Below are 72,089 nucleotides of genomic sequence, written 5' to 3' on the forward strand. Positions count from 1 at the left end.
AAGTTTTCTTAATCACTAGTCATATGATTTGAACATCTACTATCAATTATCCATCTAACACTTTTGTTCACATATGAAATCAATGTAGTTTTCTCATCTTTATCATAGTCTTCTTTCATAACAACATAGACTACTTCATCATCCTTACTTTCAAATATGTTATTGATTTCTTCTTCAACAATACAACCTGATTTCTTACCTTTTGCATCCTTGTTTCTCTTGAAGTCTCGGTCATCTGTTATTCTATTGTACTTTATTTCCTTCCTGCCATCCTTATCCTCTCTATCAAGACACCTAGCAGCAATATGACCTATGTAGTTTCATGAAAAATAGATGATAGGTAGTTTACCTTTGTATTTAACTTTTCCTCTTCCAAATTATTTTTCAATAAGCGATTCAAGTTCATCAATCTCATCAACAGAACTATCTATGTCACTCTTCACATGTTTCCCTTTGTTTTTGATAATGACCAATTGTGACTTAAAGGTAGATTCAATAGTAGCAGGTGTGTAGTTATCAAAGTTAAATATTTCAAAAGAAATAAGTCTACCAATTACACCTTTTAAGGTCAAAGTGTTACCTAGTGTGCATCTCAATTCTTGAACTGTAGACACTATCATGATATAAATAGGGAGTAGAGTCCTCAATACCTTTCTTATCACATTGTCATCTTTGATTTATCCATTTGCACCATGAATAGCATTAACAACTTCTTTAACTCTTTTGTAATATTGAACTATATTCTCACCTTCCATCATTGTCATCTCATAAAATTTATCTCTAAGGCTTTCTGATTTGGCTCTCAAGACATTGTCATAACCTCCATATATGGTATTCACTTTGTTCCACATTTTCTTTACACTTTCTCAATCTTTTAGGTCATCAAACTTGGCATAAATTAGGGCTGAGGAAATCTCCAACATTTCTTGGCTCTGTTCTTACTTCTGCTTTAGTTGATCAATTGTTAGAGGACTAGTGGTCACCTTTACATACTCATTATCCACAAAGTTGATAGCAACATCACTGATACTAGAGATGTGCAACCTCATCAAGTTTTCCTATGTAGGAAAGTTCTCTTCATTTAGCTTAGGCACATCTATCTTGTGAGTCATGATCTTTAGCTTTAAGTACCTTCAAATTTATCCTTATAAGCATTGAACACTAATACCAATTGTTAGAAAAAGTTAGAATAACTGAAGGGGGGGTTTAATCAGTTACTCAAGGTCCTTAAGTACCATTTTAAATTTTGAAAAATAAAACTCTTACTATTCTATTTATCCTTTTGTTGCTTGGTCTCCATTGTTACTCGATCTCTACTATAAACAAAATTTATTGTTCCAAATATAACATGCTTTGCTGAATATAAAATGTAAAACATATAAAGTATTGAACATAGTTTTTCCACTAGGATTTTTACGTGGAAAACTAATTTGGGAAAAAAAACCAGAAACATGTCACCAATTTTTCACTCTTTCGAAGTGAGCATTGTTAGGAGACAACATTGTTAAAGGTTACAATATACACTATTAAATGTGACCTAATTAGAGGATTTAATCACCTTGTTAGAAGTGGCCTTGTCAGAGGAATTTGATCATTCCATTTATAATGTCACCTTGTCAAAGGATTTACATAGACTGTTAAGTCCTTCAAATGACTATTAGATCAACCTCTATTAAAAAAATTTCAATAAAAACTATTTACAATGATTAGAAAGATATTAATAGGGTTTCAATTTGTGTGATTACAACTCACTTTGCAAGTTCAAATCTCTATTTGTTTTAGGTGTTGATTCACTGATAAGATCTCCATTGTTAACTCTATTCATGATTCACTCAGCAACCCTTCAAAAAACTAGTCTCCCCCCTTCAATAACACTTAAGCCTTCTTGATTAGATTTCACTTATCACTATCAATGATATCTCTATAAGCTTTCTCCTTTAGCTTTACATTCACTCACACACTTGTGTGTTTCTGAGCCACCTCTTCCTATATACTTCGCACCATACACTAGCATCCACACATACATTGGTTCAGCTTTTTACCTCTTTAAATAGGAAATTATTTATTTACCATTTTCCACAATCACCATAGGTAGTAGGGATTACAATCAGGTTCAACATGATTCACTATATATTTCCATGTTCTTGATCTTCTTCAAGAAACTTCTCTAGAATCTATCTATTAGCTCTTTACCTAATCCTTGCCTTGAATTTAATGATCCAACTCATCAATCTTATCTTCAACATGGTTTACATATCCCAAGAAATCAATTGAGTTAGTTAGGAATCACCATTCCTTGAATTCATCTTCAATAGTATTACTCAATAATCACTAAGTTCTGACACTCAATCACCACTAAACACTCAAGTGCTATAAAACTTCTTGGCTCAATATTGACTAACTTTCTCAGTTGATATTGATGTTCAGTAAACACTAGATTTTCCTATCACTAATTGTGGCTCGGTTGACACTAGCATCACTAGGCATTCCTTTCCCTTTTACTCTATTTCTCAAATTGGATTAACTTTCTTGACATAAAACATCACTTTTTCTTTATCAAAGTCTATCTAATCAAATGTACATTGTAGCTTCCTTTTCATAACTCAACCTTTCCTCTAGGTGCTATTGTTATGAGAAATTTCTCAAATCCTCTTCATCAATCAAATAGATATGGCATTTAGATTAGGTAGCATTTGAGAAATTGTCATCATGGGATGAAAACCGGCCAAGGAGAAGACAATTTGTCTTGCTTTTCCAATGTTTCCTTTCTTACTTGAACTTTAGACCATTATCCTTTTTGGGATTGAGAATGTCTAAGTGAGGTGTGAAGATTCTATAGGAGCCCACTTATTTCTTCTTTTCACTTTGAACTGCCTTTTCGGAAAGCCAACTTCATGGGTAGAAAACCCATTGAGGAGAAGTTTTTTTTGATTTTTCCACCAGGAATAGTTATGAGAGATATAAAGAATCTTAAACATTTTCTAAGGTAATACTCCCAAAGGGAGCATGGGTTCTCTATAGGATACCTTGTTATTTTTGTGTTATCAATCCATGTGTCTCATTTAGGGCCTATGTGGGAAATCATCTCCATGGGTTGGAAACCCACCAAGAAGACAATTTACATATTTCTATAAGCTTCTGTTTCTTTCAAAAAGTAGTAGGTCGAAGGCAAACATAACTTGTAATTAATCACTACATGAGTAAAATGAATCTCCATTAGACCAAGTACTAACCTACAGGTAAGATCAGTTCAACAAAATGAAAAAAATCACTTGGCTAAGAAATGGGGAGAAGGGGAAAAGGAGAAATCCAATGGAGACTCATTCCACCTAAGAGGGATTAAACACAACTAAGAACTCACTTACCTCACTATAACACAAATATCACCTTTTGCTAATTGGTTAGAGGATGAAAAGTGGGGAAACAAACAAGAACTCAAAAAATTTAATTAATTACAACACATATTATCATAATCTCAAGATTTACATCCAAAATGCTTGAATGTAAGGCCTTCTAGGTTATGGAAAAATACATCAACAATTACAATAATAGTTCTGCAAGGCCTCACAAAATCCAAACTCTAGATAACTATATCCACAATCTAGTAGAAAACCCCAAGAAGAATCTAAAATTGTGCTCACAAGCCACCAAACAACCTTCTTGTTTCCCAATCCCACACTTAGCTACTAGCTCTTTTGAACTTTTATCCTCTCATCTACTCATAATGAATGAATGACTCTAGAGATTACAAGACTCTCTACTTATACTAAACCAAGCAATAGGTTGGTCTAGAAAGTTACATTAAATAAACCCTTAAGCCACAATTTGGTCTAACAGATAAAATTAAATAACACTCAAGACAAGTTCCAAGTTTACAAAGCATAACTAACTCAAATGAAAATATAAAAGTACACACCCTTAGGAATAGGTCCATGTACCATCCAATGAATCAAATCCAAGAGTGCATAAGCCAACTCCCATGGATTGAGCCTCATGAATACAATCTCCAAAATCTATCCAAGAAATTAGGAACACACTACTAGTAGCCACCAAAACATCTCTAACTCCAACTCAATTTCTCCATACTTTTTGCTCAATTAGGACAAGGTTAACCAATATGCATAGAACACATCCCCAATTGTGTGAAATATAATTCCACAAATGCATGAGTTTTTACTAGCCTAGGATACTCCTACATCAAAAGTTTATCAGATGTATGTTAAATCATCTTTTTTGAATCAAGAAATGGAAGAAGGGGTATACATTGAACAAGTTGATGGATCCCTTTATCATAGGAAGATATGGTTTCTTTTTGTATTAAGTATAGTAGGATCAAAAAGTACAAAATGAATGAAATCAATTCATAGGAGGCCAAGCCTCATCAAAAGACGGAAGGATTTACATTTTAACCAAGCAAAAGAGAGAAGAGCAAGAGGGAAACTAATGGAGAACATCAACATAAGTATCCATCCAAGCTATCCAACCTAGATTTCCTTCCATCCAAACTAGGTTTTTCTGATCTTGGATTTGTTTTAGCATATAAATCATGTCACTGGTGAAGCTTTGAGGTGTTCTCTTGATCTCCTTGCTAATGGCTTGAATGGTCTGATTAAAGAACTTGACATTATCCAAATGTTGTCTCCAAATGTGTCCATATTTAACCTTGTTTGCAAAGAAGGTATCATATCCATCCTTAAGTAGCCTTTTGACCTTGGACTTACTAGTTCTCATCATGATTTAGACCAATGAATTTTTTTTTAAATAAGTGAGACTTCGAAAAGACTTAGTAAGCAGCCTAGGTTTATTTTAGAACCTTTCTTCATTTTTGCATTTCCAAAATTTACATAAAATGTTAGCTGAGAGAATATTCCAAAACATGTTAACATATTTTTTAACATTGTAGATAAAACTAGCAATAATCTCAAAAATAGTAAAGGAAGTAGGAACAGAAATACCAAACATAAGCCAAATTTCCTTACCAAAAGTGCATTCAAATAAAATATGCCTTCCCGTTTCTAAGACCCTACAAATGCTGCAATAATCAATAGCAGAGAAAGAGTTCCTAATAGGAAGCTTGTTAAGAATAAGCAGCCATTTAAAACATTTGATTTTTGGGTCAATAGAATTTTTCCAAAGATAATCAAACTTTTTCATCCAGACACGTCTGTCTAAATTAGTATACCAAACCTTATTAATATGACTTAAGATATCTTCATTGTGATTAATAACTTTGTATATATCTTTAGCTTTGAGATTAGGAACAAGAATACCACCAGGCCATTTAATTTTCTGATAACTGTCAAAATCAACATAACATATAGTAGGGATATTTTTACTAGCTTTAGCAATCATATTGTAAGTCCTCTTATGAACATCAGGAAGGTTAAATTTGGCTTTTAACTCTTCCCACTGAATAAGAGAGTCTTTCTCAAAAATATCAACAAACTGCTTGATCCCGTTATTAGCCCAAATTTAGGTAGAACAACATTGAATAAGAGCAAGGGGTTTATTTCCTAGCTTAAGGTTCCACCAAATGGACCTTTCACCATGAAGGGTATTTTTTATTAAAAAACTCCTTATTGGTGATAAGCTACCTAACACAATCCCAGGCTTTCCAAATAGACATAAAAATAGTAGAGCCTTGAACTATGGTAGTGAACTCACCACAAATAAGGTAAGCAAGGGGGAGGTTCTTCCAAAACTTATCCTTTTTTGGATAACCTCTTCCAATATTATTATGGATCAGAACCTTCCAGGGTTCCTCACCCTCCAAAGCATGAAATATCCATTTGGAGGCCAAAGCTATGCTGCTTAACTTAAGGTCTTTAAGACCTAGACCCCCAAGCACCTTGTCAGCATGGCAACAAGTCCACTTGACAAAGTGAGTTTTTTTATTATCTTTGCCATCAGACCACAAATAACTTCTAATGGCTTTCTAAATTTCTAGAACTTGATAATCATTGAACATCTAGGCAGAGGCATAGTAAATATTATAAGAAGAAAGGATTTTTTGACACACTTGAATTCTGCCCACAAGTGAAAGGGATCTGTTGTGCCATTTGTTAAGCTTGTTTTGGATTTTATCCTTGACCCATCTCCACATTTCTTTTAATGAAGGGTCAACCAAAAAAGGAATACCAAGATACTTAACAATTTTTGAAAGGCCACCCCACTGAAAACCAAATTTCTTGAACCAATTTGGGGGTTGGGTATTCCACCCAAGACAAATAGATTTAGATTAGGATAATCGAGCTCTAGATATTGTACAAAAGAAATTGAGTTTACTAATCATAGCATCAAAATTTGACTTAGAGGCTTCAAAGAAGAGGGCAATATCATCAGAAAATTGACAGTTAATAAGGTCATTATTATCTAGGAGAGTGATACCTTTAACAACAGGGAGAGGGTATTGTCCCTGAGAATATAAAAAAGAGCCTCAAAGGAGATAACAAATAGGGTCGGAGCAAGGGGACATCCTTGTCTAATCGATCTAACTAGGGGGAAAGGAGCTGAAAGGGATCCATTGACATCAACCTGTGCATAACCATCTTTGAGGAGCATTTTAACAACACTACAAAAAAAGGGGGGAAATTCGAAAGCATCCAACATCATGATAATGAAGTTCCACTTGATTCTATCATAGGCCTTTTCAAAATCTAAAAGGAACATAGCAGCATCTTGATTAGTATGATTAGCCTAGTTAAGAGCTTCTCAGCTAGTAATCAGATTTTCTAGTATAAACCTTCCTTTAACAAAGCTAGTTTGAGAGTGGCAAATAAACTTAGGATGAATATTCTCCAGCCTACGAGCCATAACCTTGGCAAGAATTTTATAGGAAAGATTTAATAGGGTCATGGGATGCCAATTTTTAAAAAGGGATTTATGACCCTCTTTGGGGATAAGTTTAATAATACCAGAATTGATGTTCCTACCCAGTGTACCAATATCAATAGCTTCATTTTACAAATCAACAAGAATATTGCATATCCATTTGCTATTAGCCTTATAGAATTCAGTAGGGAGCCCATTTGGACCAAGGTCTTTATCATTCTTAAAAGAATTAATGGATAGCTCAATTTCTTCAATAGTTAAAGGTTGCCCAAGGAGAGAGGCATCATAATCCGAGATCCTATTGGGGATAAGGCCTCTACACTGGTCATGAAGAATCTCAGCTTCCTGAGAGTCCTCAAAAGTGAAAAGATTAGCATAAAAGTGGGAAAATTCATTTTTAATGGAGTCCACATCAGTGATCATCACATTATTTATTAATAATTGATCAATATTCTCCTTTGCATGCTTTTTTTTAATCAAATTAAAGAAAAACTTACTACCTCTATCCCTAAACTAGAGCCAGTGGACTTTGGATCTAATCTTCGCCCCCATAGTCTTAAGTTGTTGATGCTTTCGAAAAGCATTTTTAGCATTAGCCAATTGAAGACAAAGATAAGGATCATCGACTTTATTTGGAATAGCCAATTCAACAGCATAGAGATTGTTATTTAGCTGAGACTCAGTAAATCTAAAATCTTTCACTTTTTTTTGACCCATAGTCATGAGTAATTTTTGCCAGGTAGCCACATTCATCTTCCATCTATCGATGTGAGAGAGGGAGGGGTGTTGTAAATTATTAATATGCCTTATTATTGAAACATTAGCAAGGGTATCTTCATCTTTCAGAAGATTGGTGATAAGCAAAAATTTACAGTAATCTTGTTTATTGTGGGCCAGGAAGGAGCCAAGGTTAATAGAGATAGAGATAGGATGATGGTCTGAAAGGGTAGAAGGGGGGATATTCACATTTCTATTATGCTCATTAGGAAGGATAGAGAAGAAGTTACTACTAAGATAAAAATGATTGAGCCTAGAATAGATCCTGACTTGACCTTTTTGAAAATTACACCATGTGAACCAGAGGCTTGAGTTAGAGTTTCTATTTCCACTTAAAGGATCAAAAAAGGATTTAGAGATCTTGAAATTATACCAAGCCTTTCTTTCTTGTTCTTTCCAGGAGAAATGAAGACCTCCCATTTTATCCTCCTGGTTTTCAATCATATTAAAATCATCTCCAAAGACCCATGGTATATCAGGCAGCAAACTAAGCCAAGACCAGAAAGAAGCTCTTTCATAATAGTCATTAGAAGCATAAAAAACACATATACAAAATTTCCTATTATTGATTTCCAAAATTAACCAGATAGCTCTATTATAGGGAGAGATGTCATGGAATTTAATCTGAGGGCCCCATTTTGGGCTAAGTAACATAGCCACACCTCCTCTTCCCTAAGGGTGGTTAGTGTGAATTTTCACCACATCCTTCCAGATAAAATTAAGGTTGGATTCCAAACAGAACCCAGTGGCTTTAACCTCTTGTAGCATCATTAAATCTAAATTGATTTTATCACTAATAAAGTTTCTAATAACATATTTACTATCGGGACATTATTCCATGAGATACAATTCATTGATAAAGATTTTTGGTAATGGACACTTCCATCTCCATGTTATCTTCCAAAGAAGGAGTGTTAAAGGAACCATCATTATTATAAACTTTATTGCTTATACCTTTGTTTTTGGAACTAGGTGGTCTCCCTTTCCTCTTTGAAGTGGGGATATCCTCACTTTTAGACATGAGAGGGGAGATATTATCCAGCACTAAAAGCTAGTTTTAGCACTAGTGGGAGTAGCTAGTATAACTTCCACATAATAATCATCAGAAATTTCCTGGAATCTTTTGATGGGGGTTTTCATAATAGAAACGGAATTTAGAGCTAGAGATTTAGAAGTAGCAGGCTTGACAGACTCCTGTAGATGAACAATTCTATTATCCATAGAAGGAGGACAAACTGGTTCCTTAGGAGCAACATTGTTTTTACTTGACCAATTTTTCCTTTTCTTAGTAATAGTTTGAAACCCATCTATATCCACAATGCTAGTAACAGAGGAAACTATCAAAGATGGGGATTGGCCTTGTGATAGAGGAGGAAGAATGTGAATCAACAATAGGAGGAGGAGAAGAAATGGGATTAACAGTAGTGGAGTCAATGATATTGGGGGTGAAAGGGGTATTCGAGGGAGCATTTGAAGTTTTAGGGTTTTTGGGAGGTTTATTCTTAATAATTGGGCAATCTCTTCTAAGATGCCCCTCTTTTCCGCAGAGAAAACATGCATTTAATCCTCCCAAAGTTTCAACAAGGCAAGAAATAACTTCATCCATAATGCAAATGGTGACCTCTTTAGGAATATCATTATTAGGTTTTAGAGCAAGAAGAATCCTGGCGTCGAGGTAAGGAACTAGCTATAGTCTTGTCAAATCATCCATGCACAAGAATCTGCCAAGGGGTTCCACAAGTTGTGGAATGAATTTCCAAAGAAAAGGAGGAATGTTTTTTATAATGACCTATCTGGGGGCTGAAAGAGCAATAATTTCTTCAAGATTAGCTTCAGCACTCCAAGCCAAAGCTCGAAAAGTGGTATTACCCACATTCCAAAACTCTTTCTTAAGAACTGCAAGTTGAGAATCAGGGTTATTGAAAAAAAAACAAATAGACCTCTTTGAATCTGACGACAAAAAGAAATCTAGTAACCAAGCTTAAGATTCCAATAATTATAAAACCAGTCATCTAAAAACTTCCTTGCAATAACTTTATCTATTTCAACTGTAGAGAAAAAGATGGTGGTATTCCTTAGTCATTCTTTTTCATTCTTAATCTCAGTCAACATTTCATGGTTAGGAAAAACATGAAACACAGAAGGGTCTCCAAGCTACTTACCATTCACAAGGACTTCAGCATGGGGAGATTTGGTGAAGCGAGCACCAGAGCCCACCACAAGAACCAAACCTGAAACCACCTCAAAGAAGGATTTAGGTTTACTACTAGTGGTTTCATTGCCTCTAGTAGTATTTCTACCATTATTATTAGTGGCATCCAAAATATTCATGGCATTAATGGAAACATTCAGAACAAAGGAAGTAAATGTGGAATTAAAACTAGAATGCTTGGGAGAGGAATGTTTGCACCTTGGGCCATCCTTACCTGACAACGAATGCTCAACCTTACCTTTTATTTCTGCCACCTTACCATCTTCTCAATCACTAAGAAAGGAGGTATTGCTAGCTTGCTTTTTTGTTTGATCTTGGTTAGACATATTGTACGGGAGATATGGTTTGCATTCTAAAGAAATTATTATATGGACTGAAACAAGAACCTAGAGCTTGGTATGTGAGGTTGGAAAAACATTTCATTAGTTTGTGATTTGTAAAAGGTAATGCAGTCAGAAATTTGTATTCAAGAAAGAATGAAGATGGTTTATAGATTATTGTAGTATTTGTTGATGACATCATTTTTTGAAGTAATGATGAAGCTAGCAAGACATTTTCAGAAGAGATGAAGAAAGAATTTGAGATGCATATGATTTTTTAGATGAAATACTTCTTGGGATTGCAATTGTTTAGAATAAAGATGACAATTTCATATCACAAGAAAAGTATCTTAAGGATTTATTGAAAATATTTGGATGGGAAAATTGTAAACCTATTGGAATGCCTATGGTGATTGGATGTAAGTTGTCAAGAAAAAATAAAATGCCTAGTACATTACAAACAAGATACAAATCTATGATTGGAGATTGCAATATTAATTAACACATATCATACCTTATATAGCTAATGTAGTTGGAATTAAGGTAAGATTAAAATCAAATACTAAAGAGACACACCTTGCAATCGTGAAAATAAATTTTAGATGTTTGAAAGCAACATTAGATTATGGCCTATGGTATGCTAGGTCATATCATTACACATTGTGTGCATATACTGATGTTGATTGGGTAGGAAGTGTAGATGACAAAAATAACACCAGTGGTTGAGCATTTTTCTTAGGAGGAAAGTTGGTTTCCTTGCTAAGAAAGAAATATGATTTCATTTCACAAATTATAGCACAGGAAGAATATGTAGTAGCATCAAACAAGTGTAATCAAATAATTTAGAATGAAGAAAATATTTAAGGATGTTGGAATTTAGTTTATTGTGCCTTTTATTATACATTGTGATAATACAAGTCAATTTATCATGTCAAAGATTCCAGTCTTACATTCAAAGAAAAAGGACATTTCAATTAAATACCATATTTTGAGAGAAAAGGTATTCAAGAACAGGATCATATTGGAGTATGTTAGCACAAAGGAATAGATAGAAGATATGTTTAGTAAAACTTTGTATAAGGATACATTTGAGTATTTGAGAGGTATGCTTGGGGTTATGTCCCAACCTGCTTTAGATTAATTGATCTAGAGAATGCATCAGTCTAGTATGAATCAAAGCACTATTCTTTTTTCAGGATCAAAGATTTTGTAAGTATCTTTAGACAAATGAGATTTTGTAGATTGTATCAAAGATAATTTAGCATAATGACACCTTTTTCATGGATGTTAATGTGGGGAGAGATGAGAATTAAAAACATTCTTTAGGAATGGGGGAGAGTAACACATGAAAAACATTGATTGTTGATCCATGGGGGAGATGTACTTTATGGTTGTGAATAGAACATGGAAAAAACTTTACAACCTATTTCTAAGAGAGGGATATGATTGTAAATTCATGAGAGATATGAATGGGGGAGTAAAGGCAGACAGAGAAGAAATATATTTGGTATTCATAGAACTTCAATGTTTTTCATCATATGTTGTCATCAATGCCAAAGGGAGAGATTGCTAAGCATAAATGATTGACATTGTTGTATGGGAGAGTTTACAGTATGTCAAAGAGATGATTGAGATCTTACATGTTACATTCATGATTGTGTTTGTCATTGATGTCAACATATCATTTTTTTGGATAATTCATCAAGAGTTGCAGAGGAAAATTCATTTGGCAAGGTTCATGATCAGAGGGTTATATTGTGTGAACTTCAAGGAGTATTTAGGAATGTATTATGATTCTATTCTATGATCATGGAAAGAGATATGAATATTTTCATGAGTCACAAAAGATTTTATGGAGACTTCTCTCAGAGAAAGTTTCTAGTAAATAGTTTTTGGTATTTGTGAAAGATATTCTTAGAGAGGTTGGGGATCACTATACGGGCTTGCATTATGGTAGAAGACAAGTTCAGGATGCTATTGCTATAAATTGCAATTTATATAGAATATTTTCATTATCAAAGATAAATATGGTACATTTATTGGATCAAGTACAAGGACAAGAGGTAATATTTTCAATTGAACCCTACTAATATGACATATTTTTTTATAGCTAAAGTGGTATTAGAGCTTGCTCACATTTTTAAATTCTAAGACCTTCAAGTAACATCAAGGGGGTGATTGTTAACAAAATGTTTAGTGCTCTTCTCAGTATTTGTGACAAGGGCTTAACCACCTCCTATGTACTATAAGTTGAGTGGTTGTACTAGGCACTAACACATATCAATATTTTTGTACAATGACAACCCCAATCTAATAGTATCTTCATCTATATTTAATAATATTGAACTACAGGTAGGAAATGGTTGAGAAAGTACTAAATTTTTAGTAGCTTCTAAGCCTCTACCATTACACAAATATTAAACATAGGAAGGCCCTTTCTTGACACTTAAAGAACCATCTCCAACAAGCATTAAAGAAGAGCCCACACTACCAGACCCATGCAAAATCCACACACTCAAACCCACAAAAGACCCATTTGCATACACCACCACATCTCTAGTCATAGTAGCTAAAACCAATGGAATGGTTGCATTAGGATTCACTCCAATACCTATAGAAAAATCATCTATGGTATGTAGATGAGAATCAAGTCCCATTGAAAATTCATCACCCCCAAGTGGGAATGTACTCCCACACATAGGAACCCATTATGCTTTTAAATTTTGATGTGTGGGAACAAAAGTGGCCCACAAAGGATCCATTTGGAAGTTAGGAAATATGTAAAGTTACATTGGGAAAGGTAACACATTTTTCCTAGTTTGAGTGGAAGAAAGGTAAATCAAGATGAAGGCCAACCCAGTCAAATTGAGTCACTGAGATATGTGAGATGCATGAGAAGATAGCACACAAAATAAAGATTTAAAATGAAGGTTCATGATTGAGAGACAAAAAGAGTACATGTAAACATATAGGTTCTGTGAAGGAAAAAGTGGTACATAAAGAGGTAGAGTGTGTTAAAGAGAACAAGCAATGCTAGAAGGTGAATCAGTAAGAGAGAAAATATATCAAAGAAAGTTAAGTGATTGAGCACTTACAATAAGGACATATAAAAGTGAAGTGCACAATATAGTAGAATTGGATCATAGAAAAAATTGGACCTGATAGGTAAGGAGTTCTATAACTAGCTAGATTAGAGGTTTAGTTGCTTCCTAATAGTTACAACCAAAAAATCCCTTAATTGAGTGAACTTTAAAAGGTTCTAGTTGTAAATCCCTTAATAGAGTATACTCTAAAAAAAAATTGTAAATCCTTTAACAAGATAGATCCTAGTAGATATATTTGTACTTCTAACAAGTTACAAATTCATTCCTAATGGGGTGAAGGCTCTGAAAAGGGTAGTTGTATGCTCCTAAAAGGGAAACTTGTTTATAGTAGAAGTTAAGCTTTATGGGTATCATCCCCATCACAATTGTTATCTTCTAACAAGGGTTTCCATTTAACCAAAATTATTGTGTTATGTGTAATGTATGTGTGGTGATTTGATCTTATTATGCTTTATTCGCAGATAACAACTTTATATGTTTTGTATTTTGAAAGTTAGTAATTAAGTTATCCTATTAAAGACCCATTCCACCATATCAAAATGTCAAAGTTGTAGTTTTAGATCTTTATTATTTCATTTAAAATCATTATAGAAAATATATATCCTCATTGTCTACCTCGACTATAATTGCATAAAAGTTTTAGAATTTAATATACCACCGAATTTATGATTGATTTATCTACCTTAGATAAACACACTTTTGGTTAAATCACCATAATTTCTTTTATAGTTGAATAAAATCAAAATATTTAGGTGATGATTGAGGTTATCTTATCACTCAATGTATCACATTGATATTATTTGAGATATTAAAAATTAATGTTAAATATTTTAAAATAAATTTATCTTATAATTGGTTTTTATAGTATCTTTATTTCAAAGGTCTTAATTCTAAGAAAATTGATAGGTACTAATAGCTTCAAATTAATGTCATGGTTGAAGTTTCATTTTAATAATACCCTTTTAATTAATAAATATAGAAAACAAGTTATTCTCATTTTCTACATCAATTTAAATATAGAAAACAAGTTATTCTCTTTTCTACATCAATTTTAATTGGATTTTTTTTAGATATATATTTGTCATCGTATTACCTAATTTGAGATTAATTTGGTCCTCAAATATAATTTTATTAAGGTTTACACTTACCTTGCCACCTCAATTAAAAGTTTATGAGCAATTTATGATTAATTTTCCATCTTAGTTAAATATTCATGAATAGTTTATACATTATTTCTCTATCATTTTTTTGGAAAAATGAGATTACTTTGCCACAATAGAAAAATTAATTTAGAAAATTGAGCCTCGATTTACCACTTCAGTTAGGACTTTATAGAAAAATTATAGGTCTAAAATTATGAATTAATAAAAAATAAAAATACATTTAGTTTCATGACCACCAATGATGTACTTTTCAAATCACATTTTACAATAAAAAAGCCACTCAATCTATCATCACAAGTCAATTTTAGAAATAAATATAAGCATTGTGTGTTAACATAAATGATTTGCTAGAGTTCCAAATAAACTTTTCTATGAGCCCATTCTTAAAATTTACATTGATCAATATTATCTCAATCAGACTTATCTAACTGATTTTAGCCCATGCTTATGGTTACTAGATTTGGCCCTTTTCTTGTACTTTTATGAGTTCATTTCACTATTTAAGACTACATCACAATTATGTTTTCATATTGGATAAAGGATACCTTTTTTATTCTATCTCTAGACCATTGGTATGCTTGACACAATGTATCCTTTTAGCTATAATTGTTGTTTCAAATAAACTATACATGTGTATGCACATGGTTAACATTTTTTTTTTTGATTTACCACACAATTATCTGACTATGCATTATATTTTCAATCTATTTTCAAATTATAAGATAATATATTCCTTTAATTTATTGCAACATATGGAGGAAAGCAATTAAAGGAGGATATAGATGATCTCAAGTTATATAATATTATCTTCCTTCAATTCATTGCAACAAATGGAGGCAAGAGTTTAAAGGTGGTCATAGATTACCACTAATATTCTCATTTCTATGCTTATTTCATCTCGTCAACTATAATCTACTAGAGAGTCTCTTTTTCCTTCATTTTGCAAAAGTTATTTAAAAAAATCATGAAAGGAAACAACATGGAAGAAAAACCTACATCCTTCATTGTTGTTCTGGTAATCTATCAATTGAATTTACTTTATTAATTATGTTTGAGAATACTACCTATGTAAAGATGTATGAGTCATATTTAGAGATACACATACACCTAAAATTGAAGGAAAAATATAATCGTGAAAAATGCATCATTGTTGCATTTTAATTTTAATTTTGTGCCTAATTTGAGGAATTCCTTAATGTAGAAATATATAGCTACAAATGTTTATTATTTTGTATTCTTAGGACACATATCTAACCTTGCACCTATCCCTATGCTTGTGTGCATGCAATTCTAGACCAATTGACAAATTTGTCTCATTCTAATAACTAATCCAACCTAGTTGTCTAGCCTAGGTTGTATTTCTAGTCTTTTAATGAAACACCTTTTAAGTTGTGGTATTGATTCCCTTAAATACAAAAATTAAATAAACTATTTTAGCCAAATTTCCAAATCTTACATTTTGATCATATGTTGACTCTATTTCAATTTTATAGCCATGTGAATTTCATGCTCTATGATGTTATATTTATTTATTTTTAGATTAAAGTATGTGAGGATTCTCATCATCAATGTTCTTGATCATGCTCCATAATCTATCATCAGAATGAACACAATAGCTTGAGAGAGCATAAATCATCATAAATGAATATTATATCAATGTATAAAGAAACAATCAATGCCTTCATTCTAATCATGAAACATGCATGAAACTATCTATCATTTAAGAATCAACCAAGAATATCTTGTTAGCTTGCTGTGTTTGGTTAGGGAAGTACTAGAAACTTTCCATGTATCCTCATTGGAGTTCAGGGCAATTTTTTTAGGGGCCGACATGTTATAACCAACACTAGGCCTAATTTTGTAAGTGATGAAATTCTTGTATACAATAGATTAGGGTTAGGGATTTTAGGTGATGATGACCTAGTAGCTTCTTGTGGTGGTATGGAGTTAAAAGGGATTGCAAGTTGCAATCAAGTTTAAATCACTTGATAATAATATTGGACTTGTTATTCGATGGATGCAATCCAAGGATTGGGTGAATCCCATTAAATCTGTGTGTCTTGTGTTCTCATTTGTGTGCTTTATTCTTTTCTAATATTGGTTATATTTGCATGTAATTGTTATTTATGTCTTTATCTAATTCTAAGACTTCCCAGTATAAGGAAATTAAAAAAAATGATTGACATTTACCATTTAGAAAAGAACTAAAATTTTGAAGAATATGAAAAGTAAAAGGAATTCTATATTTTGACTAGTTTATTGCATAACATTGCTTATGACATTTTTAAACATATAAAGTTTAAACACATAATATTTTATTTTTTGAAATAAAATAAAATATATATATTGTTTTTGAAATATCTATTGAAATACGTACATTTAATTTTTTTGAATTCAGAAATATTTTTATGTTTAAGATTTACAAACAAATTATATAAATGTATAATCACATTCTTTTAATAAATTAATAATATTTTAAACTATATTAGAGGAGTATTTTTATAAAGAGATAATACGTTACAAAATATAACAAAATATACCTCTTTTCCATCAATTTCTTGGTATAAATTATATTATTTGTTAAGATATTAATTTATGTGTTAAATTTATTATGTATAAATACATAGATAAATTGAAAAGAAATTTGTGTGCAAGAAATTTTTTTTTTTTTAATAAATAAAATTTTGATTGTCTGACACTATGTTAGTATCTACTTATGTTTAAGCCAAAGCTCATTCCATTGTTGAGGTAGGAAAAAAATATGAAGTTTTCCAACAAAATATCATCACCAAAAACATACAAATACAACAATAAATTAATCAACTTATCTATAATCTATATAAATTTTAATATATAATGTTAATCATATATCTAATACATCAAAAACAACAAAGAAACATGATTACCAAATTTTGATAAGTTTTAAATTTCACAAAATATACTAATGTTTATATAGATTACTAAAATATTAAAAAATCTTATTTTTATTTAATAAAATATAAAAAATTTAAATAATATAGTTTAAAATTTTTAATTGAGTATAACTTGATTAAAATAAATAAATAAATAATATTAAAATTTAAATAAACCTAGGAAAATAGACTACAATTTTTAATAATTTCATTTTTAAATTAAATCAACATATATAACAATGATAATATGTAGAACAAGTGCCATAGTGGCTTGCATTTGCGGTAAGGTATAATTAATTAATATTTTCATGGTTGATTGATATTTGACATTTTTAGATAGAACTTTGCAAATAGATAATAGTTTTTTATATAAAAATATTTATTAATAAAAAATTTGCGATATGAATGTAATGTTATTATTACAATAGTTGTATCTTAGTGTATTAGTATTTTATTTAAATTGAATAACATTCAATATATTTTATTTATTGCATATTTTAATTATTAGTATTAGGTATGATTGTTAATAGCTTCTTAAAAATAGTATATAAATTTGATTAAGATCATTAAATTAAATTTGACTTATTTATTGATGCATGTCATAGTCCTAAAATCCATCGTCCCCTATAAGACTCCAAATATATGACCCAACCAAATTGTAGTAAAATGATTAAACTGATTTAAAAAATTAAAAATCTCACTTTTATACATTATAAAAATCAAATATGGAAATTCAAAATAAAAATACATAGATCTAATTGGTTGAAATTATAATGATTAATCACCACTTATCTAGTCATTACAATAGTATATTGACTAAGACAAATACAACAAAAGAATAAAACAAAGTGGGACAATAAACAATTTTCTAAGTTAAATTTTTTTTTTTTGAACATCAATTTCAATTGGATAAATGTTTTAGATATTTATTTGTCATTTTATTACTTAATTTAAGATTAATTTGGTCCTCAAATATAATTTTATTAAGGTTTACACTTACCTTGCCACCTCAATTAAAAGTTCATGAGCAATTTATGATTAACTTTCCATCTTAGTTAAATATTCATGAATAGTTTATACATTATTTCTCCATCATTTTTTTTTGGAAAAATGAGCTTACTTTGCCACAATAGAAAAATTATTTTAGAAAACTAAGCCTTGATTCACCACTTCAATTAGGATTTTATAGAAAATTTATAGGTCTAAAATTATGAAATAATCAAAAATGAAAATACATTTAGTTTTATGACCACCAATGATGTACTTTGAAAATCATATTTTACAATAAAAAAGCCACTCATTCTATCACCACAAGTCGATTTTAGAAATAAATATAAGCATTATATGTCAACATAAATGATTTGCTAGAGTTCCAAATAAAATTTTCTATGAGCTTAGTCTTAAAATTTACTTTGATCAATGTTATCTCAATCCTACTTATCTAATTGATTTTAGCCCATGCTTACAGTTACTATATTTGGCCCTTTTCTTGTACTTTTATGAGTTCATTTCACTATTTAAGACTGCGTCATAATTATGTTTTCATACTGGAGAAAGGATCCCTTTTTACATCTATCTCTAGACCATTGGTATGCTTCACACAATGCACCCTTTTAGCTATAATTGTCGCTTCAAATAAACTATACATGTGTATGCACATGGTTAACATTTTTATTGATTTACCACACAATTATCTTACCATGCATTCTATTTTCAATCTATTTTCAAATTATAAAATAATATATTCCTTTAATTTATTGCAACATATGGAGGCAAGCAATTAAAGGGGAATATAGATGATCTCAAGCTATACAATATTATCTTCCTTCAATTAATTGCAACATATCGAGGCAAGAGTTTAAAGGTGGTCATAGATTACCACTAATATTCTAATTTCTATGCTTAGATCGTTTTGTCAATCACAATCTACTAGAGAGTCTCTTTTTCCTTCATTTTGCAAAATTTATTTTAAAAATTCATGAAAGGAAACAAAATGGAAGAAAAATCTCCATCCTTCATTATGGTCATCTATTAGTTGAATTTACTTTGTTAATTGTGTTTGAGAATACTACCAATGTAAAGATGTATGAATCATATTTAGAGATACACATACACCTGAAATTGAAGGAAAAATATAATCATGAAAAATGCATCATTGCTACATTTTAATTTTGATTTTGTGCCTAATTTGAGGAATTCCTTAATGTAGAAGTATATTGCTACAAATTTTTATCATTTTGTATTCTTAGGTTACATACCTAGCCTTGCACCTATCCCTATGCTTGTATGCATGCAATTCTAGACCAATTGACAAAATTGTTTTATTCTAATAATTAATCCAACCTAGTTGTCTAGCCTAGGTTGTATTTCTGGCCTTTTAATGAAACACCCTTTTAGTTGTGGTCTAGATTCCCTTAAATACAAAATTTAAATAAACTATTTTAGCCAAATTTTTCAATCTTACATTTTGATCATATGTTGACTCTGCATATTTCAATTTTATATCCATGTGATTTTCATGCTCTATGATGTTATATTTATTTATTATTAGATTAAACTATGTGAGAATTCTCATCATCAACACTCTTGAGCATGCTCCATAATCTATCATCAGAATGAACACAATAGCTTGACAAAGCATTAATCATCATAAATGAATATTGTATCAATGTATAAAGAAACAATAATTACCTTCATTCTAATCATGGAACATACATGAAACTATCTATCATTTATGAATCAATCGAGAATTTCTTGTTAGCTTGTGGTGTCTGGTCGGGGAAGTATTGGAAACTTGCCATGTATCCTCATTGGGGTTCAAGGAAATTTTTCCAGGGGTGGACATGTTGTAACAAACTCTAGGCCTAATTTTATAAGTGATGAAATTCTTGTAAACAATGGATTAGGGTTAGGGATTTTAGGTGATGATGATTTAGTAGCTTCTTGTGGTGGTGTGGAGTTAAAAGGGATTGTAGATTGCAATCACCATAAAATCACTTGATAAAATTATTGAACTTGTTGTTTGGTGGATGCAATCCAAGGATTGGGTGAATCTCATTGAATCTTTGTGTCTTGTGTTCTCTTATGTGTGCTTTATTAGTTCTTGCCTTATATGTAAGTCATGGAACTAATGTTCGCGTTACACCCCCTTGAACATGTGTATTAAATTTTTCATCTTGTAATATATTGTCTAACACTAAGGTTTTGAACATAATATTTTTTAATTCATTTATATCATTGTAATTTCTTAATTTTGATTGTCCCGGAACTAATTTCTTGGGCAAAAAAGTGAATTTTTGCCTTTCAAAAAAGTAAGAAAAAGATTGTAGATAAGAATGCCAAACAACATAGGGCAACATGTGCAGAGTAAATATAAATAGAAATTGTAGGAAAAATAAAAGGAGAATGAGATAAGAATGCATTTATTGCATGTCAGACGAGTTGGAGGAAAATAATGTGAGAAAGTATGGAGGATAAGTGAACATTAAATATGTGTCAGCACCTTCATCGCAACACAAATATTGTGTGTTGTGCATTGTGAGATAAAGAGGAGAGTGGAGGATCAGGTGTTCGAACTCAGACATATGCCCGAATAGTCTGTAGATATCACCTCAGTCATTCAGAGGCTTAAGGATGACAAGCTGAACTGCCTCTATCAAACGGTATTGTGATATGCTAACCACCTCTGCCAAATGTTATTCTACCAATTTATGCTACATCAGGGTATTTAGTTTTTGGGCTGAGTTTGTACTCTCAAACCTTCTTAACGTGAGTTTCAAAGAAACCATTGGAACAAAAAGATAGAAACACACTTTTTATTTGGTAAGGTTTGAAACATTTATTTAGATTCCTCCATTATAGGCACTTTTTAGTCCCGCCTATATAGGCAAAGACTTATGTTTTCACCTCATTTTCTACAATTTGTTTGAGTGCACTATAAAATATTAAGTTATAATTGTAAAGTTCTGTAATGTATTATTTTTATTTCTTATTTTGTAAAAACTATTTCTTGTTTCTTATTGGCTGGTGATATTTTTGCCAGTGGTTTTTTTCATTTTTTTTTTAAAATTTAAAATATTTCTACATTACACTTTATATGTTCTCTATGGATTATTTTTCTTGAATATAAAATTTTACTTTTTTTTATAAAACTTCACTTTAATATTTATACAATTTAACAGACAACTATATTGTCACATCTATATATGATAAACTGTAATAAAATTACACTTTAGAAAATCAACATTTTATTGACTATTTATTAATAAAATTATATCCAAACTTTACAGTAAACATTTCATCAAAGTCATAAGAACTTTTTCCATTTCAATATTAATTTATAATTGCATTAGGTGGGACTCTTGTTGCATCACAACTCTTGTTTTTTGTTGTATTTTGCTACTTTTTCATGTTGATTGGGCATGTACTTTGTATCAATTCAATTCTCCAGTTACATCTTGTCCTCATTTCTACTGATAGTTTGGTTTCAATTGTATCAAATTTGAGCTTACTCTCTTTGTATTTTTCCTTGCATTCATTGTTCAGATTTAGTTTGATTTAGTTTGATGCAGTGGCTTTGGTTAAAATAATATGTTTTCTTTCTTTAGAGGCATGTAAAGACTAAAAACAGATAAATAATTTAGAAAATCTTGCATCTTCATTAGCCAATATATCAATCAAATCTATATTTAATTCATAATTTGGCAATGCGAAAAATACTCCAAAATTACGTACATTTCATTAGATTTCAAATTAGACGTGCTCAAATCTTGTTTTATAGACAATGAGAATGGGGGAAAATGGTATTTCCTTTCTTTATTCTTTCTAATATTTTTTTCCATTTCCCCTTCAGAGTAGGGAACTAGCTATGGAGCCTCTACCCAATCAAGCTGTAAATTGTGTTGTCTTGTCACTCCATCCTTGTCACCCAAAACATTAAAATCAAGGCCTACAATTGTCTTAGTACTTGCATTTAACTTAATATATATTAACATCATCAGATTTCCACAATCCATTTGTAAATAAAATGTTTTCTAGATTCAATTGTGTGTGGTTTTTTACCATTAATGTTTTGGATCATACTACATGATCCATCATCAGGATGAGAAAGTGCAGGATAGTAGAGATATGATGGATCATGTAATATGATCTGAAACATTGATGGTAAAAAAACACACACAATCGAATCCAGAAAACATTTTATTTATTTAATATATATTTTTCTTTTAAATTATTTTTTTATGAATAGAACTTTCCATTTGATAAAGTATTTTCCAAACTAGTAAGTGCATAATTTGAACTATTTTATTAATTTTAAGTAAAAAAATGAAAAAAGTGAAGAAAAAATGAATGGTAATTTTTTTATATTTTATAATTTTTAGTAAAAGTTTCATCATTTTTTCATTAAATTTTATTGGATACGATTTGAACTTGGTCCATTCACATGTCTAATATTTGCCTCTAATTGTAATAAAATAAAATTGTGAATATTTGTGTAATTTTTAATCAGAAAAATGGTGAAATTTGTAAGATGAACTTGTTATGTTACTTATAAATGCATCAACAAATTAAAATAAGAGATGTAGTTGGTTAAAAAAATTAATAGTTAAATACTAACATCTTTTTCTCGTACTACATTTTTCCTTTCTTTATATTTCAAACAATATGTTTCTTTGTTTGGTGAACAATTTATATAAAAAATCATAAATTAGATTTTTGTAATTTTTTAAATTCTACAAATTAATAGATTTTAAATACATCATTAAGTTGTATCATATTAATTTCAAATGAATTTATAAATTATTTTAACTGTTCTTTTATCTTTTTCAATATATAGTTGAAATTTTTTAACATGACTTATATTTGTGTCATTCACACCAAAAAAATATTTTCACCATATAATTGGTATTTGTTTTATGTTCTCAAGCCTCCATTCCAATTTCAAAAGGTAGGGACTCTAGCTCATAAGAGCTCTTGTTCTTTTCTGATATTGGTTATATTTGCATGTAATTATTATTTATGTTTTAATCTAATTCTAACACTTCCTAGTATAAGAACATTCAAAAAAATTGATTGAAATTTACCATTCAAAAAAGACCTAATTTTTTGAAGAATATGAGAAGTAAAGGGAATTTTACATTTACCATTCAAAAAAGGAACTAAACTTTTGAAGAATATGAGAAATAAAAATAATTCTATATAAATTTTGACTAGTTTATTGCATAACATTGCTTACGACATTTTTAAACATATAAAGTTTAAACACATAATATTTCATTTACCATTCTAAATTGAAAACTAAAAAATATATATTGTTTTTGAAATATCTGTTGAAATATGCAAATTTAATTTTTTTGAATTTAGAAATATTTTTATGTTTAAGATTTACAAGAAAATAATATAAATATATAATCGCATTCTTTTAATAAATTAATAATATTTTAAAATATATTAGAGGAGTTTTCTTATAAAGAGATAATAGGTTAAAACTATACCTCTTTTACATCAATTTTTTGGTATAAACTATATTATTTGTTAAGATATTTTTTTTGATGAATAGTCCTTTTCAATTAATAAAATTTACTAAGATTACAATTCACAAAAAAGGGGCCGAGGATTACAGGATCACCCCGCGAATGAGTTCAAATGGCCGAAGCCGGAATAAACAACATGGCCTCAGCAAGAAACTATAAACTATTCATAAAATAAATAAATAAACACTTTTAACAACCTCAGGCTACCAAGGCAGTACCAGCAGAGGGAGGAGGATCATCTTTATCAAAAAATCCCCACGCATCAGTGGGATTGTGAGGTGGACTGGGAACAATCCAGCCATCAGAAGCATCAACAGGATCTAGGGTAGTCGCAGTCTTTGCATCATTATTGTCTGGCCACGGAGGAGAAATTGCCAAGGCCAGTTGAGGAAACTTGCCAGAGTGCGCCCGTCCAAGGGGAGGAGCTGGAGATTGGCTAGAAGCCCGCCCAGGGGAGGGAGCCGAGGACCAGCCAGAACCACCACGTGGTGGGAAAGCGGAGCGATGCCTCCAACTGCCATGACCATTGTTGGGAGAGCGGTGGCGGGGACCCTGGGAGTGTGGCGTGTGTGAATGGTGGCCAGAGGACTGGCATCGGGAACGGCGACCGTGAGAGGAGGAGGCATCGACTGAGGCATCCGAAGGCACTCTGGCAATGGTGCAAGGAGCATTGCCCCAATGATTTAACAATTCCTGTAAGTGTGCAACCTCCAGGGAAACTTTATTAGCTTGCACCTGTATCTACATAATGACATTGTTACAAATGCATGCCTTAGTGTACATTGCAATGTTAACATCCAAAAAACTGTGAGTGAATAAAACTGCATTCCTATCTTTCCATAAAGAAAACAAAATTTTCATCCTAAAAGTATGCCAAATCTGGGAGAACTTCCGAGGAAATAATTTGTTAAGATATTAATTTATGTGTTAAATTTATTATGTATAAATACATAGATAAATTGAAAAGAAATTTGTGTGCAAGAAAATTCTCATTTTTTAATAAATGAAAATTTGATTGTCTGACACTATGTTAGTATCTACTTTTGTTTAAGCCAAAGCTCATTCTATTGTTGAGGTAGGAAAAAAATGAAGTTTTCCAATAGAAAATCATCACCAAAATTATACAAATACAACAATAAATTAATCAACTTATCTATAACCTATATAAATTTTAATATATAATGTTAATTATATTTCTAATACATCAAAAACAACAAAGAAACATGATTACCAAATTTTGACAAGTTTTAAATTTCACAAAATATACTAATGTTTAAATAGATTACTAAAATATTAAAAAAAGTAATTTTATATAATAAAATATAAAAAATTGAAATAATATACATTAAATTTTTTAATTGAGTATAACTTGATTGAAACAAATAAATAAACAATATTAAAATTTAAATAAACCTAGGAAAATAGACTACAAATTTTAATAATTTCATTTTTTAATTAAATCAACATTTATAACAATGATAATATGTAGAACAAGTGTATAGTGGCTTGTATTTGAGGTAAGGTATAATTAATTAATATTTTATATTTGATTAATATTTGACATTTTTAGATAGAACTTTGTAAAATAAATAATAGTTTTTAATATAAAAAAATTGCATATAATTGTAATGTTATTATTACAATAGTTGTATCTTAGTGTATTAGTATTTTATTTAAATTGAATAACATTCAATATATTTTATCTATTGCATATTTTAATTATTAGTATTAGGTATGTTTGTTAATAGGCTCTTAAAAATAGTATATAAATTTGATTAAGATCATTAAATTAAATTTGAATTATTTATGCCAATAGTGGCATGTTGTGATGGTTAAGTTGTTGAGTTGTTATCCTTGCCATCAAGGTTCAAATCTCATGGGGATGAGCTTCCCTGTTTGTGGTCTCACTGGTTCATAGCTCCAGATCAAAGCGTTTACCCCTCTTTAAAAAAAAAAATATTTGAATTATTTATTAATGCATGTGATACTTCCTTTCTTCGGTTGACGGGGGCCTAACGTCCTCGATCCGATCGGTTCGCCCTGGCTGGGCGCCAAATTTGGCTGAACCCCCCCTCAGATGCCAATTGTGGTGCAGAGGCAATATAACCACCCACAATTGGCCCCCAAGGGCCTCTGCACCGGTGCATGCAGAGGGCCCACAGAGCCGGTGCGTGCAGAGGCCCGCATATATATTGGGCAACTGACTCAATAAGGATGGAACTATATGTCCTACTATTCTCAAGGCAGTGCAAAGGAAGCGTTAATCCATCCTCCTTTATAAGACTCTAAATATATGACCCAGTCAAATTGTAGTAAAATGATTAGTATATTGACTAAGACAATTTCCAAGTTTGATCTCAGAAACTTGCCCCTATTAAATTGAGATTGCTAGAATCATTGAAGATAATAAAAGAAAGTTAGAACTCATTTTATTAAAAAAATTTAAAATAAGGTTATTTTAATTAGATTTTAAGTATATTATTGGAAAATTTAAGTGTATTAGTAAAGATTCGTTATCATAATTATCATAATTTAAAGATCCACTATGAAAGAACTGAGGAGATGGAATCGAAAGATCATAGACATAAAATAAGTTCATAGGCAATGAACTAGACCCAGACAATTTAATAAAGAGCAAAATGAATATACTAATTTTAATTTGAATACACAGTCTCGGACCAATTAAAATTCTCAGATATCTAAAACCCCATATCTTGATGGATTGACACAATCTTAAATTGCAAAGCTGAGCATTCCCTCCTCCAGATAATTACTCCTAGATCTACTCCACTTCAACATAACTGATAATTTTAAAATGTGGATATTACTTAATAGAAAGGTACTATCCATTTTTTCAAAAACACATTACCAACACTAACACTTAAATCATCAGTACCAAGATCAAACCTTCAACAGCTACACAGACAAATTTCAAAACCTTTGTTGTCTCGAGACTGTCATTTCCGAACTGCCATTGAGATTTTCTACAACCAGTTATCATACTAAGTAGGAAAATCAAAAAACATACATTACAAGTGTTGCAGAGATCTGGAGGCTAAACAAACAAGGAAACCAACAATCCCTTTCACAATTGAAGGCCTCAGTGGAAGATAAAGGCAAAAACAGCAATGAAAAGAGCAGAAGCCAGAGATGGCACAATCTCCATTGAAGCAGAACCAGTCACTAGTGAAGGACTTGGCGCGTCTACCTCCTCTTCAGCGTACGCCATTGTTATCATCATTGATACGATACCCAATACTGCTAAGCACCTCATCTTATCATTCTCATTTGCTCCCATTCTTTTCACTCTCTGTTTTACTCATATAAAATGCCCAAATGAATAGCAGAAAAAACCAGTTGTTGTTGCTACAGAGATCAAGAAGATGAAAGGTTACAGAGAATGGGGATTTATTTATTTAGCAAATGGCCAATGGTTTAGAAAGAGTATGGAGGAAGTGAGGTTGGGATGGGATATTTATACAGCTTTAGGTTAATTTTAATAACTTAAAATGAATTTGAGGAGTTTTAATGGTAACAGGCTGTAGTTTGAAGGACGTGCTAATGGTCTATTATTTTTATTTCATGGGGCCATGTTCTAGAAATGGCAGACTTTGTTTCATTGTTGAAGTGTTATTGTTTTTTCAATGTTGTGTAGTGCATGTACGCATGATAAAGAAAAAGTTGTAATTGAAAAATATGGCTTCAGCTTTGAAATGGGTATACAATGAATTTAATTTATTGACAATGTAAGCCAGAGTAACAACTAGTGTGATGGGGATTGTGATATTATCAAATGTGATGAGATATAAACAGAAGGGTTGACACCCTGGATGAGGATTTGATTCCATAATTGTAGAAATTAAGTTTAAAATTTGATAATCACCATTACTATGATTAATTAAAGACATGATTATTTAATTTAGAACCTTTTAAAAAAGAATTCAGCATTCACTTGTTATTATTTTCATCATCAAATGGGACTGAGTAAAAAATTGTTTAAAGAATGTTTAGATTGAGATAGTTATCTAGAATTAATCATGTTATTCTAGAGTATTTGCATGATTGATTTTTTTTTTTTTCTCATTTATAATCTTTAATTTGTATGTTGCGTTTGTTATGGTTGCCAAGTAGTCTTGAATATCATTCACATTTACAAAAAGATCACATTAAGAATATTCAGATTAAAATATCTAGAAAGAATTTGATTGTGCATTACACCTTTCTAGAGTATTTGCATGATCTAAGTTTGTTACTTTTTTATCATTTAAACTAAGTTTTTAGAGTTAATCTAGGAAAAAATGACCCTTAAGAATATACTAAGATCTACTCAAACATATTTCTAAATACCATTAATTTTCGAATTACAAGAAAACTATTATATTAGATGATTTTAAAAGTACACATAAGCAAGATTATATTAATGTATGTTGGTGTAAATAAGTATTTACTTATTACACTTACTTAAGTTTACTTAGGTTAATGCATTATTTTGTTATTTATTTTAGGTGAGACATTTAAGAGTTTGTGTACTCTCATGAGTTACGCAACTCTAATTATGCACATGGTATCTACAACATAGGAGTTTGCATCATTCACTGAGTTGTCATGTTGACAACACAGATATTCGCACTCCTAATTTAGCACATGTTGTCTACACCACTGATTTGCATGCTACATCATTGTAGGCTTATCCTCACATCATCGCACTTAATTCCATGCTTAATGGAGGATAACCCATATCTGGTAGACATGTGCCTGATTGTATGACTTATCATGTTGCTGACTTCTATGCATTCTAGAAGCTCTCTAGAGGCCTTTATATACAGGCACTCCTAGTGTACTCTCAAGCTGGCATATTGAATGAATATCGTCATTTTGATCATACTGTATTTATTTTGGTCTACTATGTGCTTGTGTTGAGTTCTTTAGTTCTTGGGTGAATTCTAGCCTAAGCCAAATTCTTACATAGTATCAGAGCTCTAAGTAAGATTCTCCACACATAGTTGTTTGAGACTATTCATGTTTCAGCACATCGACACGAATTCGAAGGATCCATAGAAATTGAGAGCATCTAGAGTCAGATCTAACCTCACTGTTGCATCCAGAGCATCGATTTGGTGAAGATCGACTATAAATTTGCCTATATTGGGTGAAAGTTGATCATGAGGCAATTTTTTTTGCAAATCAGAACCTGGAGGTCCCAATTTGCAGTTCTAGTATGATCGTTTAATTAATCTGATTATTGTATTTCAGATCTGCAATTATTTTATTTCTCTACATTTTATTTTTCGAATTAGTATTTTTGGATTAATTAATTGCACAGGCAGAGAAATTTTTTTTAGCCAAACTAGGCAGTGACACCCCAGCTCGGCTCTGTCTTTTCAGTGAAATATTCATTATTATTATTGTAAGGTATCTATTAAATTTTAGGCCATAGCCAAACACCTCTACAAATTACACATTGGCCACCGTACGCTCTGCCACAAAAATTTGACACATCCACCAGCAGGCAAAGAAGCTCCATCGACAAGAGGCTTTTGTTTTCCATCCGCCACTTGCTTCTATAATACAACACATAGTGTTGTTACCCATGCAATGTGGGATATTTCCTACAAATAAATAGTGACAAAAATAAGAATCCGGTGAACTATAATCTCCGGTGTTGGTAGCTGTTAAAATGCTTTCTAGCACTGAAAATATCATCGGCAGCATAACAAACCCCTATAGAAACATCTCCGGTGTCATCAGTCTTCCTAGTAGGAGACAAAGCAGTTCTGGCAACCTGCATAAATTTTTGGCATGGTTTGTTTAAATCTGGCAGTTTAGCAGTATATTCCAGTGACACTTCTGCAACAGTTTGGCACCATCAAACAATATTCTAACATCATTGTTGTCTGCACACATTTTCCACATGGACATACCTTGTCATGTCGTCATCCAGTCAACATTTGACAAGGACAACACATCACTTGACACATGGCACATCATACTAAACAGCCATTTGCCACCTCAACTGTCCATACAATATGAAAATTTGTCATGTCACCCGTCTGTACCATCCGTATGGATGACATTTTGCCAACATCATCAATTCACTACATTGAAACTGATGATCATCTGACCATCATTCCAAGGAAGAATACAACTGCAGTATTGGTTGCATGATCATCAAATTTAACCTCGTCTTTTGCTGATGCAAACCCTCTCCAAATTGGTTTTGGTTTTTGTAATCTGACTTTGGGAGGCCATAACTTGGACATCTGGACTCCAAATTAGGTGCAATTCTTTTTGAAATTGGGTAGAATTTCTTAAAATTTTTAGTGGTGTAGCTCTTTTCTAGTTTTGGTGCATGAATTGTTCAGAAATTGCATTTTTTTGGTGATTGTACTGCATAATCCTACATTTTGCAACTTCAAATGCTCTATACGGGCACATCTGGAGTAGAAAAAAACTTCCATTTTTTTTTAAAGTGCTTTATTTTTCATCTACTTTACAGATCCTTACTTAGATTATAGGGTTATGTGGAAAAAAGTGTCACTTTCAGAAATAGGGCCTTTCTTTGCTTTGTAATGCTTCAGAATTGTAGCACATTATAAAGTTCCAAATTTGTAATCCATTAAGAGGTTGTAACAAGCAAAATTAGAAGTCCACGAAGGCCAAAATTGGCAAGTGGCCCATTGTAATCACACTACTGATAAAGTGCCCAAAGCATCTAATTTTTTTTTGTGGGGGGGTGGGGTGTTCTTGATTTAGTGAAAAGGGGGGGTGTTCTTGGTGTTGTGTTCTCTCTTTTCTGCACTTTTATTTTATTTTCTGCATTATGGGCAACTTTAATTTTCCTAAATTAACTCCTCATAATTATGCCATGTGGTCAATCAAAATGTGGTATCACTTAATGCATAATGGAGTTTCACAATATGTAGATGGTATTCTTCCTAAACCATAAAGTATCAGCAGGTGATATTTCAACTTAGGTAGCAATGGATAGGAAAGCCCTAGGTGATATATGTTTTTGGGGTAGATGATAAGATCATGTATGAAATCAAGAAGTGTTCTACATCCAAGGAAGCTTGGGATACCCTTGAAAACCTTTATGGTAAAGTGTTTGAAGAGGATGTTTTCAAAATTGAAGACGAGTTTGTCTCCTTAGATCCTAAGTCATATGAATCCATCCAAGATTTCATCATCAAGGTGAATGAACTAAGGACAAAGCTTGCTAATTGTGGAAGTTCTATAAAAGATGACAGACTGATCTATCTCATTCATAACAAGTTGCCATCAAAGTATTTCACATTTGTATCTTCTTTTAACACCTCAAAGACTACCTTAGGGTCTGCCTACAAGAAAGTCACTTTTGATGAATATGCTAAACTATTGGATGATGAAGAAAAAGAAGTTGAAATCAATGGGGATTCTCAAAACACCTCAGTCTAAAGCATTGGTGGCCAACGATGAGGGTTCTCAAAATTCAGTTGGATAGTCTTCAAATAAAGGAAAGGGTAAAAAGAAATGGAAGAACAAACCTGAGAATGCAGAAAAGACAACACCAAAATCCAATCAACAAGAAAAGTCCTCAAATTCCAACAAGAAAGGGGACAACAATAAGGAGAAGAAGAAGTGTGCTTATTGCAAGAAATCGAGTCATGAAGAACATGAGTGTTATCTTAAGAAGATTGATGAGTTGACCAACATCATGAAGAGACATAATGTTTCATTGCCTAATTCTTACAAGGAGAAAGGGTCTTCTTCAAATTCAAAGGGCAAAGGGCAAGCACTCATGGAAAATGCAAATTCTTCAAAGGAATGGATATTTGACTTAGGTGCCTCATATCACATGAGTTCTTCAAAAGAGGATTTTTCGTTATTGAAGCAGTCCAAAGTAACACACATCTTCATGGGAAATGATAGCAAAATGGAAGTTGAAGGAAAAGGAAATGTGGAGATGGAAAATGGAGAGTTTCAAGATGTTCTCTATGTTCCAAACCTAAGGTCAAATCTCCTATCAATCTACCAAATCACTCACCTTGGAGATGGACATAGAGTTGAATTCCTTCTAGACTCCATAAAAATGCACAGTCTTAAAGACAACTCATTGGTTGCAGTGGGAAAAGTGAATCATAACAAGAGGTTTTACTCTTTCTCCCATTTTGTGCCCAAGTCTTCTTCAAAGTCCTTGTTATCACAATCCAATTCAAACATGCAATTATGGCATGAGTGGTATGGTCATCTTGACTTTCGCTATCTTCAACAACTTTGTACATACAGAATGGTCAAAGGTCTACCTAAAATCAAATTTTCTAATGGTGAATGTTCAACATATTTAGTGGATATGCATCCAGAGGGGAAGTTATAGAGAGGGAAGTCTTCAAGAGTACCAAGTGTTCTACAGATGGTTCACATGGTATTAGCAGGTCCTTTTGCATTCAACCAGGGTTGCTACATATTGACCTTCATTGATGACTTTTCAAGGTTCACTTGGGTCTACTTTCTTCATAACAAGAATGAAGTGTTGGACAAGTTTCTAGATGTCAAGACTCGTGTAGAACAGAAATCCAGAAAAGCCATCAAAGTTCTCTGAATGGATAATGGAAGCATGTATGTGAACAGAAGACTTATGGACTTTTGCAGACATGAGGGGATTGATTTTCAAACTCTACCAACATTCAGTCCGCATAAGACAGATGTTGCAACATTGAGGATCCAAACTCTCAAATCTATGGCAAGTTGCATGATACAAGCCAAGTCTCTAGATCTATCATTGAAAGTCGAAGCAATCTCTAGTGCCACTCACATTATTAATCGTTCTCCTCATCCATCCTTAGATGGAAAGACTCCTTTTGAGGCATGGTGCGGCAGAAAACCTATTGTGACACACTTCAGAGTCTTCGGTTGTCCTGCATGGGCAAACAGATCTTCCAGGGGATGCAAGGCACAGTCATCTCGACCTTGTACCTTCATTGGTTATGAAGATGGTGTGAAGACATATAGACTTCTAGATCCAGAGACACATTAGATTTTTGTGGAGAAGAATGTTTACTTTGAGGAAAGTTCACCAAGCTTGTCCTCTACTCCTCTTCACACATCATATAGTGTGGAAACTGATAGTGACACTAGTGATAGTGCTTCAACAAATTCAAACACGTGGGGTTCTATCCATAGTTGTCGTGAGAGGTCACTTCATCAGTTAAATCCACATGCATACATCACCACAATGATAGGTCTAGAACAACAAGGTACATTCAGTCTTCCAGATATAGGTTCAATGACAAATTTGAGGGATAGTATTGATGATCTGCCTCTTCTTCTTGATGCAGAAGTACCTTCTTTAGTTGCCACAAGGGTTTCATATGACCTTCTTGTTCATTCTCTACATGATCGATCCTTACAAGTTGAAGTAATTATGGATACTTATGATCAGCAATTACAGTAGGGTTCTTCATTAGTTGTAGAGACAGATAGTTCCTTGGGATAGGTTCTTCAGTCGGTTGAGCAGGTTTCAAAGACATCACTTATCCATGGGATTCTTTCCACACACAGCGGAAGCGTCTCATTTGTACCTTTGGCATTATTTCTTCCTAAGGGGAGGAATGCCATTTTGTAGTCTTGGATCAACTTCTTCATCAAAGAAATCACTATTTGGCATTCTTCTTTGGAGGGGGGAGCCTATCCCATCTCTTTTCTTCTTCTCATTATTCTCTTATGTATATAGTGGATGTATGTCGTAATGGGGGGGTCTTGATTACTCCATCCATCCATGCATCCCTATTCATCTCTCTTTTTTGGGGAGGGTTTTTCCAATGAGGTTTTCCCTCTTTCCCCGCTTTATGAGAGATTGCATATCATTATGTACATAGGTACCTAACATCGCCTAGTAGCCGAGACCCATATTACATTGCATCCTAGTTTTTGTAAGCTTAAGGGCATTCCCCTAAGTTGCACTTAAAGGGGGTTGTTGGTGTAAATAAATGTTTACTTATTACACTTACTTAGGTTTACTTAGGTTAATGCATTATTTAATTATTTTTCATTATTTTATTATTTATTTTAGGTGAGACACTTAGGAGTTTGTGTACTCTCATGAGTTACACAACTGTAATTATGTGCATGTTGTCTACACCACTGATTTGTGTGCTACACCATTGTAGGCTTATCCTTACAACATCACACTTAATTGCGTACTTAATGGAGGATAACCCATATCAAGTGTACATGTGCCTAGTTGTATGACTTATCATGTTGTTGACTTCTATGCATTCTAGAAGCTCTCCAAAGGCCTTTATATACAGGCACTCCTAGTGTACTCTCAAGCTAGCATATTGAATGAATATCATCATTCTGATCATACTCTATTTATTTTGGTCTATTGTGTGCTTGTGTTGAGTTCTTTAGTTCTTGGGTGAATTCTGGCCTAAGCCAAATTCTTACAATGTAGCAAAGGTTGAGTTTGTGGCTGCAAAACTAACTCTTGGGTGTATTCAAACCATATATATACTCTCTTTAAATCCTCAAGTCATTGTGCATATAAGGTCCATCATTTCTATGATAGCTATATGCAAGATTCGAATATCTTCATCAAATGTAAGGATTCTTTAGTCACCAATCTAAGCATACGTGCATGCTTTGTCTTTACCTTGTTATGTAAATAACATTTAGGTTAGAATTGCATCAATATGGAAATGACCATTAGCTAGTCTAAGTTAATATGCATTCACTTGTAATATTTCAATGGATTAACCTATATATATGAAAGTTTACTTTCCTTTTAAATTTATAGTGAAATCATATGATCTTATATGACTTTATTCCTCATAGAATTTTTCTTACATATTATGGTTTTTAGGTCTACATTTAAAAAAAATGTTAAGTGTTACTTTTAGATCCAATCCTTCTTTCATTATTATGATTCATTTATATATTCTTGTTCTAGAACTTAGTGTGAGTATTCACGCTTCCTATCTTTTAAAAATCTTAACCACCAGTATATATATATATATATATATATATATATATATATATATATATATATATATATATATATATATATATATATATACATACATACATACATATATATATAAGCTACATTTTACACCTATTTAATATCTAATTTAGACTAATTTTTAATCTATAAAAAATTGTATCTCATTTCCATGCCAGTTTCTAAGCCTATAAGGGTTTTAGGAATTCACAACATATTTTGTGAACCATAATCCACAAACCATTGAATATAGTTGCATTGCTTTAACATCACAAGTTCTTATAGTCCTCTATCCTTGGCATGTTTACATGCTTCCTGAGATGTGATCATTATATCCTTAATTCATTTATGAACTTATATTATGTAAAATCAAGATAAATTTCCCGTAGATTTATAATATCACCATGTATGCTCATTTTCTTCTTCTAGGGATTTGACCATTTTTTCTTTTCTATTATACATTCTTTATTTATTTGTTTATTTTTATTAAGATAGCTCAATAAAAAAGAGAGAAGTGCATGTATTAGATGGGAGTTAGCAGAAGTATAATACAAGGTTGGCCAACATATTACTTAGAGATATCAAAAACTTTAAACAAATATTTTTAGTTGATGATTGATCTTCTTTTAAGTTTTACTTCTTTTGATTGCTTTCAGACAACTTGTTATTATCTTGGTTCCACTCATACTCATTATGCCAATTTTAAGTGTAATCCCATCCATGTAAAGTGTCCCATCCATCAGAAACCCTTCTCTCATTATTGGTAGGATCAAGTTTGTCGACAAAATATACATTGTTGGTAATGTTTTGTGTTGAAGGATTAAGCACGTGTTGGAGTTATGAAGGTGTAAGAGTCTTGCACTTGTTCAACATCCATAGTCATGAAAATCTGGATCTCCTTCTTGAACAACATAATATGGGTTCTTACCAACAAAAAATATATTGCAAATCAAGAATCTAACATGATACTAGGTCTTCTATATGGTAGATAAAACATTAGACCTAAATAGTTTAATATCAAAATACCCCAAAACAATATCAAGAAGAACAGTGTTGTGTCAATCCTTACCCTTTTAGTGGAAGACATGTTAATATTTTTTCTTATAAGAATCTTCCAAGGTTCATTCCCATTTAGGGCCTTCATGATCTATTTGGAAGAAAGTGGTAAGACTTGCATTTAAGATCTTTAAGACCTAAACGCCCAATGTTTTTAGGAGAGCAACAACAATCCACATTAACATGGTGTCTCCTCTTGTTGCTCGTACCATCAAATTAAGGAAATCCCTCAAAAATTTCTCCAACTTATTATTTTGGTAGTTAGCTAAAATCCATGTTGATGCATAATAAACAATGTGGGAGGATAAAACCTTTTGAACAATTTGGTCCCTCCTTGCAATGGAAAGCATATAAGTTTTCCACTTGATATGTTTTCTTGCAATCTTTTAAAATATCCAGTTCCACATTTCCTTAGTTCAAGGGTTTAAAGAAAAAGGGATTCCCAAATTTCTCACAATATCATTAGGAGCTTTCCACTAACACCCATTATTAATAAGCCAATCTAAAGAAAAATTTAACCATCCCAAAATAGTTGATTTCATAAGTAGATATCAGCTATAGAAGTGAAGAAAAATTAATTAAATTATGTCAATAATGTTATCAATGTTTTCCTCATTCATTTAGACAAAGATGATTGTGTTATCAACACACGATTCAATTGGGAGGTCTTTCATGTTTGGTAAGATGATAACTTTGATAGGAATGCCAATCTAAGTGTTTTTAAGAATATAAGACTTGTAAAGCATCAAAAATAATTAGAAATAGAGTAGGTGCCAAAGGGAAGCCTTGTTTGATAGATTTACCAAGAGGTATAAGGTCCAAAAGAAAACCATTGACTTCAACGATAGTATTATATTCCTTGAAAATAATTTTGACCCAATCATAGAAATAGGGTGGGAAACCAAAGGCCTTCAAAATTTAAATCACAAATTCCCATTCAATTTTGTCATAGGCCTTTTCAAAATCAAGTAAGATCATATAGTGATATTGCTATCAAGATTTAACTTTGTGATTTTGAGTTAAACTCATTGACCCATGTTTCATCACTAGTGATTTAACATGAATTCATCTCTCATGAGATTAAATGGAACATTAGCACTCATTGGATCTAGGTGATGTTCATAGGGGTGAAGCACCAAGACTTCCCAGGAAGTCACCCATCCCAATACTACTCCAGCCTAAGCGCATTTAACTATGGAGTTTTCTCCATGGTTAAACCCAAAGCTTGAAACCCCATTTGTAAAACCTCCACCAAGTGTTGTGCCTTTTGAATCATTCATTAGAAAGAACCTTAAGCTCATCAATTGATAAGTAGGAGATAATTTCCATAGAAAGTCTAATTGTGATAGTGCTATTAGGATTTAACTGTGTGATTTTGAGTCAGACTCATTGACCCATGTTTCATGAGTAGCGATTCAAAATGAATCCATCCCTCATGTGAATAAATGGAACATTTAGCACTCATTAGATCTAGGTGATGCTCACAGGGGTGAAGCACTGGGACTTCCCATGAGGACACCCATCCTAGTACTACTCAAGCCTGAGCGCACTTAACTATAAAGTTTCCTCCATGGTTATACCCAAAGCTTGTAACCCCATTTGCAAAACCTTCACCAAGTGTTGTGCTGTATGAGCCATTCATTAGAAAGCCCTTTAAGCTCATCAATTGATAAGTAGGAGATAATTTCCACAATAATTCAAATTGTGATATTGCTATTAGGATTTAACTATCAAAGATCATACAGATAGATTGACCATCCATCTTTTCCCAATGCATTGCCTCCTAGCTCGTCAAGAGGATATAAAATCAATGCTAAAGGGAGAAGTACAGGCTAAGTAAGTAGGAAAATTGAGTCATCATTGAGACAAAGTTCATATTGAAGAAGTATGATTGTTGCTTGTTCCCCAATGCTCTAAGATGATCGGTGATTACTTGGATACCATTCTATGGTGCAATGACCACTGATTTTGCTTCCCAAAATCAATGTAATTTACTTTCATCCAAAAGATATCAATTAGAACATGAGGAGAAATGATATTTGGAAAATCATAGAAACATTGAATAGATGCAATACTATATATAATTCATAAAATATTGATGTTGAAGAAATAAGAAATAAATCAAATTTTGTCAGATTTATTGAGTCTAGATGGCACCAGATATTTTTATAGGTAGAGAAAATACAATGCCTTTACATACTGAGGTTACATCTATAATTAAATTTCAAATATAGTGATTATATAAGATTCAAATAATTTATATTTCATTAAATGTCACAAAAAAATTGCTTTATTGAATCAATAATTCAAACAATGAAGAAGAACTAGGTAACACTTATATCCAATCATACATAGAGCACCTTGCAGAACTAGACTTGTTATCACTCATTGAAATAGTCCAAATGTACACATTCTTTAAAAATTGAAAGAAGGTTCAATGGAAAAAGAGAAAAGCCAATGCAATCATCAATGTCTACACCCTCTTCAAGATTATTCTAGATGAAACTAATGAAAACTTTGAAACATTTTGTTGGAATGAACTCTTACTATACAAAACCTTTCGACATATTCCTATAGACATTGGCATTACAAAGAACAAATAATATCAAATTGGAAAATGATACATACCAATAATTACTCTCCTTGGCATGTAAAGAGAATTGAAAACACGCCAACAAATGAAGAAAATAACAGTACTGACATTGATGAGCTTGAAATTGACTAAAAGATAGACCTATACGAATGGGAGTTACTATCCCAAATGGGTGCCTCCAAAAACTTTACAATCAACGAGATTGATCTCCTAGGAAAATTAGACATTGATATTAATCACCAATGGAATAAAAACAACATTTCCCATGAACTAAATGAATCAGAAACAAAATTTATTCTTACAAGAAAATTACAAACAAATGGAAACTTTTTCCATTCAAAAAATTTGCAACCAAATTACCAACTAGCCCCCAAACAAATTAGCTTTAGATATCATCACCAAACATCACACAAATCCACTCCCCAAGAAGCCACTACACATGATTATCCAAGGAACATTAGGAACTATAAAAACATACCTTATTGATTACATTACAAAAACCATAAACATTACCAAAAAAAAATGACAAGAAATCATTGCTTGCTCTAGCACCTACATAAGTTGCTACTTATAATAGTCAAGCATCAACAATCCACATATTCCTCTGAATTCCAATTAAAGAAATACATCCCTTAAAAGGTCAATCATTAACAAACCTTCAAGAAGACTTCAAACATATTAAATACATTCTTATAGATGAAATGAGTTTATTAGGACCACAACTTCTTATCAAAATTGATAGTCGCATGCGTGAGGCTTTTACACATTAAAAATAAGAACCTTTTGCTGGGCTTTCTATCATCCTCATTGGTGACTTAGGCCAGCTACCACTAGTTCTAAATAAGCCAATATATGCCTCAAATTCTACAGCAATCATGTTATGGAAAACATTCACTATTGTAATTACATTGGACACGATCTTTTGACAACAAGGAAAAAGTCAATCCCAACAACAATTTTAGAAAATCCTACAAAATATTTGAAATGCAAACCCACTACAAGATGATTGGGACACCCTCATGACTTGAACAAATAACTCTTTTAAGTTCCAAACAAAGAGAAGATTTTGATAAAGCTACACATCTATTTGCAACTAATGAATTCATGAAACTACATAATAAAAAAATTCTAAAATAGTTGAACCACCCAATAGAAAGTTTAGTTTTGCTAGAGTTGCTATACAAAGATCAAATGAACACAATGAAGATGGTCAACTTTAGCAAGAGGTCCTACTATGCATTGTTCAACATATCATGTTAACAAAATATCTATGGATACAAGTTGGACTTGTAAATGGATCATTTGGACAAATAACATCAATCATCTATGATACAAATTCAAACCCTTCAGATTTACCAAAATATGTTGTTGTTAATTTTTAAAATTATATTGGACCAACCCAGGATACAAATAATTGAAACAATGTACCCATTACTCTAATTACCCAAGAAAATTGTACACAACTACAACTAGCTATGGCTTGGTCCATTAAAATACAAAAAACCCAGGGACTCATATTAGAAAAGGCTACAATAGACATTGGAAAAAGAGAAAGACAGGGATTGACATCTATAGCAATATTGAGAGTGAAATCTATTGACGGGCTTTAGATTCAACCATCATTCTCTTTTGAACAATACTGTAAAATACAAAATAATTTGTACATAATTGCCAAGAAGAAGGAAGAAGCATGTCTACAACTAGTGTCACCACTTCAATAAACAACACTGCCTACAACATGGAAACATTAACCAACAAAGGTAACAACAAAATCTTATATCCATCATTTTAAATAATTCTCAAAAAAAAAAAATTTCTAAACACATTTAATTCCCATTACTTTCTAACAAAAACTCACTTTAACATGCAAGCACACAACATATCACAATTCAAACACAACATATCTGGATTACAACTGTTATTCTATGAAATCTACCAATCGTAAAAGTAATTATATCCACTACAAATTTTCTTCTTTCACTAAAATAATTTGAAAATAAATTTTTTCATACACAATTCTTGTTTCCATTGTCCATGTTTACTTTTCAACAACAAAAATTTGATGCTACATTGCATTGAAAACAAATTCAACTGACATAGTATGATTCTAATGTGTGTTTGCAAAACAAAGTATACTACTTCAACTATCTGTCATCGACTTTCCAAAAGGATCACATGTGCTACAACCACAGCTACCAAGAATCACCTACATGCAAACACTTGTCATAGAAAGAGACAAGAAAATCTATGGAGGCTTGAATTCACATATCCACAAAAGAGGAAACATTCTTGATAAACAAAAAGAGAAATTTCTATTATCAAAATTGAATTGGTAAATAATCACAAAGAGAGATTTTCCTTATAAAGGAGATCAAAACCTTAAAAAGGTCTAACCTAGGTTGCATAATAATAATTAATAAAAAAATTAATTATTATATGCCTAATGTTTAGCTCAAGTAGACTAGAGTTAATTAGAAAATATATAATTACACTAACACCCCTTCTTAAGATAAACTTAGGGAGTAGCTGAAATATTAAAAACTATACAGAAAGTAGAATTGGGTCCTGGCAAACAAGGCCTAATGAGGTACCCAAGCACAACCAAATCTTTGAAGAGAGGAGAAATAGAGAAAACCACATGGGAAAACCCCTATTGCAAAAAGAGATGGAAAACATGCTAAAAAGCACTAGTCAAGGATTGAAGAAGTCTCCAAACCAGGGAATGTCCTAGAAGATAGGAACAAAAGATGATCATGAAGAACACCATTGAAGCATGAAGCTGCAAACACTATTAAACTGTTGATCTGAAGAACCTCATAGAACATGACTAGGTAAAGAAGACTAAGTCTAAAGAGATGATCAATTTAAAATGCAAGGTATCTTCATAGCCTCCAAAAAATAGGAATGAAAGAATGTCTATATTATAAATGACCCATCTCACCAAAATGCATAGCTATCTAGCCACTACAATTGCCTAGTACATAAGATCAAATACTGAATACATAGCTCACTCCATCAAACCAAGAAAGAAATAGAAATAACATAACCCCCTATAATGTAAGAGGTCAGACATGAACACTAAAACTAAATGTAATATCTCCTGTAGAAAGAAGAACTAGGAACATCGAGAGTGCAAAAGAAGTACAAACACCTATAATGGCATGTGTCATCGACACATCATGAGGTTAATGTCATAGAAGGAACACTCACTTGACAAAGAAAGATGGAAAATATGGTGAACATGAAACCCCCTAAGGAACTTTATAATGTAGTGCGAGTACAACCAAAAAGATGTGCAAGATCCCAAAATACAAAAGAGTGACACTTTATCTCAGCGTGTTTGCAAAAATACTATAAAATAATATTAACAAAGATCAAAAGAGACATAAGATTGATATAATAGATAGTATAACCCATGAAAAATCATTTGAAATAATAAAATTGATCCCCGAAGCTGAAACAACCAAGATATCCATTAAAATGCAGAAATACAAAAAATTGAATAGGATGTGCCTGGAGCATAATCTTGAAAATAGAATGTCTCAAAATATGTCTCTCGAAGTGCAAAATATTTTTTTTGGAATTTGATAGCCAAAATAGGCCACCAAAAATCATCAAAAATCCAAATAAACTGCACCATCACAACGGGCTTGGAATCAACTTTCCAGTAATATCTTGTTTGACAAAAACAAAGTTCAGCTGAGAAAGTTATGGCCAAAAAACACATGTAGGTCCAAAAAAAGTGCTAGAAAAGAAAAATAAAATTACTTGGGATCTATGCCTAAATGCCTCAAATAGTGTGCCCACCAGCACCAAAAATTGCCTCAGGAAGTGTGTCAGTTTAGTAATAAAATTGTCTCGATTTGCATGCCCAAAAAATCTTGGTTTGCAAACCCAAAAATCTTAATCTGTGTAACAACAAATCTCAATTTGCATGCCAAAATCACAAAATCACTACCTCAAGAAATGTACCAAAAATCTTGATTTGTGTGCCAAAATTAAGAAAATAGTTGCCTTGGGAAATGTGCCAAAAATCTTGATTTCTAAAACAAAAAATCTCAATTTATGTACAAAAATCTGAAAATCATTGCTTTAGGAAACGTACAAAAAAATCTGAAAATCGCTACCTCAGAAAACATGTCAAATCTAAGAGCAATTTTTTTTGCCTCAATTTCCAACTGTGCCAAAATTTGACAAATCTTATATGAAAATAAGGGTTTTTGGTTGCTCTGAGATCAACAGTGATGTCTGTTTGGGCTCAAAGTGCACCAAAAATCAATGACCCCCCAAATTCAATACAAAATAACTCTAAAAAATGAAATCTCTAAAAGACAACACATAGATCTGAAAGCCAAGTCAAACTTCTCAAAAATAAGACAAGGGCATGAAGATCTAGATCTTTGATACCATGTTTAAGTTGATGAAAGCTCAACCCCATAGCTACCAAGAATCACCTGCATGCAAACACCTATCACAAAAGGAGAGAAGAAAATCTATTAAGGCTTGAATTCATAGATCCACAGAAAAGGAAACATTCTTGATGAGCAAAAAAGCAAATTGCTATTATCAAAAGTGAATTGGTTAATAATTACATAGAGAGATCATCCTTATAAAGGAGATTGAAACCCTAAAAAGGTCTAACTTAGGTTGTATAATAATAACTAATAAAAGAATTAATTATTATATGCTTAAAGTTTAGGTTAAGTAGACTAGAGTCAATTAGAAAATATCTAATTACTTTAACAACATCATCACAAGCTTTACCACTACTGACATGCTTTTTTGTTAATTTTTGCATAGCCTCCTACCAAGATGATTTGTAATTCTTTTTCTCCAATAAAATACTATGAGTACTGTTGACATTATATGTACTATATATAAATTTTACGATAATTATTTTTTAGTTTCTTAATTCTATTATCCATGAATTTAGAGTTAGAAATTAACCCCTCTAGCAATCTCTTGGTTCCAACATGACATTGAATCATCTCAAACAAAGTTCACATCTATATACGCCCTCAATAAAGAATAATTATACATATATGCATCTTACTAATTAAATATCTCTTTTTCATTAAAGCTTACTTCAAAATAAGTGCATATTATTATAAAATTGCAATTTCAAAGTTTATCTTATGTTGGCTTTGATTCTTTATTTTAAGAAAATATTGTGGTAGGTAATAAGTTCTTTCAACTTCTCAAAGCGAAATTTCAACTTCTCATTGTGTATTCATAAATATGATAGCATATTAATTGCTCTTAATTTAAAACACATAATTAAAATTCCTATCAATACTAAATATCATGGTTATATTATTGTATAATTGTAAGTTAATACTGATTTTGTTGCATTATACATTATTAAGCTGAGAGGCTTCTACAATGGGAGCAACTTTCGTTGTAAACATTTTAGTATTTTTGAAAAAATTAAGAGTATGAGGTGGCAATATGCATTGAAGTGGCAAGAAATTGGTGTAAATCCATTGATCAACCACAAAATTGAAAATATAAGTTGTTCGAACACAAATATCATCTGTTACATATTGTAGAATGCCAACTATTATAAAGAAAACACACCATGCAACGCCAACTATTATAAAGAAAATTGATTGTGAATATCATTTAATCATGTTCTATCCTTCTAAGAAATTTATAGTAATAGATTTTACCACACAAATATTTTGTTTCATATGGTAAATGCTTTAGACATAATGCAACCTTCTCTGAGATTTACAGTCATGGATTTTGGCACAAAGGTAGTAGTTCATTTTATATATTTCTGTACGTAACATATTTGTTCTATCCCTTTAAGAAATTAAGTGATTGCAAGGGCATTGGAGGCAAGCGAGGAGTCATTCATTTGGGTGATGAGAGAGGAAGGGGGTGATTTGTTATGGTGTCTGTCTCTATGTTTCAATTACTACATTTGAATTGCACATCCTCATCTTCCTCATCCTGAATCTACTCATTGATTCCTTCCTGTTCTCAAGTCTTTTGGCAAGGGTTTTATACGACATTGAGGCTAGGTAAGCTTCATAATTGAACAACAGGGGATGGTTTTTACATGATTTGGTGAATACTAATACTTGTGTGAGGGGGCTCATTGTTATAGGTTGGTGTTCTTGTTCATCAATGTTATTTATCTATTGGGATTTGACCTTGATGTTCTGCTCGCATTATAAATGAGAAATTTGAGGCCATTGAGTTTATGTTAGAAAAGAGACACTAATTTTTAGAATTGTTTTTAATATATTGATTTTGAAATCTCCATTTTAATGCATTTAAATCCTAAGATGGATTTAATATGGGATTTAATGTCAATGTGTGTGATTGATTATCAAATGTGGGAGCAGTGCATTTTGTTTAATTAACTTCTAAAATATACTATAGATGATTTATATTTTTACTTTATTAAAAGTAGAACATAATATGAATTATATCTATTGTATAGTCATGTCAAACTATTCTAAATATCCTTTTCATATGCCTCATCAGGAGGTTTGAACATCCTTTTCATATTTGTCATCTGGAGGTGAAATGGTGAGAATGGTTGGAGAGATATATGGAGAGGATGGTGGGATCCAAAAAAATTTAAATTGTATTCTATTAAATCTTAATATGTTTATGAATTGGATCTAGCATGGATATTTGAAGAGTTTTTCTAGTCAATAAGATTAAAATATAAATAGTTGAACTCGACTTTCAAATTTCAATACTTTGGATGCATTTGATTTTTTCCCAACTGATCCTAAATATCCTCGCTCATCTTTAATACAGAATGGATATTTGAAGAAAAAATAATGTTTTTCTAAGTAGTAAGATTAATATTAAAGCAATTACATTCAGCTTTGAATTTTTTTTTTTGGGCTCAAGGATTGATCCTATTTCTATATCTCTTATTTTACCTTCCCCTGAGCAGAACAGAGTAGCCTTTGATGAGAAAAAGAGAGTTTTGAAGCCTTTGATGAATAAAATAGATTGCACATAACCAGATATCTTAAAAACTGTTGTCTATTATAGTGGAACATTGGCAATGGAGGAGAAATGAATTCAGAGGACTTATTGCTAATGGAAATTAAGCAAAGAAATATATAATAATGTAATAATTAAAAAATGATAGTTCAACTTTAATCTTTAATAAAATTCTATTATATTTTGCAAAGCAAATTGAGATTTTTCATTTATTAAAAATATTAGAGATCAACTCCTTTCTAAAAAGAAAATGCAGTGTTGTAGTTTCAACATTTTTACACATGTTAGTATTATATAATTTTTAAAGGTTAAAGCATACAAGTAATAAGTCCTTATATATATTGACTTCCCTATATATATTAGAGAATATATAAGCTCAAGTATGACCTTTTCTCTATTTCAAATTTGTATATAAGTTTGCAAGCTCCTCAAGTTGTGGCCTTGGATCCATATTATTTGAAGCAGAAAATCTATTGTTTCCCTTTTCTTGTCGACATTTATTGCATACTGGACCTTCTGATGTACGAAACACTTTCATTCGTAGATAGCATTCCTAACAAATATAACTCATATGTGGCATTCTCAAGCTATCCAATTGTTGTTGAAACTTCATTTTGAATCTTTTAGAAATTATCCTCAAGAAATGTAGTTGGGTTTTGTATATTTTCTCTATTGCCTTGTCCACCTAAATTTATCTTGTCTTGGCTTGTAGGAACAGGCTCTATTGTTCTTGAATTTTCATTTTAGTGAGTCATTTCCACAAATGCCTCAAGAAATGTACCAAAAATCTTGATTTGCATGCCAAAATTAAAAAAATCATTGCCTTGGGAAATGTGCCAAAAATCTTAATTTTTGAAATAAAAATCTCAATTTATGTGCAAAAATTTGAAAATCATTGATTTGGGAAATGTGCATTTTTTTTTTTTAAATCACTACCTTGGGAAACATGTCAAATTTGGGAGCAATTTTTTTTCCCACAATTTCCAATTGTGCCAAAATTTGACACATTTTATATGAAAATACGAGTTTTTGGTCGCTCTCAGATCAACAGTGATGTTTGTTTGGGTTCAAAGTGCACCAAAAATCAATGATCTCCCAAATTCAATACAAAATAACTCTAAAAAATGAAACCTCTGAAAGAAAAAACACAGATCTAAAAGCCAAGCCAAACTTCTCAGAAACAAGACAGGGGCATGAAGATCTAGATCTTTGATACCATATTTAAGTTGATGAAAGCTCAACCCCACAGCTACCAAGAATCACATGCATGCAAACACCTATCACAGAAAGAGGAGAAAATCTATTGATGCTTGAATTCACAGATCCATAGAAGAGGAAACATTCTTGATGAGAAAAAAAACAAATTGCTATTATCAAAAGTGAATTGGTTAATAATTACAAAGAGAGATTGTCTTGATAAAGGAGATCCAAACTCTAAAAAGGTCTAACGTAGGTTGTATAATAATAATAAATAAAAGAATTAATTATTATATGCCTAAACTTTAGGTTAAGTAGACTAGAGTTAATTAGAAAATATCTAATTACTCTAACAACAACATCACAAGTTTCAGCACTACTGACATATTTTTTTGTTAACTTTTGCATAGCCTCCTACCAAAATGATTGGAAATTCTTTTTCTCCAATAAAATAGTACGAGTATTGTTGACATTATCAGTACTACATATACATTTTACCATAATTATTTTTCAGTTTGTTAATTCTTTTATCCATGAATTCAAACTTAGAAATTAACCCCTCTAGCAATCTCTTGGTTCCAACATAACATTGAATCATCTCAAACAAAGTTCACATCCATATACGCCCTCAATAAAGAATAATTATAGATATATGCATCTTACTAATTACATATCTCTTTTTCATTAAAGCTTACTTCAAATTAAGTGTATATTATTATAAAAGTGCAATTTCAAAGTTTATCTTATGTTGGCTTTGATTCTTTATTTTAAGAAAACATTGTAGTAGATAATAAGTTCTTCTTTCAACTTCTCAAAGCGAAATTTTAACTTCTCACTGTGTATTCATAGCTATGATAGCATATTAATTGCTCTTAATTTAAAATACATAATTAAAATTCCTATCAATACTAAATATCATGGTTGTATTATTCTATAATTGTAAGTCAATGCAGACTTTGTTGCACTATGCATTAGGATATTCTTTCCAAAATATCTCTTTGCACATACGCAACTGTTTGTTAGTAATTTTATCAAAGAAGAGAGCATGAAAAATCACCAACTATTCTCTCGTCCTAAGAAAGAAAAGTGTCGGTTGCTGAATGGCCTAAACCCAAAAATAAAAATAAAGAAGCAGCAGCAGCTTTTGCGAGCAAAACAATCAAAACGGTTAGAATTCAAAAGAAAAAATAGGTGCCGCATGTTAAAAACAAAATCATCTGACATGCTACATTGTGAATTTGGAGGAAATTTGTGCTCAACTCTTTGGAATGTTTCAGGACTGCTGGTTTTCCGTTCTGATCGAGTATGAAGATGGCGATGGTGATGTGGGAGGCGTACATCTGAAAGAGGTATATATTCCACATTCCATATCTTTCAATCTTTCTACATTCATTGTGTATACTAAACATTGATCAATCAAGATTCACAACAGAAAAAGCTACTCAAAATTATGAAGGATGTTGGTCTTAGTATGATCTCATATGCTTCATCTGAGCTTCGCCCACTGAATTCGTTGGTTTTGTGGATGTATGGAAAGTGCAGGCGGGGTCAGGGAGTTGGATGGAGATGAGGCATTTGTGGGGAGCGAACTGGTGTTTGTAACATCTCACTGCGAGTAACATCTCTTTCCTCCAACAGAACACTCTCTGCCAGAGATATCATCCCACACAACTGGTTTCCCACCGCCACGTACAAATCACGCCTCAACTTTGACAAGGAAAAAAAACTTCGAGTTGGTTTCCGTGTAAACGAGGAATCCACACTTATAGAGGGAGTTTGTTTGTTAGTTTGGTAGTTAAGATTGGAGTGTGAAAGAAAGAGAGAGCCGCTCGGTTATGCTTTGCTTATGTTATGTTGGGGTCATGAATGAAAAAATAAAGAAATGGAACATAAGAAATAATCCCAACAATAAGAAAAACCTATAGATGACTCCAGACAGACCGACCTGCACAAGGTAAATTCCGACTTCATTAGCAACTAATTGCGCCGCAACTCTCGAACCAACGCCACTTTCAAAAGCACGCGTCAAATCTTCCCGGCAATGTTTTCATTTCCCACTTTTCCGCCAAATTTGTGATGTTTAATGAAGAACCAGTCTTTTCCCTCAAGTTCAATACAATAGCGAAATTTGTTAAGATTTCAGTTTAATTTATCTCAATCTAATTAATCGTTCGACCAGATTCTTGTCAGTTGCTAATTAATCCTCCGAAAATAGCAGTACTGAAAAGGAAGTTGTGGATTTTTCATTAATGGCAGCAGTACTGAAAAGGAAGTTGTGGATTAAAATAGCAGTACTGAAAAGGAAGTTGTGGATTTTTCATTAATGGTAGCAGTACTGAAAAGGAAGTTGTGGATTTTTCATTAATGACAGCAGTAGAAAAAGAAACTTTCCATTGCTGTGATCAAGAGAGGCAACTTACCATTGCTATAAAACGGTCATTTACAGTTTCAAATTAAGAACAAATCTTTCTGTAGCATCACATCCCAAAAAAAAATATTATTAAATAACTTGTGCAAATTTCAAAACAGGGGAATGGCATTCACTAAGGGCCCGTTTGGTGAGTGGAATAGGAATACGTATTCTGGAATACGTATTCCGGAATACATATTCTGGAATAGAACGTATTCCTGTTTTCCGTTTGGTTCAGCGAATATTTGATGGAAATTCGCGGACCCGAAAATTTATGTTTTCTAAAATTAAAAAAATGGAATAGGAATACGTATTCCAATACCACCTATTTTGGTGGAATTGCAAAACTTCATTTTTGGGCCAAAAATGGAATACGTATTCCATTTTTGCTTCGTATTCCAATCCCGTTTTGGTGCATCCAAACAAGGAATTCACAATTTTTGGAATACGTATTCCTATTCCGCTCACCAAACGGGCCCTAAGGAGATAATGAGAAGAGTTGTGAATCTGGTCTGCCATCTTATGAAAGAATTTGTCGTCAAATGCTTCAACTATGCCTTCAAAAAGCAAACTTTTGAACAAGTTGAGGAAGAAAACAATCTACAAAATGCAGAGCAAGAACAGAGGGAAAAGGAAAGGAGAGATTATGCCACCCCTCTTCCTATCAAATTAGCTAAAGAATACATGGCGGCGCGGCAGAATTTGGTAAAGAACCCAACAAAGTCTCAAATTACAGATGAGCCTAAGGTCAGAATCCGTATTTGCCCAAAAAAAATGATTTACCATTTTTTCTTATGATTTTTTCTCTTTGATTTTGGTTTTCAAGATATTATGTTGTTTATTAACAGGATACTATTTTTGAAAAGAAGAAACCAACACAGTCTCTAATTGCAGATGAACAAAAGGTAAGAATATGTTTTCCACCAAACAAAAATTATCGAGGTTTTTATGGTTCACTTTGATTTGGGTTTTCAAGATTAACTTTTGTCTATTAATGTGATATAATTTTAGAAGAAGAGTAGCTGGTTTTTCAGAGATCCCATGAGGGGGAGGAATCGACAAAGGGCCAGCTTTTATATCTCATTGGGTAATGCTAATTTTATTTTATTTGATTCAACGAGTTAAAATAGTTAAACTTTGTTGATTCAATATAATGAATTCGTTATTATTACATGCAGCTAAATCTAGATCTAAATCAGTAGCTCATTTCCAATTGTTACGCCAATCAATTCATAAATTGGAGCGATTGGAGTGGCAGCAATCACTTTCGAAGAAAAGTGTCAAGCTACATCAAATTTCCTGTGTATACAATTATAGAGACATGTTAAAAGGCTATTCTCCATGAAATGTTGAACAGTTTTGAGTTTTAAAATAGTCGTAAATTGTACGATACGACGACCAGGTCCATTGAGGTCTACTATCATGCATAACCTAGGAAACCCTCAAATTCCACATGTCATGCATAATCTTTTTTTTGTGCTAATATTTACGCCTCCATTCGATTCGATTCGAGTCGCAGATTTGATATTTTAATTCTCGACTGGAATCATTTGCTCTGAAAAGACTCTCTACAGCTCCACGATGTCGGGCAAATATTTGACAAGGCATCTTAAAACTGCACCAACTGCAGTCTAATTATACAAATGATAATATTTTCCTTTGTGATTTTGGAATCCACCGTCAACTACGTTTGTATCATGTTTAAGATTGATATAGCATAATTTTTTGTTTTGACAGTATAGAATTTTAATTGATATTTTTAATTGATATACAATTAAAATCAAAATCATCATAAATATAGTGTGTGAACTGTAAAAAGTAATGATGCCTGCAACTATGATTAGGAATATCAAACAACATACGCTATTAGCTGCCTCTGCTTAATTCCAAGAATCTGTTCTTTGTCAGAATCGAATGAAAATATATTCTATTTACATTAAATATTAGTATTTTTGGTGGCGCATCGTATTGTGTGGCTATAAATATCCCTCACTTGGACAAATCTGTGTTCATTTTATTTAAATTGTTATTTCAAATCTAGCATGCAATGAACTCAATACCAAGAAATGTGGTTACAGTAGAATTCTCTGTATGTCAAAACAGATTTGTCCAAACATTGCTTGACTAAATTGCTTGGGTTCTAATTTTATTTGCATAATTCATTAAAATTTGACATATGCTGAATTTATCAGCAAATGACGGTATACTTTGTATCTTAAAACACATTACCCTAAAATTGTGTGATTAATATTATTTACCGAGCTCACTATTTATTATGCAATGAATTCAACGACAATGATGGCAAAATCCTTTGTAATTTAAAAGAGATTTCGCATTCGATAGAATCACAATATGGTAGAAAAAAAAAAAAAATAGTAAAATTTGTGCTTACAAATTTCTTGGTTACATAACTAAGAAAAGAATCTTACAACCGCTCCAACGGAAAAAGGATTACGACAGCAGCAATTTAATCTGGGATAACGAAGGTGCTTGGGTAAGAAATTCTTTTTTGGTGAGATGCATGGGAACAATGACTAGTGGAACACAAGGTTCCACTCCCATTAACTGCAAAATGGAACGATTGTCATCAAGATTGTTGATCATCGTGGTGATGGATGTCATGGTAGTGCAATGGATTTATCTCAAGAGGTCTTTGAGACAATCACCATTCTTGCAGCTAGAGAAGTTTACATTGATTTTGAACTTTGCTCACTTAGTGTTGAAGGGAACTCGAGCACAGGAAGGAGCTAGAGGAGAAAATGACATTCAAGAAAGGAATAGTGTTATTTACTAGGTTTTCCTGTATTCACACTATTTACTAATCCGAATTCTTTAAGTGTGATTAAGTGAAAAAGATTATATTAGGTATACTAGATATGGTCTTTGATTACTGGCATAAGCATTATTGAATTTGAAATGGACTGCTTGTCAAGCATTGTTTCATCCGTATAAATTGCTCTGTAGAATATCTATTTTAACCATCATTAGGAACCCTTGGCATAAGGTATCGTACCATGGTTGAAAACATATCACAGTAGTTCCACGGTTAGGATTTGTATTTAGATAAAAATAAAAAAATAAAAACTTGTCTGATTATGCCTTCGCATACTTTTGGAGTGCCCAAATTCTTATGAGGGAGGCTATACTTGTAAATTCTTGACTCTTTAGGGAAGCATCCAAATCAAGATTATATACCAACTACATGAACCATACCTGTAGATCCCAAGTTCTTTAATGTGTGATCTCTCACTACTTTTTGGGAAATTTATTGTGAGTTGCATGAGCATTGGGTTGAAATACATATAACGTTGGTGTCTTTCATTTACTCACATGCATTGTCTGAATCCATACATTACTACTGCAACTCAGTGAATATCTTTTTCTATAATACTATAAAGATTGTGATATAAATACTGCCAATTGGAACAATAAAAAGGAAAGTCCATTTACAAGTCAACATAACTGGACCTGAAGAAGCTCTCTCTCTACTGATTCTACACCTTTCTTGTTTGCAAGTTTGTAGAACTTTAGTGTTAGGTCTTTTATTGCACTGCTTTGCATAGGTTTTGTCTAAGTTTTGTTTTGAGTTGAACCATTAAATTGGTTTCCTTAGATCAAGTCTCAATAGGTGTAACTTTCCTTAAGTTGTGCCAATTTCGTCAGAAACATTGTATGGGATAGTCTACACCTTTATGACTATAGAGATTGCAAACTAAGCTCTGTTCTTTAGTTTTCTTCTTGTGTGGTGTGTTTATATTGTTTTTACCTTGGAATAATGCTATTTTATGGATGAAAGCTCATAATGATTTAGGAGTTTTAAATATGTTTTTGTCTTCTTTGTTATTAAGAGGAAATGGAACTTTGGTTTAAGCGTATCTTTCAACCTCAGCAGTCTCATTTTGTCTCTCTAAATTGTGTATTGTAAAATTGTGTATTGTGAGTTTCTCAGAGATGAGATGCTTCAGTAGGTGAAGACTTTTAGTCTTTCATTGCTACCGACTGCTAGAAAAGGTTAGTCAAACATTTTCTTTGGTCCTTTTGTAAAGCACATTGTTAATCATCCACATGTTGCATGAATTTCCTCATTAGGCTTTGTTACTTTAAATCCAATGTTGAGGTCTGGCTGCCCAAGTTAATCTCTGTGGCACTTTGTGCATTGATAATAATATTTTCATAGTGTAGATGAGCACAAGTTCTGTATTAAATTTCTCTGTGGATCTATGAGCCTCAACACTGGATAGCTTTTGCATTCTGCTTGATGTTGATTTTAAATTAGTGGTAGATAGCCTAAAATTTATATAGAATTTCTTGGTGGATTTGTGGACCTGTTCTTGCTTAACAAAGATTCCTAAATGCTAGTTACAACACCATAATGCAAATGTGATTTACTTGATATAATTGTGGATATCAGCAATCCAATCTTGTCCATTTTTTTTGGGAATAACATGCTAGGCATATTAATGACACAAAAGAGTCCATTGTTAGCTATGTGACTAACTTAATCTAAGCATATTTATAACATATGTCAATAGAGAATTGTTGGTAATCCTTGTATGTTGATGAGTATATGGTTCAATTCAAGGTTGAATAAACCATTTTATGTTTTATTTTCTTTATAAATGATGGAGATGGGACCGAAATGCTAAAGTGATAACAAAGAAAATGTTGCTTTGTTATCTTGTTGACCGATGAATGTTCCTACATTATTTGTGTAGCACAATTCCATTACTCTTCTAAGTTTTACATGATTAGACTCTCTCGTTGTCGGGCTAGGTATCTTTCATGTCAGGAAGGATTTCGGGGAAGCTTAACAGCTTCGTGGTAGGGTGGTAAAAGCACTCCTACAATATTCTCCCCCTTGTTTCTTAGACAGGTTCTGGAGCTCCTTGCAACTTGTTTTCCCAACATTTTACAGAGAGTGTAATTACATTAATTAATTGAAAAGAAAAAATACTCAAGAAAATTTGAACTTCCTCTCTTCCCATACTTTTCTCTCTCCACGTACTATAACTTTAGAGAGAAGTATGGGTTAAGGTTTTAAGTTTGAGTTTCCACTCTCTCTCCTCCCATTTTTCTCTCTCCATGTACTAAACCTTTAGAGGAAGTTCGGGTTAAGGTTTTAAGTTTGAATTTCACTTTGTCTCTCTCCACGTACTCGCCATACTCTCTCTCCCCGTACTTCAACTTTTTAACCTAATTCTAACCCAAACCTCCTAACCTAAACTTCAACTTGAAGGTAAATTTCGGCTAGAGATGAAGTTCATAGAAGTTGGAATAATTTAGGTATGTTGTTTCATTGGAAGCCAGTTTGAAGAAACCCTGAAATTGCAAGAACCCAACTCCTGTATTTCTTGGAAAATAAAATGGCAGTTATAATGTTTGTGCAAAGAGGATGAGGATGCAATCTTCAATGGAGTCAAATTATTGATATTCATTAGCAATGGAAGGTCATGGCTTCTTGAATGATAGAAAATAATGCACATCAAAGTCGTCTCGTGAGTTGCCAGAGGTTGTGTGCAGATTTTAAAACTAACATTGACATCTTGTTGGTGCCCTTGCCAGAGAGATACAACATGGTCTTCATAATGATGATACGTGAACAGGTTTGATTGAAAGCTTGGATGTGACAAGAACACAGTTGTGACATTAGAAAAATAGGATCAAAATGCATGAAGTTGAGACGAAAAACTTGAGGTGTGATGTGCCACGTCTTGAAACGTCCTCAGGCTGATATCAAGCATTTAGAAAGAAGTGAGGCAAACGTAGAAGGTGATGATTGAAGCGACCATAAGCAAGGCACGGGAACTATTTGACAAAATGCATTATTTCCAAGCTGTGGTGTCGTGAGTAGCATTAAACGTGGGAAGACTGTGCACGAAAATGAATGTGTAGATCAAGAATAAGCCGCCCCCAACAAAGCATGAGCATTGTTAAACAAAAATCATAGGAAGACGCTCCAAGGCACCCGATAATGTCAAAACAATGGTATTCTGAACCTGTCACAGCCTAGCATGGCATTGTTATACTCCCAAGCTGCATTAGCGCTGGTGTTTGGAGTTGAAAAACTCACAATGCATTTGAACACTGAGTTTAGAATCACGTATGGGAATACAAAGCACTAGGTGTGACTTGTTTGATGGAATACGCTTCAGAGTTTAACTGAGACGTTTGACAGAATTCTTCACCTCTAGCACTCGGGTAACCCCTGGCTTTTCTCTCCTGTGGTATCCATAGAAAGAATCTCGTGTCACTAATGAGTTCGAACAGTTGGCAAAGCAATGGAGTGAATACATTCAAAGCTAGTGTGCTTATGTGGTTCAACTGAAATATCATCAATTGATTAGAATAAGCGCAGCGTATGAAAAGACATAAGGGCAAAGGTGCATGGACATAGACAAGCACGTGACCATTGATATTTGAAGGTAATTTGAAGATCGAGGAAAAGAAGGCAATCCCGCCATCAAGAAGAAGCACATATTTTTTTTAAACGTGTCCACTATTCGTTTGACAAAATGAGCAACCTCGAATGCCAATAAAGAACTTCTAAACTACCGCACAAGAATGCATAGAACAATCACAAAGCAAGCTCTCAAAGAGGTGAATTGTTGGATGAAATGCTTCTATCCCACATGAGAGCTGGATTCTTCAAAGCGAAGTAAAGATTTTGGTGAAATTTATAATTGAAGAAGATTTAACATCAAATTTGAATAAAGAAAAGTGGCTATTAACTCCGCGCTACTGCCAAGACAGCCCTTGACAGTTGACAAGTGACAATATGAGGTATAATTTTTAGGGTAAGGAACCTCCTCTGATACTAAAAAGCACGCTCCCCGAAATATCTGACACAAAGATGGGGCATTTAAAAATCGCAGACTTCTGGAAGATGATGAGCAAAGAAGATAAATCACCCCTGGCACGTCGAACGCTGGAAAGTGGTCTGGCCCATGCAGGAGGGCATCCGCTCATAGTTCAATGTGTGGAATTGGTTTTAGAATGTATCAAGGCATATGATCAGATTTCGAGGGACATCAAGACTACAGGAGGTAATGTCGTAGCAAGGTTGGACCCAATATCTATATCCATCACTTTCAGATTGCCAGTAAGAGAAGAGTTTATAGAAATTTCTAAAGAAGGTGCCCAAGGTTATTTCCATCAGAATAAGAAAACATGCCTCAATTTTATTGCTAAAAGTTGGCTCAATCAACCTAGGCGAGGACAATCGCAGTTGCCAAGAATGTTATGTAGGAATATCTTCAATGAAGACATTTCTGATATGATAGTTCTTCTCAATAGAGTGGTGGGAAATCAGGCAGCTGAAGATTTTCATAATTGGATGTTTTTGTATATTAATACCATCACCACTGGGAAACAATTTATAGACTGGGGAGAAATGATTAGCGATGCTCTCCATTACCAGCAGATAGGATTTAATGCAAATCAAGGATTTTACATGTCCTCATATCTAATGTACGCAATTGCAAGTATGAAGTCATGGCCCGGTCTAAATCCTTATGGGGAGTATAGCTTAACTACTCAAATTTATAACTATTACCCCCAGTTGCAATTGAAACAAAGAAATGCACACTTCCGCAGGGTGAATGATGCTTTTTCTATGCTCACTGCCAAGGAACTACAAGGAGACATAGGACTTCGAATTTCTCCTGAAGCAGCTAGTCTCATTAGTACTTATGGTAGCCTTTTCATACAATATCCTCAATTCACTTACATCCGCATCGATGGTTTTCAAGATTTCCCTCTCATGTTGCCTCGCTTTGTACATGATAGGTTGATACTTTCAGAAGTCTGCACGCAAATTGGTCAAGTAAACAAAAAGTGCAGGAATAAAAGATCAATCCCTTTCCCAATCGACATCGGACATTACAGTTGTTTGTCTTCTTCGGATGCCCAAAATATTGAGAGATCCATGGTGAACATAACTCTACACTCTTTCTACAGTCACTTTCCATTTGATTGTAGCGGGTATGTTAAAAATAACTTGGCATTTGGACCTGGCTATCTTCATTCTCCCACATTGGAAGATTTTTGGGCAAATTGTGAGAATGATTTTGAAGTTAGAAAAAGAGACTAGATGAGATTTATAATACAACAAATCATTGATTACAAAATGGGATGGGATGTGACAGGCGTAACAGAGAACAGGTCGGACTTGATTGATCCTTACTTCTTTGAGCGAATACAATTACTAGAATTGCCATATATCAATTGGTCGCTGCCAAAACTAAAAGACCTCAAGGAAAGGACTTTCTTTGTGATTCAACAAACTAAGACTTGGTTAAAGAATATAGTCAAAGAAGCCACTACTACCACTAAGTCAATAGGAAGAAGTAGTGTAAATAATAATAATACTTCTCAAGAAGGAACATCAGTTTCAGCCATTCTGTCTGCTATTCCTACATCCTCGGGCTCTTTGCATAGCACACAAGGGGGAGATGATGGTGAAGATCCAGCTAAATGAGTTAACCTAGTTTTAGCATGTGAACTCAATGTAATCACTAGGAAGAAGAGATCAAAACCCAAGGAGAAGACCTTAAAGCCGATTCAACAAATGATCCATGAAGCTCCTGAGATGAATGCTTTACCCTCATTTGTAGATGAGATGATTCAATCCATAGCATCTCCTTCATGCTCATTGTCTCCTGAGAGCATAGAAGAAATCCAAGAGGAGCCAGATGTAGAAAATGTGCATAACTTGAACTTATCATCTACAGCCTTATAGGTTCCTTCAGTAATCAGCTCACCCACTAGTATTTCAACATCTTGGTTACAACAAAGTTTAGAGAGAAAGAAGAAAAGGATGATTCAGTTAGAGGCACCCAAACTAGATGTTGTAGCTGACTTGATGTACAAAAGTACAAAGATAAAGAAGACTAAAATAGATTCGAGACTAAGAGTGAACCCTACTTCAGGTAATTTATTTATTGAAATTGCACAACCAGTCACAGAGAAGGATATAAATGAGACAAATGAATCTGATTTTAGCATCACTAAAGTGGATCTAGGTTGGACTACTCGTGAAGGGAAAGAACACAATTTTCAAGTGTCAGCTGCTGTCCTAATAGAACAATCAAGGAGAGATAAGCAAGTTAAGAATCAACTCAAGTGTCAAGTCCGACCTCTTTCTTCATGCATCAAATCGATGATTGGTGACTCCTTTCCAGATCCTAGTTCATCCATAGAAAGTATAGAAGATCCAAAGAAGATGTTTGATGAAGGAACCATTCAAAACATAGGAGAATGCCAAACATATGGTAAAATGGTGAAAGCATGGGTACAAAGTATGAAAGAATAGGCATCAAGCTTATTTCAAGATGTTCAAGGTACATTTACCAAAGTGGATCATATACAACAAAGCATTAAAAAAGAACTAGCAACTCTCAAGGAACAACAAACATTCTGGAGAGAAATTGATGCCAATTTAGTAGAGATTAAAGGCATAGACAGCAATATAGTCTGGTCACTAAAGTTAATCAGCACTGGAGAAGAAGAGAAAATTGACATATGGCTGGAAAACATCTGATGGAAGAATGATAGTATGAATGAACAATTGAGTGAAGGAGAACAATTCTTAAACTCTTGCAAGTTACTGAAAAAGAGGGCCTTAGGAGAAATACCAATGATCATAGAGGGTATTCCTCTTAATGAACATACTCAAAATCTAGACATATCTTCCATCTTGAAATGCATAGAAACAAAAATCAACATCAAACTTGGCAGCAAACAAAGTTCAGATGCTATTGCTATGATGAAATTGAGCAGTCTCTCAGTAGCATTGAACTCCTGTACTCAAAACTTGTCAGGTTGTGTCACAGAATTGGATGAAATTAGAAAGAGACATGAGTTGTGTAAGATGAAGATGCAAAGTTTAATCGTCATTAAGAACAAAACTTTTTCTCAAGTCATAAAATCATTCAGATCGTACAAGGCAAACTTGACTCAGTTGCTGGTAGCACCTACAGATCAAGGAACGAGTTCAAAGAATTAAAAGTTAGAAGTTTTCCGCTCTAAAGTTGTCTTAGAATTTTATTGATGTAATTTGTAAAAAGGTCAACTTTAGAATTAACTCTAGTTTTCATTTTTCTAACCGTAGTTAAGCTTCAAGGGTTAGAGTTGGTTATGAATCATCTTCAAGTAGCCCAAACTCTAACTTTTTGGGTAGTTACGAACCCAAAAAGTTAGTTATTCTAGATTGGCTATAAAATTTTGCAGATCAATGTAATAAGGGACTTTTTGGACTTGGATACAGGGGAACACTTATGCTCTGATCATAAAGAGATTTTTGGAAAGTGTTTACAATTGTTGTTTTGTGTAATCAGTTATTTCTTTCTTTCTTGGTGCAAGAAATAAAAGGAAGTACATTTAGCGTTATCTCTCCAAAGAATCTGGATTGCTAAAGTGTTTCAGTAGCTCTTGTAGGTGAGCCACCTCCAAGGCCACTTTGTTAGCTATAACTTGAATTTGTATAGTTACATTATTACAAATGCACACTTTAGTGTACATAGCAATATTAATATCAAGAAAATTGTGAGTGAAAAGAACAACATTCTTATCTTTCCATAATGTGAACAAAATCTCCATCCTGAAGGTATGCCAAATCTGAGTGAATTTCTGAGGGATTCTGGGGGAATCACCCAATATAACCATGTGCCAAGAAAAGGGTTCAAGCCTAAACAACTTGAAGAAGTCATGAATCCAATGCCAATAATTTTGAGCATGCCTACAAAACCAAAAAATATGCATGAAAGATTTGTTTTCTAGAAAAAGGACATCTAGGATTTGAAACCCTAATATGCTTGAGCCGAGGTCCAAGGGGAAGACCTTGAAAGGCCATACACCAAGCAAAATGGACAATCTTGGGCTCTGTAATAGCACTCCAAATAGTGTCAAAATGTCTTCTCCATTGAGAAAGAGAGGATTGCAAATGTCATCTCTGATTGAGTGTATCCAACATCAAAAGATGGGGAGAAAGCCATCTATAATGTAGACTTGGCTTGTAACTTGAAAAAGGAGTGGCAGGATACCACTTCCAATCATGCCACCAAGGTCTAATAGACTGAATTCCCACTTTATGAATTAAGAGAAGGGTATGTGCAGGATCATGGTGTGCCAAAAAGTGGCGATGTGAAAAAAATAGAGTTTGAAGATGCCTAAAAGCACTTCAAAATCCACTCTGATTTTTTTTCACCTATCCAGGAACCAAACCTGGAAGGTAAGGCCGAGCCTTATCGGATATCCAATATGTGATCTGATATCCGATAATTAGAGTAATAATATTATAGCAATATTATTATTATAATCTAATATTATAATAATTATTATTATTATTATTATAATATTAAATAATATATCATACTATTATACTATAATAATAATAATATTATTATTATATTATAATCGTATAATAGTATACTATTATAATATTATTATAATTTATTATATTATAATAATATAATATAATATTTAATATATTATAATATATAGTAATGTAATATTATATATATAATATAATATAATAATAAAAAGTAATATATTATAATATAATATATAATAAAAAAGTATAATATTTTATATTATAATATATAGTAGATTAATATAATATATATAAAATATAATATAAAAATATATAAAATGTAATATAATGTAATATATATTATATGTTATATGTTATATTATATATATTATATGTCATTATATGTTATTGCGGCCATATCGGATATCCAATGTTATATTGGATATTCGATACCTATGCACAGAATAAAATAGAATCACAGACCCGAGGGTCCTCATTTCACGTTAATTTGGGGCCAGTATTACCATTATCCATCGCATATCAGATACAAGATCGGATATCAGATATTCAGGTATGTTTTTTTTTTTCCAACTCATTTTTAACCTAAATTCAATAGATTTTAGGATGATTTTGTTGGTTTTAGTTGAATCTAGGGTTTTTTGACAAAAAATAGTTAAATTTTAGATTTTTTTTTAAATATATATTACGTTTTGCAATTCAATAGGAATGGCTGATCAGAATGATGACACTGAGGCAGGGAACAATATTCCTAGTTTTGTCTTGAACAGTCTCATCCTTCATAACCAAAAGAGATGGCTTCAGTGGCAGATCTGTCATATCATGTTTACTCTCCCTTTGCTCGTGCAAGTCAAAAAACTCTTTCTTGCCAAAACAAATAACTCTTTCCTCATCATGACCAGTCAAAGGATTTAGCTTAAACTTCACACCATCTTTGTGTACTATATAAACATTTGATGAGCCAAAATGAATAGTGTTCCTTGAGGCTTGCCAAGGCCTTCCAAGGATTACATGGCAGCATGTCATTAGAATGACATCACATATAACTTGATCTTTATATCCACTATTGCTTACTCCCTTACAACAATATTTTATGCATCACTGACCCAAGATGACCTATATGGTATATCAATAGGATACTTCTTCAATCCTAGTTTATTTACCATTTAATAAGAAACTAAATCATCAAAGGAATCAGAGTCTATTATCATCTTACAAATCTTACCATGGCTCATGCAATTTGTCCTAAAAATGGATGGTCTGGTCTCCTTTTGCTACTGCATTTGTGGTCCTCTTCTCACCATCAAAGATTATCCTTCAAGTTCAGGGTTTGCAGTATCGTACTTCTTTTCTTCCTCTTCTTCTTGGGTCAAGGTGACTCTCCTCTCCTCCTTCCTGAAATCCACACCTTTCTCAGGGCACTTGTAGGATTGATTGCCTACTCCTCCACATGTGAAGCATTTACCTGTGAAAACACTATTACCTCTTCCACTTCCAAATCTTCCTCCCCTGAGACTTCCTCTTGTCTCAAATGTAATCTCTTTTCCTTTATCTTTGTCTTGATTGTTTGAAGTGTCAAACTGACTTCTTACACCTCTTCCTCTCATTGTTCCAGCTCCTCTCTAATTTTCTTGCCTCTCATTCTTTCTTTTCAACTTCTCTGCCTGGATTGCCAACTAAAAACATTCTCCAAGTGTCCTTGGTACATTCAATCCTATGTCATCTTGAATATTGTACTTGAGGCCATTAATGTATCTAGCCACCTTCTCATCTTCATCTTCCAGTCCTCCCCTAATACTCAAGGTATGGAATTGCTCAGTATAGGACATGACATCCATATCCCACTGTTTCAAATTGTTCCTTCTTATCTTTATTTGGATTGATAAATCAAATGGAAATAATTGATTTCTCACCATGTTCTTCGTTCTCTCCCAATTTGAAATCTTATTCAATCCCCTTTTGATGCAAATTCTATAGCAACTACCTTCCACAAGCCAATAAATGGTTGTCACAATCCAACTTAGGATTGTAGGACTTCTCACAAGTCCTCTTACCCAGTCCAAGTATACTCAACCTCCAAGCCAAACAAGGCAATCCCACTTTCAAAAGCCTCACCAACTGTCACCAAAAATGGAGACAATCATGGACATACTATTCCAACCCAAAATCATCAATTTGTTTGGTTCCACCAAACTGTCAACACACCTTTGTAATTCTAGGCCTACAAACCTTGTAGCCTTCCAATTAGCTTCTTTGCACTTTTCTCCCAGTATCCCTTAACAGCATAGGGACTTCTCCATAGGTCCAAACACCCTTCTTGGCACCTACTAAGAATCCAAAATCTTTTGGGCTGATCTTGCTCCAGCACCCTCCAAACTGCTTCTTGGTACCTAGGCCTAGTTGATCAAGTTAGGCTAGGGCTTCAAGGAAGAATGGGCAAGGTGAGTTCCCAAGATCCAAAATATTTAAGGCAATCTCCAATACAATCAATGCATCCAACTCCAGTACTCAAACTAATCAGAAGTGCCTGCAACCATGACTATCACCAATTACCTTGCAAAAATTGGTCAAGCACATGGGCTCACTTGACCTAGGGCCAACTTGGAAAAATAGTTGCCCTTCTCTCCAGGCCTCCAACCTCTGGCATTATGTTTCCTAGTCTCCTAACTTGCATATCCCTTAGTTTCAGAGGGTGCCACCTGTGGGAATGCAAGTTAGGGATGCATTTGTGGAAGGGTCTAGGAAACAAGGCTTTTCAGACCACCTTCTACCAAAATGCAGATAACTTTTAAACCCCAAATCCTTTTTGAGTCAAACCAAAACCAAAAGTTTCCTAACTCACCCCTACAACTATTTAATACACTTAGAAATCATAAAAAATTTCTACAGATCCGTACGAGCATAGAAGCCAAGCGATTACTAGTAAATTTCCAGAAAATTGAAGTTTTTATTATTTTTTCTCCAAACCACCGTACACTTTGATCTCCCCCTTTCAACTGAGATTACATATGACATATACAAAGGTCTACATGACCATTGGAATAACCATATAGGCATTCCCAACCATAAAACAAACAAACAACCACTTTTTGCTAATACTGTTTAGACTCTAAATACCCTATTCTAAGGCCTTTTGGTCCCATGGAGTCACTTGGTTTATAACCACACCAAAATGCTCATGGGCCTTACCTATGCCTTTATTACAAAATATAGACCAACTTGTAAAATATGGATCAAACCTTTATTCCAACTTCCTAATCTACTTGAATCCTCGCTTTCATGGAGTGGCAAGGTTTTCGGCAACATAGATACTTGTTCCCCCCTACCACATAGGTTAGGTGCCCTGCACCACCTTTCCTATCTCTCATTCTGAACACTAGTCCACCAAGTGAGTTATGTTCCTCTCAGTCTTTCTTTTGCTACTTTTACCTTCTTATCTACCTCTATGTCTTCAAGATCAAAGTAGTTCTCAAGGGCCTCTATCCACCCTAGCACTTCTTCACTATCCATTTTACCTTGGTATATTGGCAAATCAATATGGTTCTTCCTACCATTACCTTGTACTACCTTAATGCTTCTCATAAATCTCCCTTCTTCAGGATCATATGTTGTCTCATGCTCTTGCTTTGCATTACCAACCTCTTCTTCTTCATGGTTCTCTCCGTGATTTCTTCCTCTAACCTCTTCTCCTCTAGGCTCTTGCCTTTCCTTTTCTAAGGATTCCATCCTTGCAATAAGTTGTAGCCTCTCTCTTCTCATCTATCTTTCTTCCCTCACTCTAGATGCTTCAATTTCTCTCCTCTCTCTTTTCTCTCTTGCCAACTCTTCTCTCAATTCTTCAAGTTCTCTAGCCATTTGATTTTTAGGAGGCATTTTCACAAGTTTTCTTCCTTCCCAAGGGCCAACTTACTGATTCTCTGTCTTTCCTCACCAAGAAATCTCTGGACACCACTTATGTACCTTTAAACTCTGGGACACACAAGGAGGAATTAGACACTCCAAGGCTTCAACAAAGGGACTAGCACACTAAGGATGACAAAGACTCCTATGATGGCGAAACCTACAACTTATATACTCCCAAAAGACCTTGTTGATGATCTGATACCATTTGATGCAGAGGATGGAGGATCTAACAAAAAACTTTCAAATTCAAGCACAATATGGACCCAACCCCTATGTTTCAATGGTGTTCCCAAATGCACACAATGCCACCAAAGACTCCAAACTTGTATTTACATTCACCAAGTGTTCCCTCCACCTCTACACACCTTAAAAAACTTCAACCAACATATTTCTAAGGTTTCCAAACCCACGAATCTTTAGTAGATACAAAAGAGACCATTTTTGCCCTTTACTAGGCTATTCTCTTCTTTGGATCAACAGACCCTATTTTCTTGATTTTTCTCCCAAACTTTCCAAAACACCAAGAAAATAAACTAGCTTTTCAGATACCCTTTTTTGATTTTTATAACATATCCAAAAATTAGATATCACTCCTTTGGAAAGATTGTATGGAATAGGGTAGTTTGTCTCAGAATTAGGCCTAATTAGACCACTTTTACAAAGAAAGTACCCTTCAAACTTTGAATCTGACTTAATCCTTTGTCATAGTCTCTATTAATGATCTAAATGAAAGGATTTTCAAGATTATAGGTCTTGGTCACACTCCTAAACACCCAAACTTCAAAACCCTCCTTAAAATGGCTTAAAAACCAGGGCCTGCTTGTTCAAACCCCAAAATTCAATTCTAGAACTTCTCCTTCAGCATTCACCATGAATTTACATATCTAAGATGATATTACCACTCATTCCAATATCATAAATCACTTACAAAACAAAGGATTCTTCAAGTTGCTCTTGAAAACCAAGCACTTTCATTCAATTTTCTGAGATAGTTCATACAAATCTGACCCTCCAGGCTGTACAATCAGAATTTATAAGTTTCAAGGGATGGTTAGTAACCCCCTCAACCACCTCCAATCAGTTTCATTTGATAATTGTTCATAAAATTTAAATTATGGAGTTTCCCTCCAAAAAACACATAACTGTTACTATTCAAATTTCTAACTACTAAACTATGCTTTTAATGGGCTTATTGAACATTTTGACTTGTCTAATGACAAGATATGATCATGAAAACCTACAGGAACCTATCAAATGACACATCTACCATATGAAATCCTAAAATCCTATCTCATGCCCAATTACAACTTTTTTCCACATAGGAGTCCAACATTATAACTTTGTATGCTTCCATGAGCCATATGTGGTGCAAGGATTGCCCAATTGACTTCAAGAGATGCTCCATGACCTTTGTAATGCCTTGGATCTTCAATGTTCCCCTGATGAGCATGGGATGCTCCTGAATCACTTATCTTCATAAATAAATTCAAAACTAATTTTCGTGCTATTAACAACTACCATTTTGTATCTCACAAGAGACTCCTAGTGCACAAGAGGTCCGATAAGAGAGTTATGTAGATTTGATGATGCAACGACTCTCTCCTTAGGTGAAGCCTGCAATAGTAAGTTTTAGTTTGAATTCATGATTAAATATGTTATAAATTTAGCATTGGTGACTTATAATGTTATAGTTTAAATTGTAGATTGATCTGACAAACGTATTTGAAAATATATAGCCCACAATCAGTGAGGTACCATCATTGCCGATGGCATACGAGAGGACTCCTGACCGGCTTAGGAGGTTGATGAGAGACGTATTTATTATGAAATTTTGATAGTATAAATCTTCATTACAAAAAAGATCATTATGCATTTGAGTAATTCAATGTTAGATATAAAGAATCATATAAATTTAGTAGTCTAACTTTTGGTTTTCCTTTTTTGTTTATGTAGGAGGCATCCGATCCACCTAGTGCAGGGAAGAGGCTGCATTTTGATCATCCACCAGCACCCTAGGATAGTATAGTTGTCGTAGGATGCATCATGAGACATTTTGAGATGGCATATGCCACATTCTATACAAAAACATTAATATTATACACATTCTGATGACATGATCAACCACTTCTTGTATATGGATCTATGTATTTTGATATATATTTGAGTACTTTGTCTATGGATACATGATCTTTGATATATATTTGTGTAAAAATTTTTCTATGGATACATGTATTTTGATATATATTTTTGTCATTTATGTGCACAATGATATACATATTAATTTAGTATCTAGTAATGTTCAATTTATCGTGGATCATGTGTATTGTTCATGTTTATGGAATATCATTAATTTTTATTATGTTTGTTATATTCAATCCAAATGCAATAATTTTTAAATAAAATTTTAACAACCTTTATTACCAAATTTGGATGCAATGTATAATTTGAAGTGCTATCATAACATAAACACACTTGTTAACATCCTACACAAGGTTCAGATAACCCCAAATCTAATTTTAAAATCCACCTTCAACCTTGAAACTAACTCTTGGCTTCAAATCTAATCTCAACATAGTTAATGACTCCACTCCTCAACCATGGATTCTATTCTCAACTACCAAGTCATTCATAGATTCATAATCTTGTTGGAAATATTCAGGTCTAACAATGTTACTGAGAGGGCAGGGGTGAATCAGTAAGCTTTAAAATTTAAACCAATTAAGCATAATAACAAAATCACCATTCATTCATCTACTTTACTGAATGCATGAAAATATTAACACACTGATTTGGTGACCCAGAAACCTTTCAAATTGAAAGTAAAACTAGGGTGGGGATGATGCCCACGAAACTTCAATACTGTAGTATAAAGTTGGTCGGTTAAGGCTTACAATGATCACTTTTGGTGATCTGCCCTATTAGGAGCAAGTAGGACTGCTAGATCCACCTTGTTAGAGGATTTAAAAACATACAATGAAGTATGCACTCTGTTAGGAGATTTACAAAAGACTGTTAAGTCTACCCTGTTAAAGGATTTACAAAACTGATTCACTTGTTAGGATGAAGCAATGGATCTGCTTGCAACTGGTTTTCTGATTAGATCTTATGTACTGATCACTTGATGTGATGGATATATCTTTGCTGCTCCTTGATAACCTTGTTGAATACTCTATTTTTGATTCTCTTTCAATTCGCTCTTACTTCACTGTTACTTCTCTTCATCATTTCTATATTGCAAATGGCACAATACATTACATATATACCATTCCAATATTTACAGCAACAAGGTCGGCCAAACACAAGTGGACAACACATTACTGATTCGGCCAAATAGTAGAAAACTCAGGTTCCTCAAACTCACTCGGTGACCTTCTGACACTCGGCATCCACTACATTACACGGCATCGTCATGCACTCGGTAGAGGTAGGGGCTCGGTCCATACTAATCACTCTGAGTAGCTTGAAACTTGGTAACCAATGGTGACTCGGTAAACATTGTGTCACTCGGTAGAAACTAACTCCTTCGATTCACTTGGTAAGCACTGAATACTTCTTTTACCTTTCTGTCTTGGTAATCACTGAAACCTTCATTTACCTTCCTACCTTGGTAAATACTAAATCCTTCGTTTACCTTCCTGACTCGGTAAACACTAAATCCTTCATTTACCTTTCTAACTCAGTAAAAATTAAAACCTTCTTTTACCTTCTTGACTCGGTAAACACCAAAACCTTCGTTTACCTTTCTGACTCGATAAACACTAAAACCTTTGTTTACCTTCCTGACTCGGTAAACACTGCTGAACATACTTGGTAACCAACGAATGCTCGGTATGAACTATAAACTGAGTGATGAACTCGGTAAGCATTCAGAATCAAATAAGTGTTGTAACTAATGACAAATGTATCATTATTCCAACAATCTCCCCCTTTGGTATTAGTGACAAAAACACTTATGAGCCAAAATTTATATACAAGATCTGACAAAAATAATTTGATTATGTTGTGCTGTGTGCTGAATATACATGGGCTACCTTACATATAACTCCCCCATACAATATACACAAGGTTTTTACATGAGTTATATGACTTTGGTCTTTATTACTTTATTACCTTCTCCCCTTTTGTGTCTGATTTTTGGATTTTCCTCTATATATTGCTTTCTCCCCCTTTTTGACAATAATGCCAAAGAATAAAGAATGTATTTACATGGAGACACCAAAATGTGTGATAAACTCAGAATGTACCTGAAGAATTAGTTGCAGAGTTTTATCCCAATTGTCTTGCAGGATTTTACATGTGGAGAGAGCTAATTGAACTTCTGCAGAAAGTTCAATCACATGGTCTGCAATAGAGAAATTATTGTCATGGATCAATGTTTTTGAATATGCAATGTGCTTCTGCATTGTGTTCATGACAGGAAGGATCATATTCTAGATGTCAATCAGAGTAGACCTGATCCTTGCTTCCTCTCTCAGCAATTCTGCCTGTTTCTCTGACAAAAATTTGATTCTTAGATGATGGGATGAACTTGCACTATGGTCAGATTGCAGCATTTGGGCACTGACCTTCATATCCGCATCAATTTTATTCAACTTTTCTTTTACTTCCTTTGCATACTCGGTAACATCACAATTTTTTGCAAAAAGTGAGGTTACATTATTAAAAGAATTTTCAATGTCAGACAAAATTGAGGTTAATTCAACCTGTTTTATTGCTAAGTGCTGAGCAATGTGCTCAAGCACCTTATATTCCAATTTCTTTTCTGCTTTATTAATTTTTCTTGTCCTGAGATATCCTCATTGAATTTATTCACCGCTTCTTCTAGTTGTAACAAAATGTGTTGAGATGAATCCACATCAACACCTATAGCCTTAGTTATTATATTTTTAGCACTTTCAATAATGCTATATTCCTGGTCTCTTTCGTGCTTGAGCTATTTTTGCCTAGCCTTCTGCTCTAATAGTTGACTGATCATTCTCATTTCATCAACTGATGCAGTATCTAGATCTATCTTAGGAATGACAATGTCCTTATCCAGATCTATTTCTTCATCTACTACCTGACTGGAAAACATGTATCTCTTTGGTTTTTTTGCAGTGACTGCACTTTTTCCCTTTGAAATTGAAACAATAGTTGATGATGTTGGACTGGCTGTCAAAACTGGAATGGGACCAACTAAAGGTAAACTAAGAGAAGTGATGGTTGTATCAAAACTTGATATACTTCCCAAAAATGATGTATTACTCAAAAATGATGTATATACTGGTATATTTACAGTTGGAGAACTGATTGGAGCAAAAATTGGGGCCAATGTGGCTGAGGAAGACAAAATTGGTAAGAAACTAGGAAGACTTACTGTACAAGCTACAGGTGGAAGAGATACACTCGGTGAAGTGACTACTGCAGTGGATGACTCGGTGGTTGATGATGTTCTTGGAAGCTCGGTAACTGAAGAAGTGACCGCTAGCTTGGTAGATGAAGTGCTTGGCACTTGTATTGCAGAAACCTAGAGCTGAGAGGAGACTAGAGGAAATTAAGCAATGGATGTCTCTGTTGTGCTCACAATCTTTCTTGAAGATCCTATCTCCATAGTGGATTTTACAGTCTTTGGTGGAGAGTGAGAAAGGGAGGCAATGACATCAGCTGCAATTTTTACTGGATCTTCTTCCTCTTTGTCTTGTTCATCTTCATCTTCTTCCTCCATTTCTTTTTCAGCTTCTTCTTCCTCAATTTCTTTTCTAGCTTCTTCTTCAACTTCTAACATTATTGAATGGAGATCCCCTGGAATATCTTCAATATCATCACCCTCATCATCATCATCATTATCATCACTGCTGTCATTGTCCGTGATTTCAACAGTATCCTCACTAGGTTTGTGTAGATGATAGATGTTTTTCCACATGTTTGTTGCATCATTTACTACATGCTCAATGTCTTTGACAAGTATCAAACAAGTGTGGAAAATAATCATCATATTACCTTCGTGATCTTTTAGTGATTTCTTTACTTCAGCATTAGAGAGACTTGGCAGGAGATTCCTCAGGGTCTGCTCATAGATGTCTTTGACAGTCTTGGTTGCAGCTTCCCATCTTGGTTGCAATCTTTCCAATAGCTCTTTGGAGATCTAAGAGGCTATCTAGTCTGGGGAGTATTTCCATTTACCCATTTTGTTCAGTACCAGATCCTTAATCTGCATTTTCTCTTGTTCTGTTCTGGTTTTGAACTTTAATGCTTTGAAGTTTGTGAAGCTACCTCCTTCATCTAATTGCTTTAGTCTTGCTTTAAAGGTGAGTGGAGGCTTAACAAATACAGGTTCCTTCTTTCCCTGTCTTGTTCTCCTGGAGAATACTGTAGTGGTTTTCTTTGTAGGTTTGGTGATAGTCACCTTACCTTTCTTTCATTGAGGCTCTTCTTCTTCTTCTTCCTTTTCTTCATCTTCTCCTCTCCCTTCTATTATCATGAGAGGTCCAGTATCAACTTTTAGCTTTTCTATCTTTCTCCTGCCTTTAGAGATTGCTTGAGGAAGCTTGATTTCAAGCTCTATTCTAACCTTTGCCTCTTCATAGGTTCCAAATGCAGGCAACTTGGGATCCACTGGTTCATTTACCAGTGCCTCAATGATATCTCTGGCATCATCAATATGTAGCTCATAGGGCAATGGTTTTACCCATGCCACTCGGGGTTTGACTGCCTGGATGTAGACTCTGTCATAGTCAACCATGAAACAGACATCATCCTTATACTCTTCAACAAGTTTTGGAGGTATTCTAAATCTGTTGTTCATCCTTTCCTTGAAATCTTCAATATAATTATCCATTACTTTATCAAAATTTATACCCATTTCTGCTATGAATTCATTTATTTGATACAAAATTGAAGTATCTTTCCTCCATACAACTGCACCCTTAGATGGAAAGAATTTCTGTACATAGAAAAATAAACAAACTAGCAAAAAGCCAAATTTACAAGGGTTTGTCTTTGAAGTCCTTATGCTATCCATGTTTTTATTCAATTGTTTTAATAGCACATCAGCTAGGTCAAACTCCATATTTTTCTTTACAATCTTATATGCCAAATCTACAGCCTCACAAGGTACACTATTTAGCCTGCTAGAACTATACAGTTTGTATGCAATAACACAAATACCAAATTTCAGTTCTATATCTGAAACATTGTTGAGCTTTAAACCTCTGCCATCCCATTTAGCTTGGGTTAATTTCTGGAGGTCATCTCGACCTAGGGTTTTGGTGGTTTTGGCTTTGGTCAACATTGGTAAGCCCGTGATCTTGTGGATCATCTTCTTTGTTATGAGGATGGGTTGTTCTAACCACAATTGTCCATTATGTACACGGCTTAAGATATACCTCACCCATTTTACTTGGAAACTTCTTGGCAGATGCGGGATATGGGTTAAACCTTTGGTTTCCAAATGTTTAAACTCAGGTTTTAGGGTTCCATCCATGCATAACTCAGCTAGAGTACTATCCATATCTAGTGTCCCTATTTCTTGCACAGTACACTTGAAATGAGTACGAATATCATTGATAAGAAGTACCTTTGGAGGGATCTACAATTGAGCTCCATGCAGGTCGAGTGATTCAGCGATGGAAGGAACAATTTTGAAATTGGGCACCTTCCATTCGACTCCCTTCACAAGCATTTCAGAACCTCTCTTTGCCTTATTGCCACTAGTTCTTGCAGATGCCATTGCTACTCAGTGAGAGAACGATTTCGTAACACAAATTCTTTGCTGAAAAATCACCTCAAATCACTTGAACTCGCTTGGATGCACTTGAAAATAT

General features: G+C 33.2%; 1 pseudogene across 1 annotated transcript; it reads left to right on the forward strand.

Moving 5' to 3' along the window:
* The first annotated feature begins 33,114 nt into the window (after positions 1-33,114).
* Positions 33,115-48,476, forward strand: LOC149576662 (expansin-B1 pseudogene; annotated as a pseudogene). Its single transcript, XR_016354487.1, has 3 exons — positions 33,115-33,246; positions 47,926-47,997; positions 48,191-48,476. The product of XR_016354487.1 is annotated as an expansin-B1 pseudogene (transcript).
* Positions 48,477-72,089: the final 23,613 nt, after the last annotated feature.

Source organism: Cupressus sempervirens, chromosome 1, assembly GCF_028749045.1.
Source record: "Cupressus sempervirens isolate cs-2001-9-10 chromosome 1, ASM2874904v1, whole genome shotgun sequence".
NCBI classification, from domain to species: domain Eukaryota; kingdom Viridiplantae; phylum Streptophyta; class Pinopsida; order Cupressales; family Cupressaceae; genus Cupressus; species Cupressus sempervirens.